Source organism: Talpa occidentalis, unplaced genomic scaffold (assembly GCF_014898055.3).
Source record: "Talpa occidentalis isolate TD23 unplaced genomic scaffold, MPIMG_talOcc4v2.1 talOcc4.6, whole genome shotgun sequence".
Classification (NCBI taxonomy): domain Eukaryota; kingdom Metazoa; phylum Chordata; class Mammalia; order Eulipotyphla; family Talpidae; genus Talpa; species Talpa occidentalis.
This window is the reverse complement of record NW_023604972.1, coordinates 108,263,429-108,328,658: the sequence shown is the minus strand read 5'-3', so window position 1 is coordinate 108,328,658 and position 65,230 is coordinate 108,263,429. Positions and strand designations below refer to the sequence as shown.

General features: G+C 38.0%; 1 long non-coding RNA gene across 1 annotated transcript; it reads left to right on the top strand.

The window, feature by feature from the left end:
• Positions 1 to 8,786: 8,786 nt before the first annotated feature.
• LOC129144722 (uncharacterized) lies at positions 8,787 to 22,138 on the top strand. The gene is made up of 4 exons (XR_008549212.1): positions 8,787 to 8,908; positions 13,869 to 14,079; positions 14,489 to 14,592; positions 21,971 to 22,138. It is a non-coding gene; the product is annotated as an uncharacterized LOC129144722 (long non-coding RNA).
• Positions 22,139 to 65,230: the final 43,092 nt, after the last annotated feature.

Genomic DNA, 65,230 nt, shown 5'->3' with positions numbered 1-65,230 from the left:
ATTCTTTTTTTTTTTTAAAGAGTATTTTTAACCTTTTTATTTTAATTTTTTTTTTTTTTTAAATATTAAATTTTATTTTTATATTCCCCCATACAATTGCAAACGCCCCATTCTGACCCCAATCCTTCCCCTCCTGCCCCCCACCCCCCAAAAAGTGTCTCTGGTTCATAGTTTTTTTTTGATTTTGATTTTCACTTTACTTTCTTATATCATTTCCTGGTCCCTTATTTAAGTTTTCTAGATTCCTGCTATGAGTGAGACCATCCGGTATTTTTCTTTTTCTTTTTGGCTTATTTCGCTGAGCATGATCCCTTCCAGTGCCATCCATGTTGCTGCAAATTGCATGTGTTTATCTTTTTTGAATGCTGAGTAATATTCCATGGTATATATGTACCACATCTTCTTGATCCAGTCATCTATTTTGGGCATTTGGGTTGTTTCCAAAGCTTAGCTATTGTAAACAGTGCTGCTATAAACATAGGAGTGCAGGTGCTCTTTGGAATTGATGTTTCTGTGTCCTTTGGTAAATACCTAGGAGTGGAAATTGCTGGATCATATGGAAGCTCTATGTTTAGTAGGTCCAGAAATCTCCACACAGCTCTCCATAGTGGTTGGACCAGTTTGCACTCCCACCAACAGTGCACAAGAGTTCCTTTTTCTCCACATCCTCGCCAACATTTGTTGTTGCTAGTTTTTTTAATATGTGCCATTCTCACTGGTGTGAGATGGTATCTCATGGTAGTTTTGATTTGCATTTCCCTGATGACAAGTGATGTTGAACATTTTTTCATAGTCTGTTGGCCATTTGCATTTCCTCTTCAGAGAAGTTTCTTTTTAGCTCTTCTGCCCATTTTTTGACTGGATTATTTTCTTTGTTGTTGCTGAGTCTCATCAGCTCTTTGCAGATTTTTGTGATCAGTCCTTTATCATTAGTGTTGGGTGCAAAAATGTTCTCCCAGTTGGTGGGGTTTCTCTTTGTTTTTGTTATTGTCTCTTTTGCTGTGCAGAAGCTCTTTAATTTGATGTAGTCCCAGCTGTTTATCTTTCTCTTCACTATCACTGCTTTGGGTGATGTGTCTGTAAAGATGTCTTTGATGTGCAAATCCCGTAGTGTTTCGCCTATATTTCCTTCTATGTATTTTATGGTTTCAGGTCTTATGTCTAGTTCTTTAATCCATTTTGAGTTGATTTTTGTGTATGGTGTGAGGTAGTGGTCAAGCTTCATTCTTTTGCATGTAGCGACCCAGTTTTCCCAGCACCATTTATTGAACAAACTTTCTTTGCTCCAATGCATAGTCTTTGCTCCTTTGTCAAAGATTAGTTGACCATAAATCTGTGGGTTTATTTCTGGATTTTCTATTCGATTCCATTGGTCTGTATGTCTGTTCTTGTGCCAATACCATGCAGTTTTGATGATTATGGCTTTGTAGTATAGTTTGAAGTCTGGGAGTGTGATGCCTCCATTTCCTTCTTTTTTTTCAGTAGAGCTTTGGCTATTCGGGGTTTTTGGTGATTCCATATGAATTTCATCAATAATTGTTCTATTTCTTTGAAGAATGCCATTGAGATTTTGATTGGAATAGCATTGAATCTGTATATTGCTTTTGGTAGGATGGCCATTTTAATAATGTTTATTCTTCCAATCCATGAGCAGGGATGTCTTTCCATTTCTTTGTGTCTTCTTCTATTTCTTTTAACAGTGTTTTATAGTTTTTCTTTGTATAGGTCCTTTACCTCTTTTGTTAGATTTATTCCCAAATATTTGATTTTTTTTGTTTCGATAATAAAAGGGGTGGTTTTTTTGATTTCTTCTTCTTCAGATTTATTGTTTGTGTATAGGAAGGCTACTGACTTTTGCGTGTTGATTTTGTATCCTGCCACTTTACTGAACTGATTGATGAGTTGAATTAGTTTTTCTGTGGAGATTTGGGTTCTCTATGTATATTATCATATCATCTGCAAATAGTGATAGTTTGACTTCTTCTTTTCCTATTTGGATTCCTTGGATGTCTTTCTCTTGTCTTATTGCTCTGGCTAGGACTTCCAGTATTATATTGAAAAGCAGTGGTGAGAGTGGACATCCTTGTCTTGTTTCCAGATCTTAATGGAATTGCTTTCAGCTTTTCACCATTGAGAATGATACTGGCTGTTGGCTTGTCATAGATGGCCTTTATGATGTTAAGGTATGTTCCTTGTATCCCAAGAATTTTCAAGGGCTTTTATCATGAATGGGTGTTGCACTTTGTCGAAAGCTTTCTCAGCATCTATTGATATTATCATATGGTTTTATATATTTCTTTTTGTTGATGTGTTGGATAACGTTGATTGATTTTCGGATGTTAAACCATCCTTGTGCCCCTGGAATGAATCCAACTTGGTCGTGGTGAATTATCTTATGGATACATTGTTGGATTCTGATAGCTAAAATTTATTGAGGATTTTTGCATCAGTGTTCATTAGGAGATTGGCCTATAGTTTTCCTTTTTTGTGTTGTCCTTATTCGGTTTTGGTATTAGTGTAATATTGGCTTCATAGAACGTGTTTGGTATTGTCCCTTCCTTCTCAATTTTTTGGAAGAGTTTGTGAAGGATAGGCACTAATTCGTCTCTGAATGTTTGGTAGAATTCATTTGTAAATCCATCAGGTCCTGGGCTTTTGTTTTGGGAGGTTTTTAATTACCATTTCAATTTCGCTGCTTGTAATTGGTCTGTTTAGGTGTTCTATTTCTTCTTTATCTAGCTTTGGGTGATTGTAGAGTTGTAGGAATTTGTCCATCTCCTCTAGATTGTTGAACTTGTTTCCATATAACTGTTCATAGTAGTTACTGATTATTCTTTTGATTTCTGCTGTGTCCGTTGTGATTTTCCCTCTTCATTTATGATTCTGTGTATTTGTGCTTTCTCCCTTTTTTCCTTTGTGAGCCTGGCTAGGGGTTTGTCTATTTTATTTATATTTTCAAAGAACCAGCTCTTGGTTTCATTGATCTTTTGGATTGTTTTTTTAGTTTCAATTTCATTTATTTCTGCTTTGGTTTTTATTATTTCTTTTCTTCTACTGGTTCTGGGGTTTTTTTGTTGTTCTTTTTCTAGATCTTTGAGCTTCGAGATTAGGTTGTTTCTTTGAGTTCTTTCTTGTTTTTTGATGTGAGCTTCTATTGCTATATATTTTCCTCTTATTACTGCTTTTGCTGCATCCCATACATTTAGGATATGGGTGTCCTCCTTGTCATTCAATTCAAAGAATTTTTTAATTTCTTCTTTGATCTCCTCGTTAGTCCAGTGGTCTTCCAGTAGTGTGGCTTTTAATCTCCATGAGGTAGGATAGTTCCTTGCCTTCTTTTTATGATTTATTTCTAGTTTGATGCCTTCGTGTCAGAAAAGATGGTTGGTATGATTTCAATCTTGGTGTATCTGTTGATGTTTGTCTGTGGCCCCAGTATGTGATCGATCCTGGAGAATGATCTGTGTGCGCTTGAGAAAATGTGTACTCCGTTTTTTTGGGTTTAGTGTTCTATAGATGTCTGTTAAGCCCAAATGCTCTAGGTCCTTATTTAGAGCTTTAGTTTCTTTACTTATTTTTTGTCTTGTTGATCTATCCATTGTTGATAGTGGTGTGTTGAAGTCTCCCACTACATATGTGTTTTCTCTGATGTCTGTTTTCAGAGAGGACAACAGTTGTCTGATATATTTTGGTGCTCTTTCGTTTGGTGAGTATATGTTAATGAGTGTTATTTCTTCTTGAAGTATTGTCCCCTTAATCATAATGTAGTGACCATTGGGGTCTCTTTTTATTTTTTGAGTTTGAAGTCTGTTTTATCTGATATAAGTATAGCTGTTCCTGCTTTCTTTTTTGGCCCATTTGCTTGTAGGATTGTTTTCCATCCTTTGACTTTGAGCATTTTTATCTTTTGTAGCTAAATGTGTTTCCTGGAGACAGCAAAAGGTTGGGTTTTGTTTTCTTAATCCAGGCTGCAACTCTGTGTCTTTTTATTGAAGAGTTTAGTCCATTTACATTTAGAGTTAATATTGATATGTTAGCATCTGTATTTGCCATTATGTTTGTCTTTCCTTTGATTTTATTTATTTATTCTTTTAATAACTTTTTTTTTTTGGTCTCTTTCGTTGTTATTCGTCCCTCTGAGGTTCTGGCTTTAGGATTCCTTGTAGTATTTTTTGGAGTGGGGTTTAGTCGCAATGAAATTCCGGAGTTTCTCTTTGTCTGGGAAGGTCCATATTCTTTCTTCATGGAGGAAAGAGAGCTTTGCGGGATAGAGTATTCTTGGTTGGCATCTGTTTTCTTGGAGTCTGTTGACTATGTCCCTCCACTCTCTCCTTGCCCGTAGTGTTTCTTCAGAGAAGTCTGATGTCAGCCTGATTGGTTTCCTTTGAATGTTATCTGTTCTTCCCTCTTGTCAGCTTCATTATTTTTCCTTGTCCTGGATTCTTGGAGCTTACTATTATGTGTCTTGCTGTGTTTTTCCTTTCGTCGTGAAAGTTGGTGTTCTTCTTGCTTCTTGTATATCAATTTTCAGCTCCTTCTTCTCATTTGGGAAGTTCTCTTCAATTATATCCATGAATATTTTCTCTGTTCCTACATCTCTCTCCTCTCCTTCTGGATTCCTATAACTCTTATATTTCCTTTCCTCATGGAGTCAGATAGTTCCCGAAGTCTTTCTTCATTCTTTTTCCTTCGTACTTCTCTTTCCTTTTCTGTTTTGGTTCTTTTTATTTCTGTGTCTTCAAGATTACTTATTCGTTCTTCCATTTCATCTATTCTGCTTTCATTGCTTTTCCCAGAGTTCTTTAGTTCCTCCATTAATTCTTTGATCTCCTGCATTTCTCTTACTTCCCTCTTTAGGGACTCAATTTCCTTCTTCTGATCTATCACTTTTTTAATCATGGCAATTTTAAATTCTCTTTCTGGAAGGCTCAGAAGTTCTTCCAAGTTGCTGTCATTGCAATCTGGGGAGTGGTTTTCTTTTTGTGGTGTGCTTCTTTCCTGAGGAGTTTTTAGGTTGCGTGTGTTCTTCTACTCCCTACTGTCTGTTTTCTAATTTGTCGTATGCGTTGGGACACTGTGTTGCTCGGACTGACTGACATCTTGGGTGAACTTCTCCGCTCCCCTCTGGCTCTTCCAGGAGCCATCTCTGTCTTCTGGGGGAGCTTTCTGCTGGTTTTAGGCAGTTTTTACTGAAGAAATGTCCCTGTTCTCAAATGGCGAAGCGGGATGCAGTCCCTGCGCCTCCGGTTTCAGGCACACTCTTCTGCGCACCCGGTCTGCCCCGGACGTGGGTGCCTGCTCCCTCTGTGGGCTCAGACTGCTGGTCGGAAGGGGCCTGGCGTGGAATAACTTCCCGGCTGGCCACTGGGTCCTCCAGAAACTTCTGCCCTTTTCAAGCAGTCTTAAGAAATGTCCTGTTTTATAGGTGTTAGTGACTTTTTTTTTCCTGGTCGCTAGGTGGCGCCAGAGATCTCTCCTATTGTCCTTGGGGGGCTGTTTTTCGCCTCCCCCCACCCCGTGGGACAGAGAACAGAGCGGGAATGGTAGGGTACACCTCAACAGCTTTGGGGTGCTGTGTCTGCCTTGTGCCCCACCGTCGTGGAGAAACCACGCCCCGAATTTTCGTGCCCCGGGTCTCAGTTCAAAGCCCTCAGTTCCAGGACGCGGGCTGTAGCCCAGTTCAGTGGCGCGGGAATGGCGCCTTTGCACTGCTCCCGTGCCTGGGCGCCTGGTTCCTGCTCACTCAGGAGGGACCTTCACGTCAGTGAGGACCTCCGCGCGTCTCCCCGCAAGCCTAGGTCGTCTCCCCGCAAGCCTAGGTCGTCTCCCCGCAAGCCTAGGTCGCAGGCGCGGGGACCTGGGCAGCTGCGATCCTGGTCTGTACTTGCTTTTCAAGCGCGCCGAGCGCGCCGCGTTTCCGCGCAGGCTTACCGGCAGCCCGGGCTGTGTGCGTGTCTCCCGGGGTCTTTGTTCTTCTCTAATGGCGCCCGGAGCCGTTTGCTCACTGCTGCGGCGGATCCTGCAGGGTTCGCCTCAGCTCCCGTTCACGGGGTGTGGTGGCTGCAATAGTTCCTTTCCACTCACAGTCCACTTGCTGTGTCGTTTGTTCTTGTGGGCCGTTTTGGTTTGTTGTTTCCTCCTCTCTGCCGGTCGGAGAGTGCCGCCTCTGTGGGCGGGGGAGGGGAGCAGGTTCTGCGCTCCCTCCCTTCTCGTCCTCTTTTATGGCCACTTTCTTCTTCGGGCAGTTCGCTGGCGTCACCCGTTTATCTTCCGTGTCCCACTTCTCACTGGGACCTGCCGCTTTTCCTCCCTATTCACTTTTTTTAATGGAGATCTTACTCGCAGCGTCTCCTCGCCGCCATGTTGCTCCGCCCCCTCGCTTGTTCCTTTTATTTTAATTTTTTTAAAAGATTTATTTATTTATTTATACAAGCACTGGGTACAGTCAGAAGCGCGGGAGGGTGAGAGGATTTACCAGAGCCAGAGCGGGAACAGAACAGGCAGACTGGTGAAATACACTGCTGAGGGGAGCAGTGGGCCCGGCAGGAGAGGTCTGTCATGCCATGTGGACCGTTCCCGGTGGCCGGGGATCGAACCGGTGCTGCAGAGGCTGCGGGCAGCTTTGCAGCCCAGTGCTCAACCGCTGCACCACCCCGCGAGGCCCCCAATCAATGATATTCTGATAGGACTATATGGATGAACTGTGGGTACTTTGGTGGTTGGTAGAGTGTAGTAACGACACCTGAAAGGGGAAATCTTATACCTCTAAAACAAAAATACTAATGTAAAGCAAATTTAACACAACAACAACAACAAAAAAAAGAAAATGTAATTATGTCCAGAATACATGAAATTTATATATATTTCAATCTTAAACATAAAACAAACTTAAAATATATTAAAATATTATATTCTGAGGCAGCCTCATCTACTAATGTATATTCCTTCCAAACTGACTCAGAATATTTTTGTGGTTGTTGTTCACTTATTAAGGTTTCTTAATTTTTCTAACATAGAACCAAAGAGAGCATAGAAAATCGACAAGTCCACTGCTTTTTTCAGTTTTCCTTAATAATCATCAAAGGCTATGTTACTACTCTACAATCTCATTTTAGCTTCTGAGCCAATAGCTAATTTATCATGAGTTATTTATTTTGAACTCATTCATAATTTATATTCTACCAATTTCCAAAAGATAGTTTGAGTATTATATTTCAAATTATCTGTCCTAGGAATGGTTGAAGTGAAAAATAAAAACAAAAACCAACTGTGGCATTGAAAGGGTTCTTATCAGCTACATTCTTCAGGAATTCAGACTAAAACCCCCCTTCCCTCCCCTAAAGCAGTGCTCTTTATGTTAAACATAGACTTATTTATTTGGGATACAGATAAAATCGTGCAAAATAGGGTGCAAATTTGATGTCACATTTCCTGTGTACTCTGTTAGAATTGCAAAAATGGAGAAAGGTTAGAGGGTGACTGAGCAGGCACTCCCAACCTGCAGGGTAGGCCCCTCTTTGCAAGCTCCATGGGTGGTGGTATCTAAACTGGTGATGTAAGGGGTTAAGCATAGCACTGGGAAGCTGTCTGCAGCCTCTGCAACATGAGTTCGATCCTAGCCAGGGAGCTACCCACACAGCGCAGCAGACCTCTCCTGACTCCTGCTGCTCCCCTCTGCAGTGTATTTCAGTCAATCCACCTGTTCTGCTCCTTACTCTGTCTCTGGTGAATCCTCTTACCCACTCCTTGCATCTCTGGCCTTTATCCCAGTTCTTGTATGCATAAATAAATAATTCCTAAAAAAAAATAAATTGGTGAAAGTCAGACCCATCTATGATGAAGTGCTCTTGGCCTCTATCCATATCATTTATAGGAATGAGATTTGAGGATTAATTTGACATACATCTAGACTTAAATTGTATGTGAGTGAGTGAGTTGGGGGAGAAGATGCCAGAACATCTTTCTTTAGAAGAAGAAAAAAAGTTATGCTGTAGGATAACACGGAAAAGAAACCCATAGAGAATACTATTAAATAGGTTTTAATTTGATGAAAACATTCTTTGGAAAAGTAAATCTACCATAAATGATCATTTGTGGCCAAAGTTTATTATTATAATCTTAAAAAAATGTTATTCCGAGGCATAGGATCACACCTCCTCAAATCATGATTGTATTAATAGATTTTTTTGATATGCATTTTATGTCAGAGCTAAGTTTTGTCTATTTAATCTATTTTCTCTAAGGATATCTGCCAGTTTGTTTCCCTCTCCTGACATTTTGTGCTTACATATCTTGATTCATCAGACATTTTTTTTTAAATTGAAATAGCAAAAAATTTCCTCAAACATAGTTCATTTTGTACTGCATATTGATATTGGGTAAATTCTGTCTCAATAACATTGGCAAGAAACATAGTATTGTTATTCAGTGGAATTCACCTTACATGTATTCAAGGCCACTGAGCGGATTCTTTCCACAGATTCTGCTTCATCTCCTCTTTCCTCCATGAATAGTTTCTTCTGAATTCTGTACTCCCATCTCTTTGTTTCAGGAAACCTCAGCAAAAAGCAAGAGTCTCTTTCTGGCAAGGCCTTACTTTTTGCCAGTGACCACCAGCTCAGCAAGGTTCCTATGTGTGAAAGAGGCTGCAAAATGATCTTGTAATTCAAGTTTGTGTTCTCACTTCTTTAAGATTCTAGCCAGCCTTTAGTAAAACATTTGAAATAGAAACATTACTGAATATTCTCACTTTCCAATTTTAGCTCTTCCACCTAGAGCACCATGAATTGCTGGTAACATCTGAGTCTTAACTTCCTCATCTCTAAACTAAGGACATTCCCCAGGGTTTGTGATGAAAGGAGGAGCTGATGAGCACAGTGCATCTGCATATGGTGGTGCTTGATAAATGGTAAGTACTATTATTATGACAGAAGCATTCCATTTTTATTGACAAGTTTATTTAGCCTTTTCCTAGGGTCTTAGGTTTTGTTCCATATTACTCTCAAGTTTCTTACAAGTTCTCATCTTTTATATCTGTGATTCAAAATCTTTGTGACTTAAAAAAAAATTATGTTCTTGTATGTTTACATTCTTATTGTTACTTAATTAGCTTTAAAATATTTTATTAATTTCTTTTAAAACGTTATTTTACTGTTATTATTCTACTTTTGTTTATATTTCAATTTCCTCTTCTACAGAGGTATACATATATGAATTCTGAATTTATTTTCTGATTTCGTTTTTATACTAAAGGCTTACATGAAAACAAGGCTGCTTTTGGGTACTAGTTTGCTCTTATCATAAAGGGTTGGTGGCAGTCTATTTTCCCCCAACTATGTTTAACAGAGTTCTTAGAATTTGTATGGGAGCATATGATCCAGCAATCCCACTCCTAGGTATTTACCCAAAGACACAGAAACATCAATTCCAAAGAGCACCTGCACCCCTATGTTTATAGCAGCACTATTTACAATAGCTCAGCTTTGGAAACAACCCAAATGCCCAAAAATAGATGACTGGATCAAGAAGATGTGGTACATATACACCATGGAATATTACTCAGCATTCAAAAAAGATAAACACATGCAATTTGCAGCAACATGGATGGCACTGGAAGGGATCATGCTCAGCGAAATAAGCCAGAAAGAAAAAGAAAAATACCGGATGGTCTCACTCATAGCAGGAATATAGAAAACTTAAATAAGGGACCAGGAAAATGAATAACTATAAGAAAGTGAAAATCAAAATCAACAAAAACTATGAACCAGAGACACTCTATGGGGTGGGGGCGGGGAGGGTAGGGATTGGGGTCAAAATAAGGGGGTTGCAATTGTATGGGGAATATAAAAATAAAATTTATAAAAAATAAATATTATACCACAATTCTGTGACAGAAAAAAAATTAAAAAAAAAAAAAAAGAATTTGTATGGGAGCAAACAAAATCTGGAGAGGCTTAAGACAGCCCAGAGTTTAAAATCTGCTGAATGCACGTGTAACAATTATCTTTACCACAACAGCATAGTCTCATAGCAGTCATTAATTACACTGGTACTTTTACTTTGTAGTGCTGTTTTTGCTGTTTTTAATGCATTTTCCTGGCAACACCAATAATTAAACACATATTTAGAGTAACTGCAAATAACTCATGATTTTTTCCTCATTTGTTCATTAAAAATTAATTAGTGTTTTATTCACTAATTTACTATCCAACAAATTAAGTATTGAATACTTTATTGAAGGGATGGTTCCTGTGTTGGTGCATCCACCATTAGCTATTTAGCCTGCACAGACTGGTATGTAGCCATGAGCCTATGGTTAATAGAGCATTTGAAATGTGTCAATATATGTAAGGAACTGAAATTTTTCTTTTATTTAATTTTAACATTAAATTTTAATACTGAAGTTGTGTAAAATTTCTGAATAAATTTAACTTTATTGAATGTGCAATATCATTTTATGTTAATTACACATTGCAATGGTAATACTTAAATATATTTCATTAAATTAAAATATTAAAATTAATTTCACCTTTTTTAACCATTTTCAATTTGGCAATTATAAAATTATGTATGTGGCCTGCATTATGTTTCGATTGGCTAACAATTGCATAGGCAATCCTATGGCCATCAAATAAGAAGCTAGTACGAAGTAATGTCACAATAATGTGAAAAAGGTATGACTGATTAGTATTAGAACTTATGAAAAGAAAAGTTAATCATTATTCAAAAATAGAAAAGAAACACCTAAGAAGACATCTTCAATTCTGAAAGTTGGAGAAAGTATCTATAGGGTAGGAGAAAAGCAATTACTTAAATCTTAGGCAATAAAATGACTGATAAAGCTGAGAGGAATTACCACTGTCAATTGATATCATGAAATATAGGAATTAAAAGTCATTCATGATTCATCTCTAAACCCTCATCTTTTGCAAAAATTGTTTATTCAGGAAATCTTCAAAGGTATTTATTGTATACCTACTATGTATTAGGGATTGTTTTAAACTAGATGCTGGAGACACAGCAACAAACAAGACAGAAAAATCCTTACTCTTGTTACATTCTAATTGGAGATACATATAATAGACAATTGTTAAATAAATATACAAAAGAAAGGATAATTTCAGATTTTGACAGTTCTAGGAGGAAAATAAAATGGTGATAGCTACAGAGAGATGGAGGAGTAAGGAAGGCAGCATCGGCTAATTTAAATGGAGTGTTCAATGATGACTTCATGGAGAAAATTGCATAGGAGTTGAAAATTGGAAGTAAAAAATTATAAAACAAACCAAGATCTGTTTGAATGAACTGACAAATGGAAAGACCTAAGGACTAGAGTAACCTTGGTATTTTCCAGAAATAGACTACTATGATGGTACATATGAAGCTGGAACTTAGGCAGAAGCCGGATCATATCTGACCTTAGAAACCCACATAATGACTCTGGATTTATTCTATGTATGATAAAAACTGTTGAATTTTGATCAGAAATATGATATGAATTGATTGACTACTGCTTGCTCTGTGTAGAGGATGTAGAGGAGTCAATATTGTTTATCATAGAAACTATTTCCCCATTTGTAGTCTCGCCATTTAAAATTATTTAAAATTATTGCTTCCTATTTTTGTTATCATTATTTTGATGACATATTTGCTCTTCTTTGTTTATAGGATTAAAAATTGCAGGTATATCTGATGCCTCACTATGTCCCTCCTGAGGTGTTTCACCATCACCACATATTTTATGCTTACCATTCACTTGCAAACTTTTACAATTTTGTCCTATAGTTAGTCCATAAAGAATATCTTCTATCTACTATGTTTATTTATGATTTTATGAGAATGTATTATTTGTTGCAAAGATTTTTTCAGATTTATTGAGATAAAAATAGCATAAAATACTTTGTAAGTTTAAAGTGTACAGCACATCAATTTGATATACTTAAATATTGCAAAATGTTTACCCTTGTAGCATTAGCTAACACTCCATTGTGTCATATAATTACTATTTCTTTTTCGTGGTAACAACATTTAAGATCCTACTTACCAATTTTCATGTGTATAATACAGTATTGTTAACTATAATGTCAAGAATTTGTTCATCTTCTAACTGGAAATTTATACTCTTCACCAACATCTCCCCATTCATGACCCCATTCCAACCCACCACCCCCATACCCTTCCCCGAACAGCCCCTGGTAACAATCACTTTACTCCTTGTTGCTATGAGTTCAACGTTTTTAGATTCCACATTTAAATGATATCCTACAATATTTGTCTTCTCTGCTTCACATTTTACTTAGCACAACATTCTCAAATTTCATCCAACTTTTTGCAAATGAGGAAATGGTAGGATTTTCTTCTTTTTTTTATGACTGAAATAATATTCCTCTGTGGGGTGTGTGTGTGTGTGTGTGTGTTTTACATACTCTTTATCAATTATCCATTTGGTCACTTCGGTTGATTTTGTATCTTGGCTATTGTGAATAATGCTGCAGTGAACATGGGGGTGCAGATATTTCTTGAGATTTTCATTTCTTTCGGATATAAACCCAGAAGTGAAATTTCAGGATCATATAGCAGTTCTATTTTAATATTTTGAGAAACCAACATGTTTTTCATAGTGGTTTACCATTCCTATGAATAAATGCACAAGAGTTCACTTTCTCCACATTTTGCCAACACTCACTAGCTCTTGACATTTTGGTGATAGTCATTCTAACAAGTATGAGGTTATATGTCTCATTAAGATTCTGATTTGCATTTCCCTGATGATTACTAATGCTAAATATATATTTTTATGTGTATGTTGGCCACTTGTATGTCTTCTTTGGAAAAGTGTCTACCTATTCAGTTTCATTGTTCCAATAAAATTATTTTTTATTTGTTTTTGCTATTGAGTTTTATAAATTCTTTATATATTTTGTACTTTAAGCCATTATCAGATGTGTGATTTGAAAATACCCATGTACAATAGGTTGCCTTTTCTTTTTAAAGATTTTATTTATACAAGAACTGGAGTACAGTCCAGATGTGCGGGAGGGTGAGAGGATTTACTAGAGACAGAGAGGGGAGCAGAACAGGCAGAAGGACCAAAGACACTGCTGAGGAGAGCAGCAGGCAAGGCAGGAGAGGTCTGCCGTGCCATGTGGGTATCTCCCTGGCCAACTGGGAGTTGAACCCATGCTGCAGAGGCTGTGGACAGCTTCACAGCACTGTGCTCAACCTGCTGTGCCACCACGGAGGCCCAGGTTGCCTTTTCACTTTTCTTATGGTTTCCTTTGTAGTGCAGAAGCTTTTTAATTTGATGTTGTACCACTTGTTTTAGTTTACTTTTGGTGTCATTAATTGAGGGGAAATATCAATAAAAACTTGAATCTGAAGTGCTTCCTTTATTACATTTGTCTTTGTCAAAGAAAACCAAAGTTTTTACAAGTCAATATTTGGATAAACTTAAATAAATTAGAATTTTTGCAGTATATCCTCGTGTGTGTCTGGCTGCTGATATTGCAATACAATCACTGGGCAAAATGGTTATAATAATTTATGTTTGGCTATGCTATCAGACTGATTCTACTAAGATTCCAATAAGTAAAATGTCTGAAAACAATTTAAGAATAAACTATGTATTACGAATGCCATTAATAATAATGAAAAGGCAAAATTAATTGAGTTGTGAAGACACAGATCTTTTCTTTTATGGTCAATGTGTAAAACTTTGTGGTGTTTCACTTGATGAACATTAAGCTCATTTTTGTCCACATTAAAAATAAGAAATTTCTTCTGCAAATATATCAGCACCTGCAGAGGCATGGCTAAATGGCTATGCTATGCTTTTTTTTTTAATTTTTTTTTATTTTTTATTTTATCAGCAGGAGACTCTCTCTTCCCAGAACAGTTGCCTGGCACACTGTCTAAAATGTGACTCCCTTGTGTTTTGAAAAAGATGGTGTCTCCACTGAAAGGACAGCACACAATAATGGGACTTTTGGCTTGGAGTTGCTGGCTGAATAACAAATCTTCACTGGTGAAAAATGAATCCATACAACCTGCTCTGTATCAAAACTCATAAAACTGTGTTTGGTATGCATAGGTTGACATCTTGTCTTGTTCTTGTTTCAGTTTCAGTGGCAAACATGATACTAAGGCAGGTATATTTTCATTGACCAAATTGAGATTTTTCTTCTTTCTCTCCTCTCACTCTTTCCTTTCAAAGATAAATTTGTTTCCTTTCTCAGTGATTTATACAGCTACGTGCATTACAATACTGCTTTACATGCGAGTTTTTATTTTGACTATCTCAAGGTGATAAATTGTCTTTCATGGCATTCAGAGAATTTAGTTTAATATCAAGAAATAGTCAAATTGAGACAATTGCATGGATAGAAGTTTCAAACCTGTCTTTTAATCTAGTGTATTGAGTTCATTTTGAAGAAGCATTAAAGAAGAGTAAAGTGTTATTTATCACACTAAATTTGTTTATAATTTCCAGTAGCTACTAAAAAACATGAAGAGGATGTTCTGGTGGCAACCATACCAGGCTGAGAACGTTTATTGTTGATTTGGGCAAATGGATAAGGAATCTTGGAGCCTTAGGTAGGTATGACATGCCTTTAATGCTGAAGCAGGGGACAAAGTACAGAAGCAGAGCAGAGGGCAGGGAGGTTGGGAGGCTGGAAGGCAGGCAGCAAGTGAGCCTCCAAGCCCCTGTGATCTCTGCTATCTCTCTCTGGCTTCTCTCTCTCTCTCAGGTTGTCTTTTATTTTTAAGATTTATTTATTTATACAAGAACTGGGGTACAGGCCAGAGATGTGGGGGGTGAGAGGGTTCACCAGAGACAAAGCGGGGAGCAGAACAGGTAGACAACCGAAAACACTGCTGAGGGGAGCAGCATGCGAGACAGGAGAGGTCTGCTGTGCCATGTGGGTATCTCCCTGGCCAGCCGGGAATCGAACCCATGATGCAGAGGCTGCAGACAGCTTCACAGTGCTGTGCTCTACCCACTGCGCCACTGGGGAGGCCCGCAATCTTATCTTGTAATGATCTTCACATGTCCATAGTCATAGGTGTGTAAACCCCATGCTTGTGCTCACAAGCATTTTTTGCAATAACACATCACCGTGGGTAATGAAACCTGGGAGGAAGCAAAGCTATGGCTATAGCATTTAGCAATGGGAGATGAAAAAGAGCCTGCGCCTCTCCATTTCCCTTACGGATGTTATATATTCAAAGACATTAAATACAAAGTTTTTTTTTTTTTAAAGAGCTGATTTCTAGACTTCTTAAACTTCTAATAACTGGTAGAATCCATAACTACCCTATATACCAATCTCTAAAGCTTAAATTGCAAAAACTCTACTTTAAGGTTGTTAGATAAAATATAGGACACTCAGTTCAATTTGAATTTCAGGTCAATAATCAATATTTTTTAGTGTAAATATCTCCTAACAATTATTGAAGAAATCTAGCAACTCTACTATCTGATACTATATTAAGAAATGATAATTTAGGTGTCAGTAGCTCAAAAACTATAAACTACTATGTAAAAATGAGGATTTATGTGTACATGTGATGAGGCCTACTTAGCTTTTTTGATGTACACTAAAAACTACAGTTATTTATGTGTCTCAAGAGAAATTTCAAAACTTTGACCAAGTCTTTCCTTTTTTTTTTGTCTTGCACTTTACTGCTGCAAATCTCCATATTCTTCAGCACTCCACACTAGTAGTTTATGGGACCACTGAAAATAAGCAAGGTTGTTTATTGGCAATTTGATGCAAGATCCAGGTCTTCAACATATATGTCTGTAAAGCAGCAATGTTCATAAAATCAATTCCCATGTTAACACATACCTTTTTATTTCGCATATTAACAACAATAATAACAATAATTGTTATTAAAATAATCTAATATACAGATTTTGGAACCAATGAATCTGGGTTTCTACTTCTAACATACTGTAACTGTATAGCCTTAGAGGAATCATTTAACTACGCTTTGCTTCTGTCCCCTCCTGTTAACTAGAGTTAATAATGGTACTGGCCTCATAGGTTTGTTGCAAGGATTTAATATGTTAATATAAGTACTGAGAGCTAATCAGTTGCACCACCGGAGCTCCTAATATGTTGTTGGGTTTTTGGTTTATTTTCTGTGTGTAGTTACTATATCAAGGTTTTTATAAAATTACCACATTTAAACTTCATAACAATAATTTGAAGTTAATTTTATTAATATACTCAATAATGTGATATGCCTAGTTTATAGTCAGGATTCAAGCCTTGTGTTTTTAATCATCATGTTATCCAATAATATGTTGATTACATACACACATACTCTCAGGAGTTGAGTTATTTGTTTAACTAAATCTAAAGGAAGAAACCCATTTTAATAGGGGAAGTGTTTTTAATTGTGATGCTTGTTTTCTCTTTTCATCAAGACTGTATTCAAGAAATCCCAGGACACCGCAACCTACCTTTGACTAGAATTGTTGCTTTTGTTTGTTGCATTCATCAAACAATAACATCTGTAGTTTTGTTACTTTGAAAAGTGCAAAGACTTCTTAATTATGAATTTTTTTCTAAAGATTTATTTATTTATTTATACAAGCACTGGGTACAGTCAGAAGCACGGGAGGGTGAGAGAATTCACCAGAGCCAGAGCGGGGAGCAGAGCAGGCAGAAGGACCGAAGTACACTGCTGAGGGGAGCAGCGGGCGGCAGGAGATGTCTGTGCGCCATGCGGGACCCTTCTCCAGTGACTGGGGAGCAGCCGGGGATCGAACCGGCGATGCAGAGGCTGCGGGCAGCTTTGCAACCCAGCGCTCAACCGCTGTGCCACCGGGGAGGCCCAATTATGAATTATTCTTAATAGTTCTTTTTTTTGGCTGTGTGTCAGTCTACTTTTCCATCCATAGACAGGCACTCATAAGCATGTATATGTATCTGTTAAACTTATAGTTCAACTTAATGAGAAATTGGTTACTAATTATCTAGTGATATCCTAGATTTAAAAAAAAAAAAAAGAAAAAGAAAGAAAAGGAAATTTGTCACTTTTTTGTTGAATGGTGAAGTGAAGACAAATACAGAGAAAACATCTGAGAAAAATCAATCAACAGAGATTGCTAATTGGGGGAGCTGCATATCAGTTAAATGAAAATAAAGGAAGATAGTAAAACTGTGAAACCACACTGAAGCATACTGCAACCCAGTTTTAGAGGAATATTTTGGTCCAACAGACACAACAGATTTCAAAAGCAAATGATATTTAAAATTCTTTTGAGTTTGTCAAAATATTGTGAGGACATGTAAACCTTAGTGACAATTTCTTGAAAAATCATTTCTTCTTATCCCCACACTTAACTTCTTAGAGATGTTTTCACTGCTTTTCTTGAAATCCCACAAATTAGCAGAATTCTCACTTCCTTGCTCTGGAGAGAAGCTTCCTTCCTATACTTCCCCTTGGTCCTTTAAGTCTTCTTCTCTTCCCCCTTTTCTCTAACTTCTATTCTATTTTCTCTTCATATCCACCCACTAGTTTACACTCACTATCATTTCATCATCTCTACTCCTAAAAGGAAAAATGAGAAACTTCAGGCAAAGTAAGGACCCTCTTGGAGAAAGGGAGACAAAAAGACCAGCAACATTCATTCTATTTTGTTTTGTTTTGTTTTGTGCAATCACTGTTGAAACACTCTGAAGACACATACAAGGCAAAATTTTTCAAATGAAATGAAGCAAGCGCAATTTATATTTACCCATTCTAATAAATGACATATTTGATGAATTTACCAAAGCATATGCTATTAATGACACTGATTCTTTTCCTGAGCCTCTCATTATCTGCCTCTCTTTCCCACCCTTCTCTCTCTTTCTCTCATGTTCACACACACACCACATACACACACAGAGTTCTCTTCTGGTTTATATTTGAAGTTAGTCAATGAATCCAATTCATTTTGCACTGTTGGTCACAGGCAAATGGTCTTTCAAATAAGCGTGTTGTTTTCTGGAGAATACTATCAATTACCTGATGAAATCAAGAGAGGTGGCAAGAGAGCCAAATGTGGGCCTTAGAAAGATGTACTTTTTATACATTAATCTTTAGTGATGACTTGAAAAAAAGATGTACAATATAATCAAGACCTTGATTTCTATGGTTTTGGTAAACAAAAGTAGTACTAATAATGCAAATTAAAGATTTAATGTTGTAATGTGAAACAAAGAAAGCAAGTGGAGACATTTTGATGAAAGAGAGGGTTGTAAAATATTAATATTAATATAACAATAATAGTGGCAAATAATAACAACTGTGAAGAGATTTAAGCACATATTATCTAATTTAACTCATAGATCAATGCTGGCAGTGGTGTTGTTTTCCTACTGATAAAGGGAGGAGCTGAGATTTATGTGAATTAAGTAACTGCCTGTGGTCTATCAGTCTATCATGGCTTGTAAAATACAGAGCCAGGATTCAAATCCATCTCTACTTAATCTAAAGCTATGCTTTAAACATTTTGATAAATACATCTGTGTGGGTAAATACATATTTAGGTGTGTTTTTTATGTGATACATATTTGCACATATATGATAACCATAGTAAATGCTTCAATAATCAGTTTCCTCCTATAGGGAGAAGATATTTACGAGATGAGGAGAACTTTCTTCTAAGGTTATAATTTTTTTTTAAGATTTATTTATTTATTTATTTATTTATACAAGCACTGGGTACAGTCAGAAGCGCGGGAGGGTGAGAGAATTCACCAGAGCCAGAGAGGGGAGCAGAGCAGGCAGAAGAACCGAACTACACTGCTGAGGGGAGCAGCGGGCGGCAGGAGAGGTCTGCGCGCCATGTGGGACCCTCCTCCAGTGGCCGGGGAGCAGCCGGGGATCGAACCGGTGCTGCAGAGGCTGCGGGCAGCTTCACAACCCAGCACTCAACCGCTGCGCCACCGGGGAGGCCCTAAGGTTATAATTTTGAGACAGATCGTCATAATACAATGTCACATAGCTGTGTGTTTGGATACTGGAAGAAATAGAGGATTAAAAGGTAAAGTGAGGTAATGTCATGGTGGATTGTGTGAGTGTAATAGTTTATCATTACCTTTCATATGTCTTCCTGGGTGTTTTCACGTGCTTATTTCCAGAGGGTATATTATTTTCTTTTTCACTGATTCATGATTGAGTTGAATTTTCTTGCTTCAGCATTATTTAATTTCTTTTATCTATTTTACCCATATTGACATCTTCTTTTAATGTTGAGTATCCTCATTAACTGCTGTGACTGGTCATCAATGGATTGTGATAATACAGAAGGAAATATGCAGGGAAGTGAATACTGTTGGTCTCTTAGAGAGGCTTGTTCAGAGAATCAGAGACTTCCCAAGCAGTGAGGACTGATGCCTGTGGTTTATGGGAAGCCTAGATGACTCTTATTCCTGAAAGGGAGAATAGGGAACCAGGCTGGTCATGCTTTAACACAAACCTTTTATAACACCATTTGGTCCTATGAATAGTGTCTGATTTTAGTTAGTCTTGGGCGCCTCTTACATGAACATCAAATAGCTAAATGTGTCCCTAAACTTCTGACATGAGGATGGGTCTATAATTTGATATTCCATATTCTCTTCAGTTGGTAGTAAATGCAGGGGCCAAACACTGCAGGAACTCAGGCACATTAGTTTAGGTTTCCAGCTCAGCACACTAGTAAATGATGGTCTTGAGGAATTGCTCAAAGCTCTGACTTCCCACTGATAGTAGGGATACCTCAGCGCCTGACAATCTCACATTTACTGAGTACCTAGCAGTCATATATGGATGCAATGGGTTTTATAGCCTTTAGACATGCTCAATCATCTTCAAAAAGATGCTGTTTAGTTGGGAAACAAGGTGGACTGCTGAAGAATTGGAACCCTATAAATAAGATTTGTCAGAAGTTCCCACTAGTTTGAATCGTATGAAGTTTTGAGGTCACTGCTAATTTATATTGTGTTACAAACTCTAGTCCATAAAATGGGCCCAGTTTTACCTTGCAGTAGAGGGCTTCCCAGGAATCTGGATACAAGTGCATTGCCTTCAATAATGCTCACAAGTATTGTGTTGTAAACATAATGGAACATCCAATATAACAGCTATTGCTTTGTCACGTTCTCATTTCATGGATAAAGACAATGATAGAAAAGGATGAAATACACATGAATTGTACAAATCGTGGTCTTCTGTTATTTTATCTCTAGTGTAAAGGTCTACTCATCCATGACAAAGTGAATTCCATAGGGAGAAATGGAAGCTTTAGAATAAGGGCTGTCAAACCTCAGTGTGAATCAATGTCACCTGGAAGATTCAACAGAAACAACTCTTTGGTCCCCAAGCCCAGAGTTCCCATTTGCTGGGCCTAGAGTCAGGGCCCCTAATTTACTTTTCTAACAAGTTCCCAGGTGACACTGATGCTGCTTCTCCAGGGAATACCCTTTGCAAACCACTATCTTAAAACACAGGAAGAAAGGATAAAGAAAAAGTAGCCTCATGCTAAAGTGTTCTGCCTTATATCTGAAAAAGCAGTGAATAAAGAAGCGGGACTAAATGTCTAAGTTATTAAAGTTTGTTATTCTTTACAGGTAATATTAAAATGCAGAGCAGACTTAGAAATGGTGGGAAGTCATGGAACAGAACTATTTAATTTAAAGATGTCATTTGCTGCTTGTGCTTATTTATTTTGTAGAAAGAGACTTGTTTTCTCATGTTCAACTTAATTTTATTAAGGCTGGTGTATTCTAAGGGAAATTACAAACATTGTGACATTTGACTTCTTTAGTACTTTAGTATTTACCTATAAAAATGACATTTACTTAGGGCCTCCCCCGGTGGCACAGCGGTTGAGCACTGGGCTGCGAGGCTGCCCGCATCCTCTGCAGTGCCTGTTCGATCCCCGGCCACCGGCGAGGGTCCCACAAAAAAGACATTTACTTAAATAACCAAAATATCATGATTACAAGCTAAGAAAATTAATAATAATTACTTACCTAATACTTATTCTATATTCAAATTGCTTAAAATTATCCCCCAAATGTCCTTTTTATCTCATTTCTCCACATCAGGATCTAGTCCAGGATAACATATTGCTTTTGGGTGTTGTGTCATATAAATCTTTTTTCGTTTAGAACAGTTGTTTCATGACACTGAGTTGCCAAAAAGAGAGGCCCATTTGTCCTGTAGAATGTCTCATTTTTCTGAATTTCTTGTGCATTCTTGAGAAAAGCGTTGATCAGATTATGGTCAATATTTAAGTAGAAGTGCATACTAGCTAATGTCATGTATACCATACTGCATGATATCAGCAGACAAAGAATATCTGATTTTCTCATCATTTGCATTGCTCAGACTGTGCATGTTAATGACTTCCTAATCATCTGCTATTATGCCACTTTCTCTCATTGCTACCAGAGTATAATCTATGTAGTGTTACTTTGATAATATACAGACGTCTGATCCTTGCATTTTTAACTTATGGATTTAAAACCACCTGATAATTCTTCCCTAAATCAATAATTTCATTAAGTCTTGAAAAATAACAATTTACTAATTCTCTTATCCCTTCTCTCTATATATTAGCTGGCATTCTTGTTAAAATTAGAGCTTTTGTTTACAACTGAGGCTGTTTGGTCACCTCAAATGGTATTTTCTAATGGAAAGCTCAATCTTCCCCATAATTTACCAATTTTCAAAGTAATTGGTGTGATTAAATGCCTCAAATGTTGACAAATCGTAGATTCTAGCTTTTTCTGTAAAAGTATCATTAAGGACAGATTGATTTTCACAGACTAAATGTGGGTCAGTTGCCTACCATTATTCTGAAAGTGTATTCATCTGACGGAGTAAGCTGTCAAGAAGCAAAGAACTGAAGACAAAAAGGACAACTTGTGACAGGAAACAGGTGAATGCACTACCCAAAAACTCAAGGTCTCATATTTTTTGTTAGCCTCTTCAGGGTGAAGCATGGAAGGAGACACATCTAACCAGAAAAGGACTGACAAGTGAGAAGACATATGCCATTTGCTTTGAGAGACATTCATTCCAACATATCCAGATTGGAGAAGAGTGGCCACTAATTTTTCTTACTAGAAATGTAAAAAAAAAAAAAAAAGGCAAGGGGATGTAATGTTTGCAATGTGTTTGGTTTGAGTCTATTTTGGGAGTGGTAATGATGGAAGAAATGCTGTCTTTTATTGTATTTATAACCATGCTGACTTTGCAAAGGGAAAACAGACTAAAGTCATTAGATGAATGTAAAAAGGCAGTTAAATGTAAACATAAGGGGAATGATTTATATGGATGTCTTCAGCATTTTTTCTATCTCCCAGAGCTTATTTGAAACAACAACAATAACAACTACCCATCATTACAGAATTAGAGGAAACCATTTTTATTTACCTCAGGTTGAAGTAAAAGTAAGTCCCAAATTATTTCAGTGAGTTTGCTGGTGATAGTCACAGCTGTTTTAATTGTGTAGACCCATGTAGTTGAACTTTGGCAGATGTTTTAGAATCATCTCTCTTGAGTTTTGTTACCCTGCTTTTGTGTAAGTGTCAGCCATAGGGATGCAAGATGTCTTTGATGTCTGTGCTTTGATTGTTGCAATGGCAGATTTGTTAATGTAAAGATAGCACCTTCACTTTTCTCCACACCCACTGCTGGAGAGTCAGGTAATCTACCATGGAAAGCCACGGGGAGCTCTGAACTGGGTGAGTTTACCAGCAAATGCCATTTGTTGGAACATATGCCCCTTTCTTAAGACCTTTGTCCCTGGACTGCTGTTTTGATCTGAATTCCAAGCCAAGGTGACATATTTCATCTTTGCTAATCAAGCCATGTTCATTCTCTAGCTGTGGAATGAATTACTTGTTTTCCAGAAATATGTTCAAAAGAAACATCCTGAGAATTTTCCAGATACACATATTTGTCAATGCAAAAAGTTCAGGAATTGGCATCTTGAAGAAGAGGAGTAAAAGTCATTTTATTTCTTATTCCAGAAGTATTTATTGAATACTTGCTAGGTATCTTGAGGGACTACTTTTCTTAATCAAATATGTATATTTTCTTTACAGATTATATCTTACTCTCAAATCTTGCATTTTCAAAGCATGTAAGTCAGTAACTGAAGATGGAAGAATGTTTTTGTCCTTTGGTTTCAATTTAACCTTTATCACATTCAAGTAACAAAAATGTCCAAAATGCTTCCAAGTCTCACTTATTGACAGTTATCTAGACCTTTGAATATGTGTTTATAAGAATAGGATATTGCAAAATTTCAAAAAAACAATCCAGTGGTTCATGTAGCTTCTTACTAAATTCAATTCCACATGTATAGTTTATATTTCATGCAAGGTTTGCCTTCAAAATGATTTATTTTTGATTTAAAGACAAGAGAAAAAGAAACTAGAAGATAATTTGCACCTCTGTGAATCTTTGAGCACAATAAATATTACAATTAAATTGTTAATTCCAAGAAAGCTGCAGTTGTTTAAAACTTTATTTCTCAGGTCTATAAAAATAAAAAATAAAAATGCCTTTGCTGGTAAGCTTCTGAAATCAATTAGTTGTATCTAACAGCCAATGAAGTTTTCGCTGGAGGTTTTGATGTGTGAGTTATACTGACTTCAAAAGAAAACTTCTATAATGTGGGATGAAATGTAACTTTAAGAATTTTAACTCTGCTTCAGTTCAGAAGCAGAGGCAATTGCACTTAATATTCTCTGCATTGGCAAACGTCTTTTGATTTAGATAGCCATGACTGTTAAAAATGAGAAAGTTTAACTGAGAGTTGGAGTTGTATAAGGTTTCTTTAGCAAAGGTTGTGATATCCCTGGATTCTTGTAGGTTCATTAAACAAGGAGAGGTTTCAAAGTTTTCTAAACCATGGGTTAAAAAAATAAACACATTTTAAATGATAGCATCATTTTACCTGATTATATTTGTGCAGAAAATTTTAGGTATTAAATATGGGGAAGAATTGTCAGTCACAAAATCTTCCAGGGATTGCATAGGTCCCATGAGTTTTTCCTAGAAATGTCTGCTCTCCCCACAGCAGAGACAAAGAAATGCAGAAAGGCAGCCTCACTGTCCTGGACGGCTTGCTTATGATTCTCCCTCAAGGCTCTCTCTGGCTTCTCACTTTCCTCTTTCCCTAGGACCCCGGGCACAATAGGGGTATTTATTATCTCATCCTCCAACCTTTAGCCTCATGCTAGAGGAACCCTGCCCCTTATTTTATTTATAAAGATTTATTTTTATTTATTTATGCATACAAGAACTGGGGTGTAGGCCAGAGGTGTGGGGGGGTGAGAGGATTCACCAGAGACAGAATCGGGAGCAGAACAGATGGATCTATTAAAATACACTGCTGAGGGGAGCAGTGGGTGAGACAGGAGAGGTCTGCTGTGCCACATGGTTCAGCTCCCTGGCCTGGGATCGAATTCATGCCTCAGTGGCTGGTGATAGCTTGATAGTGCTGAGAATTTAACCCCTGTGCCACCAGAAAAGCCAAGACTGTCCCTTATTCACAGACGGTGCTGTGCCCTTTGTGCAGAGCCAAAGCTCAGAGCATCCTGCTAGAGAAGGTATTATGGCCTCAGGACGTGAGCCTAGTCAAGGTGGAAACACTTGAGAATGACAAATCCAGGCCCAGGAAGATCTTTTAGGTTTTCTAGATTCCTGCTATGAGTGAGACCATCCAGTATTTTTCTTTTTCTTTTTTCTTTTCTTCTTTCTGGAAGATCTTTTAAGTTCAGGAATTTACCACCTCCCCTCCCCGACACAACATCCCCCTGAAGTGGCGAAGTACAGTTTGACTTCACACACTTCTATCAGATTTCTGAAGTCACTGTGAATGTCTGTGTCTCCCTTGAGTGTCTTTCCCATTGGTTCTACTTAGAGAATTAGATGATTCTGAAGATGCTTTTCGGTGTTGAATGTCTCATCACCCATAATCCTGACAGCCTTGGCTTAGCACTTTTTCTCTTCAAGTCAGATTCGGTTGGTGGACCCCACTGTCTGGGGATAGTTATTTACTCTTCAGACATTTGGGAATGCCTAGCATGTACTGAACACTATTTTATGTGCTGAGCAGACAGAAGTAAACAGAAAAAAAAATTCCTGCTTTCATGGAACTTATATTTTACTAGGAGAAGACAGCTGAAAATCAATTTTTTTTTTTTAAAAAAGTGTGGTCTGTTAGATGATAATGTGTTCTGTGGGAAAAAACAAAGCATACTAGGCAGCTTGCATTTTAAAACAAGGGATCAGAAAAGACTCACTGGGATGATGAGAATGAATATGAATAATGTCCTGAGGCAGATGCAGGTGAGGTGAATTGGGTACAGGTGAAGCGAGTTGGCAGATATTTTGGGGCAGAGCATTTCAAGGGAGGATACTGCCAGTTCAAAGCCCCAGGCCAGGGCATTGGAGAAGTGGCAAGGAAATGGGCTTCCATTCCTATTGAGCTAGGATGGCATTGAATACCTTTGAATAGAGGAGAGATTCCTTTTCCTTTTTTTTTCCCCCCAGGGATGACACTAGCTGCGTGTCAAATGTGGACCCCTAGGGCCATGGGCAGAAGCAGGAGGAGAGAAGTTAAGAGAAAGTTTTGTAATAACACAGACGGGATGTGCTGGGGGCTTAGAGCAGGTTGGTAATAGTGGGGGTGGTGAGAAAAAATATATATACTATATATATATATATATAGTATATATATGTATTCTAAATATAATTTGAAAGTAGAGCATACAGTTGACAGAAGGATTAGATGTAGGCTGTGAGATGATAAAAGAGAACTCGAAGGTGATTTCAAGGTTTTTGGCCAGAGCAACTGCAGGGATGGAATTTTAGTTTACTAATGTGGACTGAGGTCTGGATTAGAATCCCTGCCTGTGGGTTTCTTACAGTGTGACTTTGGGTAAGCAGCATAACCACTTGGTGCCCCCGCACCGTGTTTTCGTTGAAAATATGTTAACCTTATCTACTTTGAGCGTGATATAAGAACTAGAGATAATGTATTCAAAGCTTTTGCTTGGTGCCTGATACTGTGGGCACTCAATCATAACTGGACTTCTTATCATTATTGTTCTTGAGAACAAAGGCACGAGTCCTGGCTTTCCTTTAGATATTTAGAGATTATTTGAAGATAGGGTGTATGTTTCCTTGAGTCTTCGAGGAAAGATTTTCACAGTCTGTCCTTGTGGAGGCTGGCTGGTTTCTATGACTCTCCTTGAAGCATGTACATGTGAACCACTCTCTTGATTTGTAAAAAGAATAGGGAAAGGTTAGAAAAGGACTTTATATATTTTTCATAGAAATGTGCATGTGAGCAGCTGGCAGCCCCATCCTTCAGGCCCCAATAACAATTGTGAATGGAGAAGCTTTGTTTTTGATGCAGTTGACACCGGATAATGGGAGTCATTATTTACATGTATTTTCTTTTTGTTACTGGTCCTTTATCATACCCCAGTGCCATTATGTAATTTTAGTGCAAGTAAACTTGAAAACTTCCAAGTTATAAAATCAATTCCAGCCACAATTTTAATTACTTGTGGTTCTGAGCAGGGCCGTAATATCCTTGATGACCGTCAGTTACAAAAAGACTGACCAATCATCTGACCTATCAGTCCTGTGAGGTGGCTATATTCGCAAAAAGTTCTAGAAAGGATGAATACCTCGGATGAGCTCTATTTGTCTGAAAAATATGTGTTGAAAGCCAGATGATTGAAACAAAACCCTGAATATAGAAGGAAATATGGGAGAACAAATAAAACTAGACTATGTCTTTGGTTCTAATTTTTTCTTTTTCTTTTTTTTTTTAAGATAAAAATTATGGACTGGACCAAATAATCTTCTAAAGGTTCTGTCTAGCACTAATACTTTATGTCCTATTTTGTTCCTTTTTGTGCCGTCTTAAAGCCTGGTAAAAATAAAAGTTAAGATTCCTCCTGCTCCCATGGAGATGATGGCCTTCTGAAACCTTTTCATGGATAATTCAGCTTCACGGGTTATGCTGTACTCAGCAGACAGGCATGGCACAAATTTTAAACTCTTGGCAAAGCAAAGCATGGAATGAAAGCCAATATGTAGAGAAAGACAATCTCTTTGGTACAGGTTGATTCTTCAGGGTCAATTCTAATTTTAATATTTTTTACCCAGAAAATAATCTTTACTATTTTATCTTAACAATTCAATATATTGGATGATGCCTTTATATGACTTAGCACATCCAACAGGTTCTTTTACTAATAGTAGAATGGTAGAGTTTTAATATTTTATGTGTCTTTCCAGCACAACATTAACTATATTCATTGAGATTGGCCAGTCTATTAGGCCCATCAAAATGCACAGCAACACTGACTTAACTTGTTAATAAACTGGAACTTCACACCTGCTCCCGGCAGCTCCCAAGAGGCTCTGGGAAGTAGAAACACAGCTGAAATGGCCCAGGGATTGCAGGCTGATTTTTAAATTCTCAGCTTTCGTGTTGGTCACACATATATTCATACTCCCAAATGAAATATGTCTTTGTGCAGAAGCAAAGAGGGTGAGTAGAGCTGGCAGCTTGGCTCACAGATGCCTTTATGCTTTCTTCCTGCTCCTCCAGCCCCCACCGTTAATTTCTATTTAAATCCAGAAAGGCATTCATTTGTAACTCTCTACATATTGTGAAATGCTGAATGTGGACCCAGATTTTTCAAGTGAGTCTAGGGGTGACTTGTTAGTAAATGTTTGCCTTGAAGGCTGAGGAGCAGACATAGGCACGCACCAGCGTGCATACTCCGGGTACATGCCCTGGTACCTCTGTGCCCACTCGTGTGCTGTCTCCTGCTGCTGCTTTTCTAATGGGGTGGATTAGGATGTATGTCCATCACTAAGAATTTATTCTTACTGCTCAGTGCTTAAAAGTTTGATTTTAGCAAGAATGTATTTATTTTTATAGCCTATAATAAGCCTTGAAAGCAATATTCTGAAAAGATTCTAGAAGTATCAAAAGTAATATTCTAAATTAATTTGTAAAAACTAAAGAAACAAAATACAAATGTTCTAGCTAGTATTAATTTCTCATTTTGTTTTCTTATTTGATATGAATATAGAAATATACATCAACATATATCTGTATAAATGCATTTGTGCATATGTACCTTAATTTTCATTTTATTTTCTTGTGATGATGACCAGAGATCTCTGGTTTTCTCATCAGAATGAAAAAGCCAATTGCCCATTCATTCTCTGCTATGTTTCTACTGCCTATAAGGGCATGTATTAAATACTTCCTGCATTGAATATAAAAGGTATATAAATATTAGATATACAACAAATACAGGCTAAAGAAAAATTGTTTTCAAAGGACAACAGAGACCCTTGTAAAGTGTTTTTAAATTTGAACATGCATTAGAACATGAACTGGCAATTTGTGAAAATCTCAGATCCTTAGCTGCTCATAGATTTTGCTGCAGATGTCCTGGAGTAGAGTCCAGGATTTTATTTTATTTTATTTTTTAAAGATTTATTTATTTATGCACACAAGAACTGGTGTACAGGCCAGAGGTCTGGGGCGGGGGGTTGGGGGGGAGCAAGAAGATTCACCAGAGACAGAGTGGGGAACAGAACAGGCAGACTGACTGAAATACAACTCTGAGGGGAGCAATGGGCGAGACAGAGAGTTCAGTTGCACCATGTGGGTAGCTCCCTGGTGGGCTGAGGATCCAACGCTTGTTGCAGAGGATGCAGGTAGCTTCACAGTGCTGATGCTTAACCCCTTGCACCTCCAGGGAGGCCCAAGTCCAAGATTTAATCATGCAGCCCTTACCCTCCCTCCAAGTCCACCTTTGCTCAAATGATTCTGTTGGAGGAAAAGGATGTTCTGAACAAACTCCACAAACAGGTTTTATGGACCCCACCCCCACCCCAGACCAAAGAGATCCAAGGCACCAAGGGTTACAAATCCCATGATGTCATCACCACTGAAGGGAGGATTACTGGGAACAGAGGGTGAGTTAAGCAGCCAGGTTTGTTGTATAACCAGACATAAAGACCTTGGGGGTCTTTGGTTTTTCTTTGGCTTTCAGCGTGTTATTGGGGTCCCAGCTCAGCAAAACTGGTAGGACGCATTCACAAATTTATATCACTTTTTTCCCCTCCCTGGGTTATTCATTTCTTCATTTCCCCTTTCTGTAAACAATCCCTTTATTACCTTTTTTGTGTGTACCTGCAGTTGCGTCTCATTATAAGTTCCTTTTAAGCAGGTGGATGAGGACCCACAGTCAGGCCAACCATTTCATATTGGGGTTGCTCTGTCACAATTCAGTGACTGGTGGTCGGTTGAACCACACTGAGAAACACTGCCATAGAATCTGCTTTTTGTTTACATACACTGAATAACTAATTGTCTAAACTTAGTGACTTTGTTTCCCTCCTCATTCCACTTTATGCTAACTTTCCTCACTAAAAGGTCACTGATGGAAGGTGTCTTAGGCTTTGTTCACCTCTTTGTCCCTTAGATTAGAAACACAAGGGTTTGGGCATCAAGCTTAAAAAACGAACCTCACATTTATGGGCAGCTGATGAAGAGGAGTTGGGAGATTAACCGCAGAAGGAGATCAGAACACAACGTGATTGACCACGTTTGGGAGAAAAGCAGAACTAGTGAATCTACCTGGAAATAGCAAAAAGAGAGGAAATGAGATGTGAGTGAAGACCAGAAAGGGACAGGAATTGGTGGAAACAGATCTTGACTGTGAGCTAAGACAGACTCTCAGGAGGGTCTAGTCGCAAAAACGAGAGGAGAAACCACCAGCGTGGAGGTTTTAGGTCTGTGCCAAGAGGGGAAACTCTGCCTTGAGCTTAAGGCCTTGTGCCTGGGAATCAGCCAGAAATGTTCTGGCATCCTCAGAATTGGAAATAAGGGAACTAGCAGGGTTAGCTTGTGTATGAGACAGGTTAGAACTAAAAAATAGGCTTGTGCATTGTGATTTGCCAAGTTGGATTCTGTGACTAAGTGAGTAGTTATAACTGATCTGCCTGTGGGCACATTAGGCTCTGAAATCTCTACCTTCTAGATTTGAACTGTTTTTATCTTATTTTTACTTATGTATTTTTATTTTAGAGTGGTTGGCTGATATAGAAGAAGGTATGGACTAAGGACATAAAGGCAAGATTGTTGGAAGCAAGGTTGTGATTGAAAGGTTACCTTACAGAAAGGAAAAATAAGTCTCTTTTGACCTTGGGAGTGAAACTGATAAGTAGCCACCAGGGAAATTTTGTGTGAGTGCCTCAGGTTGCTTCAGCACATAACTCTCAAGAAGTGCTAATTGAGCAGTTGAAAGGATGACTGGTGACTGCAGGACACTCTTGGCCTAGAGCTGTGGGTGGGTATACTAGTTTTCCAAATGCATTTTTATTTTCTGATGATTCAATTCATGACTTAAATAGTCCAGATGATTCCATCAGCTAGCCTTATAAAATTGAATAAGAAATTTCTCTGCAAATACTTTTGCTTTGCTTTTCTCATTTTAGAGAAAAGGGTATTGCCTTTACTGTATATTTGAATTACCATCCATACCAAAAATCACAGTGATACATTCTAACTCTAGAATTCAATGTACAAATAGAGTCTAAATATAAATGAAAGGTCCTTGTAAGGAAAATTTATTTCACAGTAGAAGGCATGATGGTTAAGAGTTCTTGTCCTCAAGGACTTGCAGTCAAGTTAAATTATTTTGTGTAATATTCTTTTTTTTTTTAAAGATTTATTTTTTTTATACAAAAGCTGGGGTCGGGCCAGAGCGGGCAGCAGAACAGGCAGACAACCAAAAATCACCGTTGAGGGGAGCAATGGGCTCAACAGGAGAGTTTTCCCATGCCATGTGGGACTTTCCCTGGCTGGCCGGGAATTGAACCTGCGCAAAGGCCGAGGACAGTTTCACAGTGCTGCGCTCAACCCACTTTGCCACCGGGGAGGTCCTTTGTGTAACATTTTTAATCAGAGAAAAGAAAAAATCTCTTGGGATATTTTATTAGTACAAGTCCAGTGTGACTGGTAAAATACATGGAATGAATGAGCATGTCTGCTGGACACATGAATGGGAATAGTGACTGTAGGGAATAGTGGGAAGAATAGGTCAAACAAATACAAAATACCCCCTGAAAAAAATGCATGTCTCTGTGAGTTGAGCATTGAAACAAATATCAGAATCCTAGAGAAAGTTAGCATCTCTCTTTATTTAATGTGCAAATAATCAATGTTCTCTGCTAGGCACTGTGTTAAGGTAGATAATTTTTTTTTTCATGCTTCCAATTTACTTTTTTTTGTATTTTTTTCCATTTTGTTTTTTACTTTTTTATTTTTTTAAAGATTTATTTATTTATTTATTTATACTGGGTACAGTCAGAAACGCGGGAGGGTGAGAGAATTCACCAGAACCAGAGCAGGGAGAAGAGCAGGCAGAAGGACCAAAGTACAATGATGAGGGGAGCAGCAGGCGGCAGAAGAGGTTTGCGCGCCATGTGGGACCCTCCTCTGGTGGCCGGGGAGCAGCTGGGGATCGAACTGGCGCCGCAGAGGCCGAGGGCATCTTCACAACCCAGCGCTCAACCGCTGCGCCTCCAGGGAGGCCCCCATTTTGTTTTTTAAATATCAACTTTTTAAAAAAATTTTTGCATCATTGTTCATTTTTAAACAATATTTTCTTCCCCCCAGCCCATCAGGTGTAGTCCCCATAGTTTTCTTCACCAATGCACCCATGCACCATCACCTCAGTCCCCTGTGCTCCTCCCTCCCTCCCTCTGATCCCTCTCCCTCCTCCTCCCCTGCAGGATGTCTCTGATTTATAATTGTCTGTTTTTGCTTTGTTGTGTTTCATAAAAAGTTAGATAAATTTAACAAAATCTTTGCCTTTTAGGAACTCAAATATAGGAAACTATGTTGTGAAGTGGAACACTCAAATATCTACACAGCAGTCCAGAGAAGGTGACATGAGAGTCACAGGAGGCTGCAGCCACTCTGAGCAGGATTGATTTCTTGGAGAAGAGGTGGTTAGAACTGAGGATAGATGGAATTGGTACTTGTATTTTGGAGCTCTGGCATGGGTTCTAGATAGAAAGATTCCAGTAGGATTGAAGACAAAGAATTAGAAAGTATCAGGTCATCTTAGGGTGACCAAGAAATATTCTGGCTTACTTGGACCAAATGGAGTAAAGGCAAAATTGGAAGTAGACATTGAGGAGGTATTTGTCTAAATCGACTGATCAACAATATTTTATTTTTTATTTAGTCTAGAAACTTGAGTTTGTTGAATCAGGGAAGGAACACACTGGAGAGGATTTTGAAAAGGATTGCCTAGTTTTAATCTGTAGAATAGGAGATACAAACTCATCAAAAGATTGCAGTAAGTACTGTCGATGAGTGAACTGAGCCAGGTATGGGAGGAAGAGCAACACAAGGAGATGTCAATGCCAACAGAGCCATGGTCTCCATGTCAGGGGGTGATAGGGCCTGGGCTTGAGTGTCGTCAAGTGGAGGATTGTTCCACTTTCTGAAGAGGGTAGTTGCTGTGCAACTCCAGACACTTGTTGCCTTATGGAAACTGAGGCCCAGTATGGCAAATCATCAAGAGAAACTAAAAGCACATATTTTATATTGGCAATGAATTAAAAAAAACAACAGAGGATTTCAGCATTGTGTGGGCCAAACAAAATAGGTCTTCAGGAAGTCAGTGTACTCTTGCTCCAGCTAAAGATGATTATTCATTCAGAAACTTTAAAGAAAGGAGGACTAGAAGAAGGGACTACATTTTAAAAGAAATCACAGCACAAGACTGCTAGGAATAGCAGGAAGAGCAAAGATCCACATGTAAAACCCACAGGTTGTTTGATTATTTGTTCAATGTCTGTCTCAGCAGACTATAAACACCTGGAAGTGGAGACCCTCCCTGTTTTTCTCCCCAACTCCTAACAGAGTGCCTAACACAACATGGGCATGAATAAGTATTTATTGAATGGACATTATTAGAAATGTATTCTTAAAGACTAGTGAGAAGTTCTAGATTCTGTTTTTTCTTTAGCTAGGGCAAGAGTACACTGATGTGTGAATAATTATATAAATTGGTTCTAATTTTGTCATATAAATATATTATTAAGATATATCCCATTTAAGTTCAGCAGAATCTTTCCATAGATATTGTTACAGAACCCTCAGGGTTTCTGTCGTCTATGTGGACTCAATGAAAAAATGGTGATCTTGATGATCCTCTAATTAGAATGCTTCAGTGATTTCCCATCACCTATGGAAGAAAATTGAAACTCAACATGACCCAAATTACTTCCCTGATCTGTTTCTTGAATGTTTTCTAAGGTCTATTTTTTTTTTTTTCTGTTTCCCAATCCTTGGTTAACTGAGTAGATGAGTGGTTCTTGGTTGCTGAGAACTGTTTCAGAATAGAATTACTAGGGAAAACCTAGAATTACTAGGGAATGGATGGTGATTACAGAAAGACACTGAACACCAATGCAGTGTATGTTTCCCATTGTTAAAAGGATCATGTGAAACTGGGCAAGGTCTCGTGATTTGATTTAAGATCACCAATTTTGGTACACGTATATCATTGGCATTCCAAACCTAAGTTATGCTTAGTTGCCCTTTATAGGCATACAATCTAATAAATAAAAATATAAATTATTTTTAAATGGTTTAGTAACATCCAGAGTTTGGAAGTCAAAAACCTTCTTCTGGATAAATAATCTATTCTGTTTGTGAATAGTGAAAAGAGTGTTCACATAATGAGGAGAATGACTACAAATCTTATAGGATAAATATTTTCTAGATGGCCTTTCATTTATTCTGTGTTAGGGTAGTCTTTCTCAAAGCATAGGCAAAGGAATACTTATATTAGAATGACTCAGAATGTCTGCTGAAATCAGATTCCTAGAACAAACTCTAGGTATATAGCGAAAATAAATCTTTTCTGGAGGGGCTCAAGATTCTGCATTTTTATATCATTGCTCAAGTGACCTGGATGCATATGGAATTTAAGAAACACTCTTTGAAGGTGTGTGATCAACCTAGAAGTGGCATCATTTATTATCAGTGGGTGGTCTTCCTCCCTTTCTTTCCCTGTACTAATATGCAGCCAGTTCCAAAAAAATGCTACCCCCTGGAAGTCTGGCTGGGGACTATCAGTGCAAACACCTGCGCGCCAGATGGGCACATCTGTATGGCTTATACTGCTGATCCAACTTTGCACATGTCATGCACCACTTGCTTAATTCAGAGTGAATTGAAAGGATGATGAGGATTTCACACTGAAGTCTTTAAGCACATCAGAGTCCTTTTCCTTCCTTTTTTCTTTTCTTTTTTCCCCTTTGCTTACCTTGATTTGCAATGATTTTCTTTTTCATGCTCAAGAATGCAGGGATATTGAACACCAATAAATAAACAAGTCATCCAACTAGAAGTGTTGCTTTGTGAGTATGTCATTTTATACAGAAAGCTGCAAGAAAGTGATTTTGCTATTTGCAGAGACAGGCAATTTTTAAAAAATGGATCTAGTTTTCCCTTAATACCCTCTAACAATTCAAGGTTTATCAACTACTGAGGGTCAAAACTATGCATAGCAGCACTTAAAATAGGGTCTGAAGATAAGAGAATTAAATTTTTAATTTTTTTCCCTAATGCAAATGACCTAAGTATCAAATAGATGGTTAATCTCATCCACCACAATGAAATACCAGGAAAAGTTCATAAACTCTTTTAGCCAGGCAAGTGTTAGATACATCTAGCTTTCTTTTTTTTTCCCCTCTTTTTTTCCAGTTGTATTTTTCCCCTTTATATTCTTTTTCCCACTCTTCAACCCAGAGGGAAAGATACTGTGTTGTAGAATGGAAGGAAAGAGTAATAGTTTATTGTTGGAATCACAGGTAGCCAGGAAACTCTATTAGAACTGGGTCAGAAGTCACAGCTCATGGGTAAAGGGAAGGTAACTGGTTGCACATTGTTTAGTTCTAAAGAAGAGACTGCCTACTCTTTGAATACAAGGGGAAAATAAGATGTTTCCATAAGACCCTTAAAAATAACTATCATAAAACATTCTGAAAATGCAATAGCAGTGGATAGAGTCCCTAGCTAGATAGATAGATATAGAGAAAATGAGTTTTTTTTTTTTAAATACTATTCAAGGCATTTTGCTAAGTTCTTGGAATTCATTCATTTACCAAACTTCATAAAAACCCTAGAATGCAATAGGTATACTGGATAAACTAAGGTTTATCACACTTAATTAATTTACCCCAAGCTACACAATGGCAGAACTAGAATGTGAATTCAGGTAGTCTGGCTCCAGACTTCCTGTTCTTTGCCACTTGGTTACTGCTGGAGGAGGCAGTGTGGAGAAGCACTAGATGTTAGGATGAATTCTGCTAAAGAAGAGGGACCTAGAATCATCCTAAAGAGCTTAACTGCCACTTTGGATTGGTCAAAACTGCATCGCGTGAAGAAAGAAAAGCTCTTTGTTATACCATCATAGGGTTAAATTGGCCCTTTGCAAAAAGTGTGGAGTTGGGAAAAAGTCAAATTATTTGCATGATATTTGAGCAGTGTTGCTTTAAAGCTCGGTTGGCAGAAGAATGTGCTGAATAAAACTGAGTAGACCTGAATGATAGCCACTAAGTCTGCGTGTTGCTAAAACTCAGAGGATTATGGTTTTAGTTCATCTCCTTGTTAAACAGGAATGAAAATACTGAGCATTCATCAGTCACTTGGAAAATGTCTCTAAAAGAGGCAGAGCCTGTCACTGGCCTCTGGTCCCTCAGTGAACCGCAGTCAAGCCTGCATGATTATTTGTGGAGCGCCTGCAACATCAGTCTCACTGGGGACTTCATTGTGGGTTGGGGATGGGGTGAAAGAACAGACATATGAACTGAAAAGTTAGCCATGGTATGATGCTGTATTGCCTAAACTAACTTTGCAGTCTGTATCCATAGTCCCAGATACAGAGCCCGGCAGAAATTTCTCATTTGGAATCTTTTACTGGACCTACAGCAAAACCTCTCAGAAGTATGTCCTCTTCCAGGTGTGATGGGAGGGAGTCACGCCAGGCTGTCACTGTGGTCATTGAAGTTCCGTTAAAGGGCTTTATTATACTCCCAAACAGATTGTGGGCATAGATCTGCTCAGATCTGGCTCACACATGCTTTCCTCTGGTTCCTTAGGTAGTGAAGGGAATACGGTTCAGGAATATGCTTTCGTAGCAATTTTGAGACTCAGAAGTAACACCCCTTCTGTTTCTTTCAAGATCTTTATCTGTTGCCTCCTCCCTAGTAATCAAAGTTTGTTTCCCTTTCCTTTTGCATTACCTGCAACAGAGGAATCATTCTCCACAGAAAGCATTCTTTAAGGAACATGAGGTTTTATTAGTCAGATTTGTCGCCAGAGTTGTGACCAGTTATCTGTAGGGTTCTCCATGTGAGGAGACTTTCATTAAAATAGAGTCATTCTATGTCATAGGATTTTTATGAAGAATAAGTGAAATCAAATCATGTGTGGGAAAGCATGTGGCTCAGTCCTTTGGGGAGAGAGTCAGGAAATGTTAATTTTGGTCCTTTGTAAATATAACAAACAATCTGAGAACAGAATTGCATTGAAAGAATTACATAGAGTTTATCAGAGTTGACTTAAACACATGTATCCATGGCATTTTACAAATATGAGTTTATAATTGCAGTGTGATTCTATGTTAACTGACAAATCTCCTAATCACTGATGATTCTCCTGGCTTGACTTTTGCAGGCATGGTAACCAGGTTTTGATGATGTCTGACCATGGAATGCACCAAGGAGTTATTTTATCTTAGAAAAAGCTTTACAGAATATGTAAAAGCCAAGCTTAAATCTCCGTGTTGGAGGAAGAGCTAACAGGAAGGAAGTTTTGAAGCACATTACATATCTGTTTTTGGTGGTGGGAATATGCCTTCATGGTTCACAAAACACAAATGCTACTGGTGTCTGTAAGCCAATCATAGGATCTTCTTTCATTCTTTCTTCTATAAGGGACAATTCTGGAGTCTGCAGGTAATGATCTTCATGGAAGCCAACCCAGAATCTGAAGATCTAGAATCCAAAGATTTCAAAGGAAAATGAGAAAGATACAACTCAAACTGTTTCACTGAATTGTTTTATTTAATCCAAAGTAGGAACATGTAAACAAATGGGTGTGACTCTTGTCCCAATAAGTCTTTATTTATTGAATCAGTTGGCATATCAGATTTGACCTGTGGGCTGTGGTTTATGATATCTGCATGGGAGAAGATGTTACATTGGACCCTTGTCCTCTGTTCAATATAAAATTCAGATAGTTATAGCTACATTTACAAAGATTCATTAAAATCAATGATCTAGCACAGACATGGTGAATAAGCTTTACCTTATCCATCACATTCAAAGAGTTGGTAAAGAAATCGTGTATACCTATGTTCAGGAAGATTCTGAGTCTGTGTCTGGGTTAAGCAGAAAAATGTCATAATTAATTAGCAATGCTCGAAATAGGTACCTATGGGAAAGTGGTCGCATGTACATCATGGGGTTTTTTTGTTGTTATTATTTCTGTTTCAGAAAGAAATATGGACATGGCCTCATTGTCCTTCTCATACTGAAACTTTTCCATTCCAGGGCCTCAAAAGGTTTTTCTAGCTTGATTCCTTTCAAAAGCCTAACAAGGCTGCTAAGTTCAGTTAAGGGGTCACCCAATGTGATGTTGAGTTTGAAACCAAAGTGAGGAGGACGTTTAAAGTATTTTATCAGGTGGAATCTGGATTTCAATGCTAATCCTTACTAAACACTCAAATGTGACACCTTATCCTTTTGCTATGCTAGGATGGGATGGCAATGTAGTACTCTGTATTTTAAAGAAGTCTTCCCTGGGCTCTCAACCTGTGGTGTACTCTCACTCGCCTTTTAGACTATTCTTTTTCCCTTTCCTGGAGAAGGCCACTTTGAAAACCTCCAGCAGGAGAGACAATAGCAAGTTAGCTGTCACAGAATGCTGCCTGCAGATGAGCAAGCGCCACCTGCAGCTGTGCTATTAAACAAATGGTGCTTCTTGAAAACATAATCATTGGCAGGCAGTCGGCAGCTGTTAAAATTGGATAATCATTGCTCAGTGTCCAAAGGGAAGGAAATTTTAACCATTAGTCTCTCCAGCTTGATATTTAATTACCCTCAAAAAGAAGACAAATATGAAATTTCCCTTCAGAATTCCTTCTGAGTCAGACCTCAGATTTCACAAAACAAGTTTATTGCAGTCGTCTCAACAGTAGATATGTCAGCAGAGGGTACAGGAGAAGTAAACCCGTGGTTCCTTTTATGGGGAATTTGGTTTAACCTGATGTTTAGTCAGCTATTTTATTGACCTTTTGTAAAAACCTCAATAAAAATGTTAAAAACACATTAAAAATATTTTTGAACACTTTCTTATGCATTGGGTTGGAAAGGTTTTACTTGCCAGGGAATCAGGTATTAAAAAAAAATGTGAAAAAGGATGGAGATAGAAAAGAAAAAGAGAGAAGCTTGAGACAGAGGTTCTTATCCTGGGTTCTGTTCAGGGAGAATTTAAAAATGACATGAAATTGTATGCAAAGTTTTTCACTTATGTGTGCTTATGTGTGTAGGTGGATATCATGTGACATATATATTTTGGGGATGCACGCTTGCCTTTTAGTTGAGAATCACCGGTCTATAGATTAAATTCTTATTTAGAGACTGTAAACTGAATAAGCCTGAAATGACCAAATCCAGTCTGAAACATGGGGGAAAGTAGGAGCCAAGGGAAAATAGACATTAACTAAAAAAAAGACAATGTACTTCAGCAGTTTACCAAGAGGTGACCCTGATCATGGGTACATGATTATCAGTCCCAGAACCAAGGAGGAACCTTGGCAGTGAAGACCAACTTTTCTTGGGAATCAGTGACATATGACTGCTCGCCTCTTCCTCTGTTGTTGAGAGAACAGCTGGTGCGCCCTGGTGAGGCCCTGACAGTGAACGATAGCCCAAGGACAAGGCACCAGCTGAAAGCCAGCGTGGCTGCAAATTAGAGTATAATGGCAGAGTGGCTTCTGTTGCGAAGCGATTTACATCAGAGCCCACCAACAATGTACATTTTGTAGAGTGGGCATTTGTGAAGGAAGGAAACCAGAATTACTGCCTTTCTAAATAATTTAGATGCTTCACCAGAGAAAGAGGAACAGAGAAGACAGGGAATTTATAGTATCTGTTTTCAGGTTATGTTACGTACATATGATGTTCATTTTGCACCCTAAAATGTAAATCTCAAATTTACCTCCATATACTTCCTAGTTGCCCCCTGATCTGTATATCCAAAAACCTTTGCTCATAACTCCATTATAGAACTATGTAAATACAGTAGTTAGACATACACTGTATTAAATTATGTGTTTATAATATATAGGTATGTTTTCCCCAAGACCTGAACACTACAGGTTTTGCACTCCAGCGTTCAAAATATCTCCTATATGTGTGAATATGTCTAACATCAAATCTTTAATTATTTTGGAAAATACACAAATGACTGAACTTTGAAAAACTCTGATAATATGAAACACCAGAGAAGAGATTCAATAAGAGCTTAATGAAATTCTATGGTAACGGAGACAGAAATTGCTGAAGAAAGCAGCCGGAAAGAGGAAGAAGAAAGAAATATGGCTGGGTTCGTGACAAAGTGATACTAATCCACATGGAGGAGCATGAAACAGGAACACAAGACAGCTTCAGCCCAGTAATACATTATATTGGGTATAAGATAAATGTAGCAAATGGACAGTACCACTTGCTTAATCTAACCATGCGATCTGCTGGCATGTTATGTAGATACATGGTGATTTTTTTTAATTGAGAGATTATTTCATAAAACTCTGTACGTGTCTGGTACATAGCTTTTCACCTCAGCAACTGTATGTATCACCTCACTGCCACCAATACATAATTTGTGATGGTTGATACACTCAACTTATGTTTTCCATATGATGGTGAGTTACCAGGGGCTAAAAGTATGCCTTTTCTTTCCATAATCTCCAGTGCTTAGTGTAACACTTACTCCACAGAAAGTACTGGATAAATATTTATCATTTTTGTCATCAGGCTGACCTCATCCATATTTCTTCATTTTCCACTCTCCCTATCCTCACATTCCTCCCTATTAATTGTTACCTTATGGGTTTGTGTTAACATGCTTTCTCGCCTTTTCTTTGCTTTGCTCTGCTCTGATCCCACTTATGCTTCAGCAAAGCTTATATCCCAAGTACCCCATGAGGTCTCATTTGTCTGCTCTTCTTAGACAGATTTCCTTCCCTTCTGTGTAAGTTAGAACACAGACTGTTCATTTTTCATTGATTATTTACTTGTTTAGGACTCATTTCCTTACGTTGACTATAAACTTTTAGTTAGAAGGAACCACACTTCAAAGAGGGCAAATTCCTGTGTTTCCCTTTTGACTGAGCACAGATTGGATGCATCATAGCAGACACAGGCCTGTAAAGTAGAAGCATGTCTGCGAAGAGGGAGGGTGTGAATGCTTGGTGGAACTGAGGCATGAAGGGCCATGAACATGGAGGTGGGTGGGGGCTGGCCTTGGTTTGGGGCAACTTCACCATTTCTAGGGAGCTCACATTTATGGGGTATGATAAAGCAGGAGGCTGGGGCCCTGGATCTAGTGTTCTTAGTGGGGATCACACGCTCTGCTAAGCTTTCTATTCATTTCCTACTTCAGCAGCTGTAGTCTTAGAATTCACATACTGAAATTAGATGGGTTTCTTTTATGTGGTTACAAACTTCAGCTGTTCTTTCTCTTTAGGGCATAATTTAGTAGTAGGTAAGTAAATTGTGGAGTAGAGATTTAGTCAGTTTTATATCAAAAGCCTCCTGTTTTACTGTCTCAGCTTTCAGGTAGAGAATTTAAAAAAAAAAATAAAATGGTTCCTGTATTTTCATCTGGCATTACTGATTTGATAGCATTTTCAGCGATGGAATACAGTGAAAAATTAGATCTATGCATCTCCATGAAGGCTTTTTTCACTTGGCTTTTCAAAGGAATTTAGTTACACAAGTATATAGGTTAGTGTTCTGTCAAAAGAAAGAAAAAAGACTCCTATTTTTATCAATTAAAAGAAAATCTAAAAACCTGCTGGTAAATTCTAACCATTCTGTCCTTGTGAACTCTAACTTTGGACATAAAGAAGACCTTACCATCCTGAAACTGTAGAATACTTTTGTATAGTTAACAAGGTCGTAGTATTATTTAAGTCTGTTTTCCATAAAACATCTAACAGTCTATTGGAAGAAGAAAGAAAGGCATGGTTCAAGATCTACCCCATTCTGATAGGATTGTTCTATGCTGTGGTGGCTTACTAATAGCTTTATTATTAAACCCTTGTAAGCAAAAGAAAGCACTACAGCTCAGAGAGAACTCAGACGGATCTGCTTTCAGCATGTAACCAAACCAGTGTGTAGAAACAAGTAATTAAAAGGACACAAAGCCCGTAATCAATTGCGCACCGGTTATCTTTGATTGCTCTTGCAAAGGACAAATTACGCACAAGCCTCTTGCAGGCCTGAAGAAAAAGAGGTTCTATTATCTTCTTTTTGAAATCATTTCTCCGCAAAGACAAGGGCGTCCCTATTCCAGATCTCTTGGTTTAATTAAAAGGACACAAACATCAGATGATGTTGCAGCGTATCAAGTGTTTCCCAGTGAGGGCCATGGAGTGAAAGAAGAGCAGGGGTGGGGAGACGGGGGGAGGGAAAGTGGGGCACGCGGTGGGGGTGGGTTGGAAGAATTTCTGTTCTATAAAGACTGGCCTTTTTCACTCTGACCATCTGTTTTCTCATGGTGAAAAGCCCCATTGCTGGTATTCTGGCATAGCTTTGCATGTCTTTGTGCTTGAGGGACATTCAATCTTGCATCTGATACACGCTGATCTGTGACACTTCTTAACAAATGAGGCTTTGTTCAAACAAAGAGACTCCCTGATAGGAACTGTAAACTTGGAGTTTGATATCCTGTAGGAAAAGCAGGCTACGGCTGAGCTGGCACAGGAAATTCTCTCTGCAATGCAATAGAGCCGAGGGAGGTCACGCCCTTGTGCACACACATGCTCCTCACATCTCCCCAGACCTCCTCTCATTGCTGTCTTCTCGGTGTGGCAGCTCTAGAGCACAGCTGCATCGAGACCTGGCAAGAGGTAACCCTTCTCCATTACGTTGTGAAAGTCACTGTCAATAATAATGGCATTAATTTGTAGTTTCTTCATTTTACAGACTATTTTCCCAATCATTAACCCACAGGACATAATAACCACATAAGGCCCAGGAGAAAATGTGGTCCTATCCAAGTGTTATAAAGACTGATGTAAAGACTAATGCCAATTCCCACCTCTCTCCCATCTTGTGTAAAGACTAATGCCACCTCTCTCCCATCTTGTGTAAAGACTAATGCCAGTTGCCATATCATTCCCATCTCCCCCCATGTTTTTTTGTCTCTCTGACTCTTTGCTTGTCTCTCCAATTCTCCCCAACAAATGGCCTTGAGTGGAGGTTGACAACTGCAAAACCATCCATCTTTTCACTGTTTTATGCTCCCATGGCCCCTTACTACTTAGACTGTGGCTAGAAAATGAATAATAGAAAATGTATAATGCTGAATATGAATTGGGATTAGGAAGAAGACCCCAGCTCAGGAAATATACTATTTGCTATGATTTAGAATCCTGTTAGAATGAAATTAAACTTCCTTAGATAGACTGTCATTCAATGCCTTCCCCCTTAATACGCTATTCCTCTCTTGGAAAACTCCTGCACACTCATAAAAACCTAGCTGAGAGGGGGCTTCTTGGCAGGCATTTCCTGGTTCCTCCAGGCAGTTGATTGGTTATTCTTTTGTGTTCTCACCCTATTTTGCTTCCAACTCTGTCCCAGCACGAAGCACATTGTAGACTGAGCTCTTTGTTTATGTGTCTATCTCCCCTACTGAGTTGTGAACCACAGTGCTAGGTTAGTTTGCTTATTATTCATCCTTATATATTTCTAGTATCTTGTGCCTGACCCTTAATAGACTCTCAGTGACAGTATGTTGAATAAATAAATTTTGTTGGTTAACCACTGATACAGTTGGGAGAGAAGAAACAGAAAAATAAGGCAAAACAGGGGAAATTGACATCACACATGTCTATAAATTTTTCCTTGGCCTGGACCATCCTTTGGCACTCTGCTTCTTACCACTTCAACAGCATGAAGCAGTGTGCGATTCAGGAATTATCTTAGACCTACTTCCTCAGTTTTCTGGATCAACACTCTTTTACAAAGATGCTTGGATTACAGAGAACTTAAGTAACCTTTCAAAAATTCTGTCTTTGATTATTTAGTGAACCTATTACCAAATATAAAGGATTCTGGCTCCAGAAGGCCCTGGAGTTACAAGAAAAAAAAACTCATCTAATGGAGCACTCTGAGATGAAAATTTCTTTGGGAGGATAGATAGTAAGCTGCAGAAAAGGAGAATGGCTTCACTGACTTTCAATCATACTTTTCAACTGGCTTGAACAATCACAAGTTCTTTAACATTTCTGAACCTGGTTTTTCTACTTATAAAATGAGAATGTTAATGCAAGCATGCCTCAATTGGATTTTATGAGAATTAACTAATGTGACTATAAAAATTGGGGGAACATAAATTTCTAGATAAGATAATTAGCATTCATAATTTTGAGAATGGATAAGATTTCAAAGGTTAATGGTGTGAGGCAAGTTGAAATTGCATTACACTTTTAGTTGGGGAGTTTCAAACTCACTTGTTCCTGTTTTAATCTCAGCTTATATGCTGGTCAAAATACAACAGAAAATCTAAATGATTCAAGTTTGGTAACATATTGGAATTTATTTGAAAACAATTTCTAAGAGTCATAGTGGTCTGTTGTCAAAGGGGAGAGTGACGGTCCCAGCCTTGTTGCAGTCAGTTTAAACACAATCATGTAAAACACAGAAAGACACAGAGATAACAGGGACAAACAACTTGGGCTCTTGCCATCTGATTACTCATTTGATCTAAAATAACCAATAGCTGACTCTATGTGATTATCAAGATACATAACTTTTATTGCTGCTGTTATTTAAAGTGAGGTAGCAAAGAAGCAAACTTTATTAACAGATCTAGAATTTGGGGTTCAGCCTACTGAAATGCCAGAAACAACTTCAAACAGTCGTTAAGGGCTAGTTCATGGAGTTACAAAGTTATTTTATCATCCCTGGGGAGTAGAAATGATAAGTTTAATGTGAACCTACCATATCTAACTCTATGTAGAGTAACAGCTTATATATAAAGTAATAACTTATATACTGTTGCCTTTTTCCGTGAGTTCTCAGTTTTGTATTACTGTGTTTGACTATCCTAAAATCCCTATGAAGGCAATGGAGAGCCCTAATAACTCTAATGCAGGGACAAGGAGAGTGTAGTGTTGTCATCTAAGTAACTGACCCACCAGGGAGGCAGTCCTTTGCTTTGGGACCAGTGGAGCTTTATGTTCTGGTGAGGCTTGTCAAATTTTCCAAATTTCTTTAGCACATGTGAAAAGGGAATTTTTTTTGTCTAAATGAATGGCGCTATGGCAACAACCTCCCTAGCATTTTCAAAAAGAAATACTGATTTTTCCATTCAAACTACTTTTCAGATTCCTTTCCTCTTTTCCATTTTCACTGTCAGCCCTGAAGTTCAAATCCTCCTAACTTGCTGGAGCATTAGTTCCCAATCTGGCAGCACAATAAAATCTCCTTGGGAGCTTTAAAAAATACTGACATCTGGATTAGAATATCAGAATCTGACATAACTGGTCTGAGATGTGCCCTGGGTATTGATAATTGAGAGTGCTTCTGGTGATTCCAGGATATGGCCAGGGAGTGGAACCAGTGACCAATGACCATGAGTTCTCTGTCCTATCCATCCTGCAAACCGCTCACATTGAACTTGATATCATTATAGTGACTTGATATCATTATAGTGATATCATTATAGTGACTATCATTAGTGATATACTAAAAGTATATCTCATCTCCAATTTCCCTTTCTTCTATTCCTAGTAAAGATATTTCACCATGCATAGTTTGAAACTAGAATTGAAACAGATGAAAACTAAAATAGAGATCCAGCACTACCTAAATATTTCCCCAGCAATCATTTCACTCGTTCAGAAATTCTCGGAACATCTGTGTTGCTATGTTCCAAAACTCCTGACTTAGCCCTCCATATTCTTCCACGATTTTTAACATTGTTTTTCCTCTGCAGTTTTCCCCACCACTGCTTTTCCTGTATCTGTTCTTACCAAAGGGAACTTCTTGCTCTCCTCAGAACATGATTCTTACCATCCCATCTCTGTGTCTCAGCTATTAATTTTTCCTCTATTGAAAATGCCTTGAGTCATCTCATTTCTTTGAATATAAACCAACCCTAATGTGCTAATCAATATGTTACTTTACTAAGACTTTTCAATTTTGATGAAAATAGGTGGAATATTTCTTTTCCAACTCTATAACATTTTTGCTTCTACATATATAGTTATATTTTTATTCTAGTCTCTTCCTTTCTCCCATTATACTGATTTCTCCTCAAGGTCCAAAATGAAGTATAAATAGCTACTTCAGTGTCAGCCATCCTGAGATCAAACCCTGGTTCTACCTTTTACTAGCAAATTAGTTTCCTCTCTGGGATTTGTTTCTTTATCTTGTGAGTGGGATAAATAATAATGTCTTCTTAGGGTTGTGGGGCAAATTAAATGAATTAATGCTTAGTACGCACTTAAGCCAGTGCCCTCCACAAAGTGAGCGCCCAGTAAATGGCAGCTATTATCTTTCACTTGCTTTATCTTGCCAGAGACCAACCAGGGCAGTATGCTGCACATTTTAAGTAAAATATTTGTTAAATGTACAAAACCCTTTGTAGTTTGAAAAGATCCAAAACACCCAAAGTGTAAATATTTGATACTAATAATCTTCAAGTAATTTTTATAGCTACATATGAGTCAAAGTGACCTGTTATTTTAATTGAAAAAATGGGAAGCATAATTTCTGATGAGTTTGGTATCTTGTGTTGAAACTCTTCAGCCCCAGAGTTAGTGGTAGAGATTCACCACTTTGAAATGCCAAATCCATCAAGTATAGTGATTTATTGCATACTCAATAATGCAAACATTAAAAACAGCCGGATATTCAGAGCCTTTGAATTTCTTTGTTTTAATACAGGTATGTGCAAAGAAAGTAAATAGGCCAATTATGTCTTGAGAGAGCAAAATTTCTTACTAAGTATTTCATTTAATAATACACACTTCACAAGCCTTTGGAGATAAGACTATAAATATGATTGTTAAATTCAATAAATAAATATTTCAACACAAGTACAACTTAACCTCACATGCATTATATCTCAGAAGTCATAAAACTCAATTGACTCTGTTTTTAAAGACAGAAAAAAAAGAATAAATAAAATGATCAGGTCACTAATGTAAGTATGACTATCCAACCAGTTATTGGTGGTTTTCCCCTCCTACATTGACTTTTGAAGTGTTTGAAGTGACTTTTTTAAAAATTAATAATTAATCTCTTCAAGGTGTTCTTTTTGTTCTTCTTGCAGAAGTTAATGTTAAGGGAAAGATAAGAACAGAGGACAAGTCTTGGCTGACAGAAGCAAGGTATTTTAGAGGAAATAAGCCACCAGATGGACTGGACTGATAGGTTCTTGTCCCCTACATGTGTTTTTTTTTTTTTTTTTTTTTTTTAAAGATTTATTTATTTATTTATGTATACAAGCACTGGGTACAGTCAGAAGCGCGGGAAGGTGAGAGAATTCACCAGAGCCAGAGCGGGGAACAGAACAGGCAGAAGGACTGAAGTACACAGAAGGACTGAAGTACACAGCAGGCACAGCAGGGGAGGTCTGCACGCCATGTGGGACCCTCGCTGATGGCCGGGGATCGAACAAGAGCTGCAAAGGCTGCGGGCAGCTTCACAGCCCAGAGCTCAACTGCTGCGCCACCAGAGGAGGCCTTTGTCCCCTACATGTTAATGTGGTCTTTGTCTTCAGGCCTTTCCCAGAAAATCCTGTCAAATAATTAAGTCTAGAAATGATGTTTATGCAAATGGAGTAGAATAGTGAAGTTTTCAAATACCAGTTTATAGCTACAGAGAAACAGAGAGAAGAAAGACAATAAACAGCTTCCAAAGCAATGCGGAAGATAATTTACTGCATATTAAGAACAACACATGGGAATTTATTTTGTTTAGGGTTATTTAGAGAACATTTTTACTTGTTGTCCACTGTCCAAGTTCTCATTGTTCAAAGAACTGATGGATGGAAGGTATTATAATCTGATCCACAGAAAATCAGGTAATTTATACTCCTGGGTGGAGTTGTATTTGTTTATCAGATCAGATCTTTACACAGTGTTCATTATGGAACAGACACTATGCTCTAAGTTTTATTCATAATTACTAATTTACTAACCTTTAGAATAGCCTCTAGGTAGATACTATTATTATTTCTATTTTATAGATGAGGTAATTGAGGTACACATTGGGCAAATACCTTGCCCAAGATTGCAGAACAGGGCCAGGAATTGAATTCAGGCTTTTTGACTATGGAGTCCAGCCTCCTACCTGCTGTTATGCTGCCTTGAAAGGAAAGACACTCATCACAACTGCAAAGAGAGCCTGCTCCCCCTGTAGCTTCAGCATTTTGCGGTTGTGTAATTCTCAGGGGTACTCCCTTTTGAGGATAACAGGAGATCTGGTGCTAACCTGGCAAGGAAAGGAATTAATCCAAAAATACAACAAAGGAACACCAAGAACTTGAATGGATTGTAAAGTTAGTGCAGAAGCCTCAGCGTTCTGGCCTGGGGCATGCATTGATCTCTCAGCCTGAACAGTAGCTGGTGGCTCAGGAAAAGGCTTACCATGAGGGCTGAGGTATTGCCTTTTGTGAAAGTAGCAAAGGTACAACAAGTAGAAGACTGCACAAAAGGCCAGAAGTGTGTGAAGCACATCATGTGCCATCAGAGAATAGTTTCACAAATTCTAAATAACATGTCTCCTTTCTAGCCCTCTGAGAAGCAGGAAAACTATTAAAAGGGTAATCTGCAGAAGCCAGCTGTCTAGATGCCTTGATTTAAATCCTCATCCCACAACTAACCAACCAGCTTTATGGCATTGGCCTAGGTTTAAAAGTTTTCTCAAGACAATTTTCTCATTGGTGAGACAGCAGTAATAATAGTACCCACCTTAGAGACATCCTGAGAATTACATAACATAATCTACATAAAGTACTTAACAGAGTTCCCAGCACAGAGACTATTCATTACTGCTTTATGTCTTTTTCACTCCTCCATGATCATTGATGGGTCACAATTTTGTATTCCACAAATATTTGTTCAGCATCTACTGACTAGGTGCTGGATATTCAAAAGTAAAAAAATAAATAATGCCTGCCTTTGGAGGCCTCAAAAGATATTCTTTAATCAGACACAATAATCAATAGATGTAAATATTTTATAATTATATATGTTGTATCGATTTCTACAAATAAAATAGTGAACCACAAATGCTGGAATAATTTAGAATCCATTTTCCAAGCAAATACAAAGTTTTAAAGATATAGCATGACAAAGTACAGTAACTGCTCTCTGTCATGTGTGTTTCTGTGACATTTCCAGCAGCTCAGTAGATGTCTCCAGAAAGAGGATTCTGCAAACACAGCCTGCACTGAGGCCTAATGGGGTGGGCACAGGTGCAGTCTGTTTAAGAGACCAGCAAAAGCCTATCTCCTGGGTTATACCCAAAGGATGTCAAACATCCATTTTTGCAGGGGAGGCATGATGGGAGATTGGGTTTACACAGTCTCCTTAACTACAGTAACAAGATCACATCTAAGGTTTCTAAGGACTAAGAAATAATTTCTGGATATCATGTCATAAAGCTTCTTTGACCTGTACGTATTTTAAATAAGTTTCAGTTTGTTTGACAATATGTTATTTGGCATATATATTCATATGAAAATATGAATAACAGAATATTTAATATTAATGCCAAATTTATATGTAGCACATGCTTCTTTTTCCTAGTGTCCCATCCTTCAGCCTATACCTTTTATTTTAGCCACAAAGGTGGGACACTGCAAACTCAGCTCATGTTGACAGCATCTTGCATCACAGCTTTACCCTGTGTCTTTCCATTTTCTATCTGAGACCCTCTCCAAGTCCACAACTCAACCTGCCCAGGCCTATCCCTGGGCTCACTGTGGGGTGTCCTCCACGTCCCATCTTTCCAGTGGAACAATTGTGGGACACATTCTCCATGCTTCTCAGAGTCTAACTGAATTGTACTGAACACATTTTTACATTGTCTCCTCCCACTTCCCTGTTATAATCTCCTTGTTCCTTAACGCCTATCACTGAGGCCACCCCTAAGTAAAGTCTTTGTCTTCAGCTTTGTATGCAGAGAACCCATACTGTGGCGCACAATCTCAACAACTAGCTAAAAGAAGCCCATTGAATAAACTGAGTAAAGGGAAATCGAACCATTTCATTCATTAAGTGAGACTGTGAGATTGAAATCATCAATGGAATCCTCATTCACAACAATTAACCTCACAGTGATGGACAAGTAGCAAAATTCTCACCAAGATGCTCACTGCATCACAACTTCTGCAAAAAATCCCTGTAACAGAACTCATCTTTTTGAGAAACATTCAGTGACTATATATTTCTATAATAAGAGTAGAAACATTATGTTTTAAATACATGAAACAAATAATTAAAACTCATGTCTTTCCAATAAGCAGTTTTAAGTTATAACTGAAGTTGTGCTGAAAGAACTTAAAAGACATATGGGCCACTTTCACTGAGTTTAAATCAATAAGATCGACATAATAGCCTCATTCTTCTTCGGCTGGTTTATGACAGCTGCTTGTGTTAGAATGTCAATGAAAGCCTGAGACAAGAAAAATAAAAAGAAAAAAAAACAAAGAAAAGAAAGCCTGCGACAGGGCCTCCCGGGTGGTGCAGAGGTTGAGCGCTGGGCTGCGCCCCCAGCCTCTGCAGCGCCTGTTCGATCCCTGGCCACCAGTGAGAGTCCCACATGGTGCGCAGACCTCTCCTATCTCCCTCTGCTCCCTTCAGCAGTGTACTTCATCGCTCTGCCTGTTCTGCTCTCTGCTCTGGCTCTGGTGGATCTCTCACCCTTCCGTGCTTCTGACTGTACCCAGTGCTTGTATAAATAAATAAATAAATCTTAAAAAAAAAAAAAAGAAAGAAAGAAAGAAAGCCTGCAACAGCCATATAAAAGCTATGTATTGATTGTGACATAAGCTTTGAGCTGATTAGAAGAAAAGCACACAGTGCAAAGTATCGCTCTTATCATTTTATAATCACTATAAAAGACCACAATGGCTATCGCTAACAGAGGTGTTTACATCATGGTGCATGAAATTCCATGCCTGTGGTGCATGAAGCATATAACCAAACTGATGCAAATGACAGAAGTTAAAGCTACAGCACATACACCTGCTCTGAATTAAGAGAACAACAGAATGACAGGAATCCTCTCTATGAGATGGCATATATTCGTTGACCTCCCCCAATTTGAAGTTTTAATGAACAGGATTATACTGTATGTAGTTTTAAGTTACTATTACTGACCTAAAGAATTTCATTTTAGATACATTTACTGGATTTCTCTCTTTCAGCTGTAGTAACATGTTAGTCCTGAGACATACGAAGCATTTTAGATTACCTATGACACTAAATAAGCCAACTCTTAAAAAAAACACCATATAAATGATAATCAGTCCTTTTGATATTCTAGGCTTATGGGAACCTTATCAGAGTAAAAATAAAGAGTCAAAATAATTTGGTGTCATGGAAATTTTCCTGGAATAGAATCAGAAATGGATTAGACAATACACTTTTGAATCCTCTTGAAGTAAATTAGCAGAAGAGGAGATGTTTCCTGAATATTATGGGGAAATTTGGTCAATGTCACGAAACTTTCACTTTTCTTGTGTTTTTTTTTTTTTTAAATTGTCATCCTTCTTAAAGTTTGCTGGAGAACTATGTTCATTCTCTGTATTTGATATTTAGATGAGAATTTATTCAAGTGTTGCTTACTAAATGAAGATATTTGGGGTAGTAAAGTTGATAGGAAATTGCTATGTGACAAATGATCTGTGACTTGTTAAATGTTACCTATATTCAGTTGACTTCAGATGCCTCTGCTGCCAACAAATGGCATTCTGCGGAACTTGCCTCTTAAATGAGGTCGATTTGTCTTGCAGTCCGTGATAGTCATTACTCACTTAATATTACTCATCTTTCAGTCCTTTTGGGAGCCTGGGGAGGATTAGGTGTCTTTGCACCACTAAAGTTATACAAACATGTAACATTCTCTGATCAAGAAAATGAGAGTGAGTGCCTGGTGTCACCTCGGATCAAAAACAAAGAAGAGCATATGTCTGATTTTTTTGGTCCTCTTCTGCATTCTACTAAAACTTGAAGACTCTTTTGAGATATCAGCTTCATAGAAATGTAGAACAGTTGTCTGCTGGGGCCTGTGAGTGACAAGTTCCCCCTTCACCTACACGGGACATGTTTGTGTATGAGAAATAGATTTTTCCTGTGTCAATTCAAGGAAAGGCAGGTGTTTTTTATTATTGCATATAAGTTAGCCTATCCTAAGTAATGCACACAGTTGTTTTAAAAAGCACTGTTTATGTGGATCAGTCACCTGGGATTGGAAATAGCTATAATATATAGAGAGAATATATGATATATAGAATTTGTGTAACTTTAACCAACTGTAACTCTGACTTTATTATGACTGTCTTGTTTTACAGCAAGATAATATCCCACAAAAGAATAAAATCTAAGTTAGTGGCTATTTCAGTGACAGGAACAAAGGAGGTGCTCAGAAAATATTCTTGGAATTGCATTAGGTTTTATGAGAAATCTTATGGGCAAGTAGAGGCTTTCGGCTACATATTGCTTTATAACACAGGAAAAAGAAGTGGGAAGAGGGAAAAAATTAATATGAACTAAAGATAGGAAGCAAAGGCTGTAGGAGCCATGATGCAATGAAGTTCAGGCCAGAAAAATGGAAACACGCCATTGAGCATGCCCAAAACTTGAGGGGAGATAAAACTGGTCATGTAGGTTTCAAAGTGGTTTTAAGAATTGATGTATCTACATGACATCAAAAATTTGATCAAGTTCTATACTGGTTTTACAGACCTCATTAACTTTTTCTATCAAATTAATTAATTAGTGGGGGCCTCCCTGTGGCCTAGGGGTTAAGTCTCAGAGCTATCACCCAGATGACCTGAGTTCCATCCCTGGCCAAGGAGCTGACCCACATGGTGCAGCAGACCTCTCCTGTCTTACCCGCTGCGCCCCTCAGCAGTTTATCTCAGCAGATCTGCCTGTTTTGTTCCCCACTCTGTTTCCGATGAATCTTCCCAATCCCCATCCCTCTGGCCTACACTCCAGTTCTTCTAAATACATAAATAGAATCTTTTAAAGAATTAATTAGTGCTATGTAGAAAGAGTGATTTTTTTTCCCTCTTAGAGTTGTATCATTTCTAGTCAAATGTCTAATCCCATACAGATTGGTAGTAATTATTTTCAAGGCAAGAGATGTTTTCTTTTCACCACCAACTTTTATAAAATATAGAATAATATAAAAGCTTTAAAAACATTTATATTTCCCCTTTCTCACTTGTAATTTTTTAATGTTTATATTCCCTAAGGACTGGCTGATGTTCCGTGAGGCAGGAATGATATTAGTCTAGTCTCACAGAATTCCTGGCACCTACCACGATACTTTATAGACTGCAGATAACAATCACCTTTGATCAAATTTATGAATAAGTATCAAGTTTCTAAGCTCCCTATGACATGCCGCTACTTTATCTATCTGATCTGATTCCCTTTAGACTCCTCCAACCCCATTCTCACAAGACAGATACACATATGGGCTCCATGTTTCTTTGTTCTTTGACTTATTATCTTTCTGCAATATGTCCCCATCTCTCTGCCTAATTGTAAAGATAAATTTCATAGCTAAGCACTTTACATATATTTTGCCATTTGATAAAACAAAATAAACCAAACTATGAAGTAGGCATTGTTATTATTGTTAATACAGTCTACAGGTGAGGAATATAAGACTTAGAAAGGTAAGTTATTTTTTTTTTCATTTTTTTTAAAGATTTACTTATGCATACAAGAACTGGGGTACAGGTCAGAGGTGTGGGGGGATGAGATGATTCACAAGAGACAGGGAACACAACAGGCAGAATGACTGAAATACACTGCTGAGAAGGTCTGCTGCGCCATATGGGTATCTCCCTGGCCGGGAATTGAACTGGTGCTGTGGTGACTGCAGATGTCTTCATAGGTTGCATCTTAACCCCTTGCACCACCAGGGAGACTCTCATTTTTTTTATTATTTTTTAAGATTTATTTATTTATGCATACAAGAGCTGGGGTACAGGCCAGGGGTGCAGGAGGTGAGAGGATTCACCAGAGACAAAGCAGGGAACAGAACAGGCAGACTGACAAAATACACTGCTGAGGGGAGCAGTGGGTGAGACAGGAGAAGTCTGCTGCACCATATGGGTAGCTTCCTCGCTGGCTGGGGATCGAACTCATGTTGCAGAGGCTGTGGACGGCTTTATAGGTTGCATCTTAACCTCTTGTGCCACCAGGGAGGCCCTATTATTTATTTTTGAATGAAATACCATTGCTTTACATCCTTGTTAATTATTTTTGACAGTATAAGATTTCTCCCCTCAGGTGTGGGCTCTGTAGCTCTCTCACCACCAAAGCACCCATCATCCACCACCACAGTCCACTATGCCCTCCTCTCCTTCTCATCTTTTTGCCTCCCTGCTTTTCCCCCTCCCTCTCTGGATGCCTAAGATCAATGTTCAGTTTTCAAGGGTTGGTTCTGAAGTTTGTCCTTGTCTGACCCTTTTCTGGCTTTCTCTATAATCCAAATATAAGTGAAATTCTCCAGTATTTATCAGAAAACTAAGCTTCCTTACTGCTCTTGGCCCCAGGCACCCCCTTCACAGGCTGCTATCGTCTGCCTCCTTACAGAACCTTTGCTTCTAATCACCTAGCTCACTTGCCAAGCCTCTGTTCATCCCTCAAGCCTCAGTTCAAACACCACTTCCTCCATAAAACTTTCTTTTATTATGTTGATCTTAACCGATCTCTCTTTGTTCCAAACACCTGTTACCCTTAAACTCAGCACTTTGCTGTTCACCCTTACTCATTTTGTATGTATTTCATGTCTTAGTTTTGTCTCTCCCATGAGACTTTGAAGTTTTGACTAGGACTTGAATACGACTTCTTTTTATATCCTAGTATCTAATACAGTAGAGAAAACTTTCTAGTTAATGAATTGCTAGAGCATAAAATAATAATAAATTTACAATATTTATCCCAGAATTTTCCTCTAGAAATTTTCCCTAGGGTTGAAGATCTAGCTGTGCTTTTGACAACTGTTATTTAAAAAAAAAAAGTTTAGTTAACTTCCTGCCACTCAGAAACTTAAAACCACATCTCAAGACTTGAAATTGTTAGAAATAGTTTGGATCAAATAGGCTGCTTCTAAAGTTGAGACTAAAACTGTTATTTCCAGTCATTAAAAATGTTTAGGAACAAAGGAATCATTTGACAGCTTGTGACTGATGTAGTCAGAGAAGTGGAGATCAGGATGTTTATTTTTACACATTAGGAAGGAAGAAGCAAGGCTTAGCCCTTAGTTTGACACCTTGGATGAGCTCAGTGGTTTTGCATCACATCACATGAACATAATGCTTCTCTTCATGCCGCCATAGAATTTGGTAGAGGCGCAGAGGAAAGCCTCAGGCCAGAGCTATGAATATAAACTGGATCTAAGCCTTCAAAACTGAATGTGACCATATAAACAACTCAGAACAAGTGAAGAAGTGCCAAACTTGTCCTTGTGACTTTCCTTGTAAGTTAAAAATAAACTGGAACAATTATACATTCAGATTAAGAAAAGGTAACAAAATTGAAGCTGATTTAAGTAAATGATTCATGAGTCCCCAGTACATAAAACTATTATAAAATTAAGTTTAGCTAGTACAAAAGGAAAAACAAAATAAATGGAGTACTGGGTTACGTTTGCTTTTCTTTTTGTATCACAAAGTACTCTGCAGTGTCACTTAAATCATAGATTCAAATTAGACCAATTCAGGAGCAAATAGTAGTTATTAACCAAAATCTCTTCTGTGACTGCTGCAAAACAAACTCAAAATTGAGGTTCATTCTCAATGCAAAAATCTCCACTGTAACTGCTGAAACTTTAGGCTGAGACTTTAAACAAGGTGTCACAAATAAGGTAACAGTATAATTTAATTATATATAAGTGTGTCTTTAATGGAGAACAAAAACATTTAAAAATTATAAGTTGCCATCAAAATGCAAACTTATGAGGATCACATTATGTTAAGGACTTAGCCAATGGGAATTGCTAAACCAGGCCTGGGGCTGGCCCACATTCTTGCTAATAACCCTCCAAAGATCATGCCTGAGAGACTAGCACAGGCTTTCTGATAGCACTTTATGGCCATTCATTAACCTTCCAAAACTTTGGGGGGTTATTATAATTTTGTCAGAATTATCTGCAAAATTAGTCATTTTTTTTCAAAGTACAATACCTGTTATTTTTATTACCTTTTTGGAAAAACCAGGCATTAGGATGCAGATGGCTTTTGATTTATTTAGTGGTTCTATGTCTCTAGTCTTATCCCTATCTTGATCCTTTTTGCCTTCCTTCATTCTCTTTCTCTGACCAGCTGTTGAGATTTAGAGAAACTTGCAGCCAAGACTGTGTATGGAGAATTCAGGCACACTTCACATAAATTTACAACTCCCAATCATAAACTCTTTGCTTACATCGTTTGAATACCTCCATGGTTTACTAATTTTATCTTCATGACTCTTACCCCTTCTAATTATCTTTCTCAAATGTAGACCTCAATTTCTCTCTTTATAAAGTTATTGAAATGGAATACTATAGTGTGGTTCAAGTCCTCCGGTAATCTCAGAAGCACAGAGAAGGTTAGATGTGTAAGGAAGTGACTGGGGGAAATGACTGTGAAGGATAAAAGGCAGAGGGAGTAGAAGAAAGCACAGAGTGCCTCAGGCATGGGGCAGATCTGATCTCTATGAAGGGAGGTGGGAAGGAAGGATGATTTGGTAGGAACAGCCTCAATCTGTAGTGTAGTTGTTGAAAAGTTGCACACAGAACAAAGTATAGTCTCAAAACAAAAGTGGCCCAGTAGTTAAATTCCCCACGGGCTAGAAATGGCTCGACTCTAGCATCCTCACTGTGCTCAACCATTGGCTGGCAGGTGTCCAGGACAGCACTGCCTCAGTGTGAACACTGTGATGGCTCCCAAATGGACAGCAGCTGCAGAGCAGAGTTTGTCTGGAAGGAAAGCTGGGCAACTCACTCTCATAGCTTCCACAACCCACCCCGCATGCTGCACAGATCTACTTCTCCGTCTGTAGTTGGGGACGAGTTTCTCTGTAGTTTCTACAGACCCTTCTCTCTGAAGGATAAGTTAGAAGGGGAAGGTTAGAGGAACACACACACTGCTCATTTGGTGTCAGGTCTGCCGCTGGTGCTCAGGGTCTTCCTCCTCCACTATTGCTTCCAAACGCCTCTCACCTGTGGCTATACTCTTCACAAGTCTTTGTAGACAAGTTGGTGGTGTGAGTCAGACCTCCACTCCTGAGGAGGCTGAACCCTTGGTAGCCACGCCTTTCTCAGTACAGGGGTACTGCAGATGTGTACCCACAATTGGGGAAAGGAATATCAGAAGCAGTCTAAGTGGACTGCTCCACTTCATGGATCACCTCACTTGCACCTGTTCTTCCTCCTCCCCCCCCCCCAATTAAGTCAAAGCAGCACTACTTCCCTCTACTGATAAGAGTCGATTATCCTTGTTCTCTGTCTGTGGATCAGGCACCTGTCAGTATCTGCGTAGTGGTGCTGGTTGAAGGTCTGTGGGAAGGAGACAAATTCATACCTGGATGCAGGGTAACTATGAAATACAGTCTCTGACAAGCAGCTGCTGCCAGTGTTAAGTCTACTCTGCAGGAAATACAGGGATTGGTAGGACAGGGATTATTGAATGAATTAGAATACCACAAGCAAATGGGCCTAACTATCAAAAAGAAGACACCAGAACAGTTTCTTCCCTGAATAGTTATTTTTTTCTGTGAGGGTAAATTGTCAGTTCACAGTTGTATCTCAGGTGTTGTGCCCCATGAATTTCATATGAAGAAAATAATAATTGGATTTTCCCCCTTACATACTAAAATTGCCTCATTATACCTAATGTTTGATTCATTTTCAAAGCTAATGCATCCTAATGCAAACAGGTTCCACTCATCCTAAGTCCTTTTTTGCTTGACAATGATTATTAGTTCAGAATTCTTTGTTTTGTATTTATAATTTGAATTATTTTTTGTTAAATGCATTGCCTTGTTTTTTTTTCTCATATCAAAATCCATTTAACCCCGTTTCTTTCTTTCATTTTAAGATTTATTTATTTATGCATACTAGAACTAGGGTACAGGCAAGAGGTAGGGGTGACAGGATTCACCAGAGACAGAGTGGGGAACAGACCACTGCTGAGGGGAGCCAGGTGAGACAAAGGAGGTCTGCTGTGCCATGTGTGTTGTTTCCTGGTTGGGGATCAAACTGGTTCTGCAGAGGCTGTGGATAGCTTCATAGTGCTGTGCTTAACACCTTGAGCCACCAGGGAAGCCCTCTAATCCCTTTTCTACCCACTGTTCTGATCTAAATGTTCTCAACATTAGTGTTCCCATTATGAAAATTTGTGTAATGGGGACCACATTTATAGCTTCAGACTTATAATGCATATCTACAAATTTTTACAAATATTAGTCCAACTTGATTCCTAAGTATCTTTGTGAACTTATCTATTGATTCACTTTGGACCGTTTTGAGATGTTTGAGTACCATCTCATGAGAATGCTGCCTTTACACAGAAATAGGGGACTCATTCTCTGTCAGTCCTGTGTCTCTGGTCTGGAGAAACAAAATGATGACCCACAAGTCTGACAAGCTTGCCAAGTACATGTTACTCTTTTTTTAATTTATAATTTCATATGGTTTTTATTTTTTTAACTATTTATTTATTTATTTATTTTAATTTTATTTTTATATTCCCCAAACAATTACAACCCCCTTATTTTGACCCTAATCCCTCCATTCCCCGTCCCTCCCCATAGTGTGTCTCTGGTTCATAGTTGTTTGTTGATTTTGATATTTTCTTTCTTATAGTTATTCTTTTTCCTGGTCCCTTATTTAAGTTTTCTAGATTCCTGCTATGAGTGAGACCATCCGGTATTTTTCCTTTTCTTTCTGGCTTATTTTGCTGAGCATGATCCCTTCCAGCGCCATCCATGTTGCTGCAAATTGCATGTGTTTATCTTTTTTTGAATACTGAGTAATATTCCATGGTGTATATGTACCACATCTTCTTGATCCAGTCATCTATTTTTGGGCATTTGGGTTGTTTCCAAAGCTTAGCTATTATAAATTGTGCTGCTATAAACATAGGGGCGCAGGTGCTCTTTGAAATTGATGTTTCTGTGTCCTTTGGGTAAATACCTAGGAGTGGAATTGCTGGATCATATGGAAGCTCTATCTTTAGTAGGTCGAGGAATCTCCACACAGCTTTCCATAGTGGTTGGACCAGTTTGCACTCCCACCAGCAGTGCAGGAGAGTTCCTTTTTCTCCACATCTTCGCCAACATTTGTTGTTCATAGTTTCTTTAATAAGTACATGTTACTCTTTAGGGTGGAATTTTCTAGAGTCATGGCTTATGAAGCAAGTTCAGCTCATGAAAGCTGCCTTACTATCTCACACTTACCTGTTTATATCAGGACAAGTGAAAGGACAGCAGTGGCTAGTTGTCAATGAGGTAGCCTAGCTACATTTGGTGAGGGGCTGCTTGATATTCTGGATCAATGTGGAGAAAGTTGATCAGTTATGTCCAAGCTGTCATTACAAAATTAGTAACTGCCTTCTTTCTACATTGTCTTCTCTGGGTAGCTTGATTGTCTGCTCGTGAGGCAGCTTCTCAACCTACTCCAGGTCATATAGCTATTAGAACACCATCAACTTCTAGAAGTAACCTGTGCATGTCTAGTTCCTTAATGCTAAGAACTTTAACCATTTTGCTTAGTTTTACTTGGCTATATAATTCCTATTCATATCTAAGTCATAATTTGTGACTTTCCAATTCTGTCTCGGGATCACATGCATCATCTCTTCACTTCTTAGGGAAGAAACTCTTCTGGCGTCTTCTTTTTGATAGTTAGGCCCATTTGTTTGTGGTATTCTAATTCATTCAATAATTCTGTCTGCCCCAGATTATTAATTGTTACTGTTGTTATTGATCTGAGTGAAGGTCTAACGTGGTCAGGGAACAGAATATTCTGGATGATAATGTTTTCTAGGGAATTGAGAAGTGTCCTCTTCTCTAACATCTCTTCACTTCTTAGGGAAGAAACTGTTCTGGTGTCTTCTTTTTGATAGTTAGGCCCATTTGTTTGTGGTATTCTAATTCATTCAATAATTCCTGTCCTACCAATCCCTGTATTCCCTGCAGAGTAGACTTAGAACTAGAAGCAGCTGCTTGTCAAAGACTATATTTTAGTTACCCTGCATCTAAATGGAGCCTCTGCTTCTTGATCATGGAATGGAGCAGAAATGGATGTGTCATCCTCCTATCTGCTGGCTGGATGCAAAATCTGATAAAGCCATTGGTGATGGCATATTCCCAGCACAGATGAACACTTACACATAGTGAAGAGCTCACTTACACATAGAGAAGAGCTGCCTCCTTATACAACCTAAAAATGGCACTTGCTTTATAAGGTTTTTGTGAAGATTTAATGAGTTTAAAAACATAAAGCGTTTAATGCCGGACACATGGTGGGTGTTTTGGCCGTGTGTCAGTTTCCTGTTGTGGCTATTAACAAATTACCGCATACTTGCTGACTTAACAACATTTATTACCTCACTGCTCTGTGGCTCAGAGTCGGGATAGGCGCTACTGGAGCCTTTGCTGAGGGTCTAAGAAGGCTGAAGTAAAGGTGAGTCTAGGCTCTTATCAGAGGTTTTGAAGGAGAATCTGCTTCTGCATTTATGGAGGTGAGTGGCAAAATTCAGCTTTAGGATTTAGACCTGTGCCTGTGACATGTGTGCCCCTCCATTTTTAAACCAGCAATGGCAGGTTTAATCATCTCATGCTTGGAATCTTCCAGACTTCTGCCACATTTCTCTATTTCCCCTTTTCTTTGCTTTTGAGTGCTCATGTGATTACGGTGGGCCAGCCCAGATGACCCAGGATAATCTCCTAATCAGCTGATTAGTAAACTTAATTTTGCAAAGTTATGAAACTTTATATCCAAATGAATGACAAGAGGAGTGAAGGTTACAGGAACTAAACTTCTGTCTGCCCCAGATTATTAACTGTTACTGTTGTTATTGATCTGAGTGAAGGTCTAACGTGGTCAGGGAACAGAATATTCTGGATGATAATGTTTTCTAGGGAATTGAGAATGATTTCTTTTAAAGAGCTAGACTTTAGTTATTTATTTTTAAATATAATTTTCATTTTATTTTTCCCAGAGGGCAGTTTTTCTTCAGTCCTTAAGGACTTAATTCTTTCACTTGGGCTCTGGGTGACTTCATGAGGCACACCTGCAGATCGAAATAGGGGTGAGGATGTTGCCTCCTTCTGGACTTCACGAGAATGAATCTGGACTACCTTGCTGTGGGTGGCACAATTCTGTTCTGGGCCCATGTTAGACCTTCGCTCAGGCCAAAAACAAAAGTAACAGTTAATAACCTGGGGCAGACTGAAGTTTGGTTCCTATAACCTTCACTCCTCTTGTCAATTCGTACAGTAATGTACTTTCACAACTTGGGGAGCACATCAGCCTCAAAGATGTGCTCTTTTGAACCCTCGTTGACAGCTGCGGCTTCCGTTATGTTTCAAATAATGAACTTCTTTCTCAACAGCCTAGTCCTTGGGCGTGCATCCGGTGCAGTTGGTGCAGCAAATGGCAGGGGCCAATTTGGGCACAACCTAGAACTCCTTTTCTTGGTAATGTTGGAATCAGGATCTGGAGAGAAAAAGAAGAGTATTTGGAAGTAAATGAACTAATTAAATACCAAAGTTAAATATTGAATTTTACCTGGAGGGGTGTGTGTGTGTGTATACACACATATATAGCAATCTCTGCATATTTAAAGTGTATCATCATCATCTCTAGGTATCGGCATATCTCTTTCAATAAAATTTTAAAAATTTTAATAAAATAAAAAATTCCGGTCATCTCTGATTTTAAAAATTCAATAAGATTAGTGAGAATGAGAACTCTTTCTTACAAGTTCTACTTCTGGAAAGTTTCAGAAATCTGCACAGTTAACAAACGTTTCAAATCTCAGTTTTATTCTGAAATACTACTAGGATTAGTTTCTGACAACATGATAAAGAATGAAATATAACTATTAAATAATAATTAGCTTGGAGAAAATGGAAAGATTGAAAGTGATTTTAAGATTTTTTGATATTAACATTATTGATATTGATACTAAGATAAATGGATATTAAGTTTAAGAAAAGATATTTCATTATTAAAATAAGCGTAAATTTTATCTTGCTAGACATTGAAGACAGAAAACATCAGAACATCATAGGGAAGGAAATAAAGATAAAATAAAACACAGTGTTTAACATCTTCTGCATGCTAACAATATGAAGCTGGATAACTGGGGTAGACTATTTCCAAAGATATCTTATCTTTGAACTTGTGGTCTTAGACAGCCTCTAGTTGTTGATATTTGAATATTCTGAGCATGCTAACTTTCCCCTAGCATCTGCCCATACTAGAATCTACTGGGTTTGCTGGCATTTGTATTTGGGGGCTGACTAGCACAGGAGTCACTTCCCATTGTGTTCTAGATGGTGAATCTGTACACGTGTGTATGTTCATATACAGATGTGCACTCACACATATACATTTGATTTACATGGCCAATTGACTGTGATTTTGAATTTATTTCTCAAAGAAATATATATTTACTTTACTTATGTGTGTAATCTCTATATTTGAGACAGTACAACATCAGCTAATCAGGACATGTCACTGGGAAAGAACTGACAGAGATAGGATATTAATATGTCTGGACTTTTTGAATTATACCATATTTTGCAATGTTCTGTTTTGTTTTCATTTCCTGTTCCTATTTACTTACCATCTATTTTTAGGTGTAACCTCCCAAACTCTATTTCTATGTATGTTTACTGTTGAATTAACTGCTTGTCTCTTATTTCCTTCACATTAGCCAGATTTTGGCTATATTAGCCAATATAGCCTTTACTTGATATCTTGGAATAGGGTGGTTTACATCAAAATTCAATCACTTGTTTCATATGGGCCAGATGACATTTAAATATCAGGTGACTTGTTTATGCCAATATCAAATATCAGGAATGTCTATGAGTCATTATGAAATTTCCTAAATCTCATTTTAGCTATAGTTAATAATTTATAGGTTGATGGATATATGCTGGATTATGATCAAATCCTTCAGAAGAAAGGATGCTGGAATGACAGACTTTCACTATGTAACATCCATTTATATGATATCACTGAGACTTTTGGCATAGTTTTCATGCCCCAAATGTTTTAAACATCTGTGTGACTATTTTTTTAAGACTGAAGATTCAGTATTCATTAATCTCTTAAACCCCAATTGGCCTTCAGAAGCAGCTGAATGCTTTCTCTGAGGAGTGCACAAAATATAATCTCAAAATAAATCACAAGAAGTGTAAGGTAATGGTTTTTAGTTCCAGGAAATGCAAGAGTTCCTGGCATGCTTAGGGAGTTAAGCTTAATGTGGTGAAATATTTTATATGGCTTTGCATTATCTTTCACTTAAATCTGTCATGCAAAAAAAACAAAAACGTTGAGGGTCTCTGTGACAATAGGCAGATTAGATTTGGGAGAGAATGAATTGATGTCCATTTTTATGATGTAGCAACCTAAAGTGGGTTTCCAGATCCTCTGATGATCAGCAAGAATGATCCATGATGGTAAACATATTTAAATTGCTTTTGGAAACTGAGGAGAACATTCATTTGATACATAGTGTGTTTAATCTCTATAGGCAAATCAGATTGGAAAAAACAGTTTTGTGGTTTTTTTTAAATGTGGGTCCTATTTATTATTATTTCTTCACCTTTGATAATATGATTAAGCTGACTGAATTTACCAGACTGAAAACACCCAGAAAACTATGTTCACAGGCATAATATGAGCAGCTACTGACAGGATTTTCAAGAAAAATAGAAAATACTGACCTGACTCCAATTAGAATGCTAATATAGAAACAGCTTAGAGATAGTTTAATAAGAGGAAATTCATTTTGAGTGAAACATGTAGGCAAAATATGCGTCTCCACAAAAAGTAGTATTTTTCTTCCTTGAAGCTGTGAGGAATGAGAAATGATGTTATTATTCTCCTTTCCCTTATAGATATTCTTTTTTTTTCCCTTATAGATATTCTTTACTCAGGTTATCATGACTATCTGTGTGTTTGGTATCTATTATTAATTTAAAGGGAAATATGAAGAAATATAACTTTCTACTTTTGTAGCCAAATAATATTATCATGGACAGTAGGGGTTTGACCAATTTGTTTTCTAAAATTTCTGAACAAAATTTGTATGTTTCATGATTTGATTTACACATACATAGTAAACTGATTACTAGAATCAAGTTAAATAACACCCTCCTCACAGTTGGATGAGAGTCACTGAAATCTACTTTCTTAGTAAATTTCCAATATTTAACATAATATTATTAACTAGACAAATCACACTGTATTTTAGCTCTTTAGAATAGCTGCAATTTTGTACCCTTTGACCAATATCTCTCTGCATTTGCCCCATCTTTGTGCCCTTGGGAGTTATCATTCTACTCTTCACTTTGATGTATTCAATTTCTTTAGATTCAACACATAAGTGAGCTCTTGCAGTTTTTTTTTTTCTGTTTATTTCAGTCAGCACACCGTCTTCCAGTTTCATCCATATTGTTGCAAATGGCAGGATATTCTTTTTTTTAAATATTTATTTATTTAAAAGATTTATTCATTTATTTATACAAGAACCGGGGTATGGGCCAGATGCACGGGAGGGTGAGAGGATTCACCAGAGACAGAGCAGGGAACAGAGCAGGCAGACTGATGAAATACACTGCTGAGGGAAGCAGCGGGCAAGACAGGAGAGGTCTGCTTTGCCATGTGGGACCCTCCCAAGCTGGCTGGGATTGAACTGGTGCTGCAGAGGCTGCAGACAGCTTCACAGAACAGCGCTCAATCACAGCATGGCGCTCAACCGCCTGCACCACCAGGGGAGGCCCTATTCTTTTTTTTAAAAGGGTGAATAATACTTCGTTTTACCAAATCTTTTAGTTGAATTCTAATTCATTTATGTCATCTACTAATCACAATAAATATCAACAGGAAGCTTAGAAATTTTCTTATTTTTGATAGAAATTTTCATTATAATGGAATTTATTTTAACATTTGCTCTATTTAACATTTAACAATTGATTTGAAGGAAACATACTTAATTTTGACTGATATTTAAGTATTCTTCATTGTCTCATAAACATGTATTGGTGTCCTATGTTGAGGAAAATCATAAAACATGCAACAAAACTATAAAAAATAGGAAAAAATCTATCCATATTGTTTCAAAAGGCAATATATCATTCATTTTTCATAGTTGAATAAGATTTCACTGAGCTGGCATATGTACATAAACATATAAACCACATTGTCTTTATTCATTCAGTCATTGATAGGCACATTGTTTCCTTATCATGGTTATTGTAAATAACACTGCGAAGAACACAAGGGTAAGTATGTTTTTCAATTAGTGTTTTTTTGTGTGTGTTTTTTAAAGATTTATTTATTTATGCATATAAGAACTGGGCTACAGGCCAGAGGTGTGGGGAGG